The sequence below is a fragment of the Leptosomus discolor genome, chromosome 8 (genome assembly GCF_034619465.1).
Source record: "Leptosomus discolor isolate bLepDis1 chromosome 8, bLepDis1.hap2, whole genome shotgun sequence".
Taxonomy (NCBI): Eukaryota; Metazoa; Chordata; class Aves; order Leptosomiformes; family Leptosomidae; genus Leptosomus; species Leptosomus discolor.
The window spans coordinates 5,813,128-5,884,441 of NC_141398.1; the positions used below are offsets into that span (position 1 = coordinate 5,813,128).

At 41.9% G+C, this 71,314-nt stretch overlaps 1 protein-coding gene across 2 annotated transcripts; it reads left to right on the forward strand.

The window, feature by feature from the left end:
• Positions 1 to 13,343: 13,343 nt before the first annotated feature.
• Positions 13,344 to 51,793, forward strand: ELP2 (elongator acetyltransferase complex subunit 2). 2 transcript variants are annotated; one of them, XM_086468899.1, is made up of 22 exons: positions 13,344 to 13,475; positions 13,660 to 13,738; positions 15,241 to 15,326; positions 17,077 to 17,227; positions 18,462 to 18,539; positions 22,801 to 22,865; positions 28,200 to 28,266; positions 29,213 to 29,347; positions 30,289 to 30,384; positions 32,257 to 32,357; positions 34,349 to 34,480; positions 34,966 to 35,115; positions 38,465 to 38,653; positions 40,713 to 40,782; positions 43,113 to 43,208; positions 43,337 to 43,394; positions 46,858 to 46,930; positions 47,357 to 47,543; positions 49,170 to 49,291; positions 49,794 to 49,936; positions 50,499 to 50,612; positions 51,610 to 51,793. In XM_086468899.1, the coding sequence occupies exons 1-22, from the start codon at positions 13,344 to 13,346 to the stop codon at positions 51,764 to 51,766; spliced, it is 2,481 nt and encodes an 826-aa protein (XP_086325025.1). In that variant the 3' UTR covers positions 51,767 to 51,793. The 2 variants fall into 2 exon arrangements, with proteins under 2 accessions (XP_086325025.1, XP_086325026.1); XM_086468900.1 differs by having other exon boundaries at positions 40,716 to 40,782.
• Positions 51,794 to 71,314: the final 19,521 nt, after the last annotated feature.

Genomic DNA, 71,314 nt, shown 5'->3' on the forward strand with positions numbered 1-71,314 from the left:
GTTTATTTCAAGCCAAACAAAGATAAAACAAAACCTGCACTTCTTGAGTGCCACCAAAATGATTCGTGTAAGGACAATGCTCTTTATTAGACACACTAACATCGAATGTAGAAATATTCGCAGGACTCAGGAATGGGACCAAAATACCTCTGTGTCAGAGCAGGTTTCCAGGTACTGAAGACCCGTATCACATCTCTGACTTGTCCTTGCGTGGGAGGGCACTTGCTCAAACACATCAAACCGATCGCAGCGCTCAGAAGTGGAGGAGAACATCGGGGCCGTAGGTATTACCCAAGCGATGTAGAATGACTGAAATCAGTGACTACTTGAAACCAAACGACAGTGAAAGGACGGGCATGCTTTTGAGAGCTAGATGTGCTCGTGCAAATTTGTGTTACGTCTGAGAAGCTGCAGAGGCACTGAGGTACAGTGGCCCTGCCCACCTCAGAGTGGTACTCAAATACCTGACCGTTGAATAGAAGCTGGATGAAAATACAATATATATTCTTCACCTCCAATGTCTGTCAAGGAGATGGGAATGGAAACAAATGTATGACATCGTGCTTTAATTGAAAACATAACTACCTGCCTTGAGGGAACTCTGTTGCTTACTAAATGTAGGAATATCACAACATCTCATGGTGCTAGTTCTGAAAATCTGTATCTTTATTACGTGGCTGCTGACAAAGAAAACAGCACAGAAATTAATAATGTTTCTGACAGATAAGAAGCGTCCTCATTTATGAATGTTCTGTCTTGCCTCGTTATTACATTCGCTCTACGGGTTGAGGGAATTGATCAAAAAAACTCAGGCAAAACCTACCGCAGAGATTTAGGGAATAAAATGCACCAGCCCAGCCTGCACCTGGGCTGCAGGTCACAGCTCTCCAGCGCGGAGCTGGCAGCACCGACGGGTTTGCTCCGAAAGGCAGGGCGAAGCCGGCCGTCCTAGGCTGCATCCAGGGTACCGGCCCTCAGATCACCTTCCATCCTGCGGATTAGGACGTGCACCCCTGGCTCCACACCAGGACAGGGCTGATGCGCTGGGGGAAGGTGAAGGGGAGAAACGCGTTCCCTTCCACCGTGCTCCTCCTTCTACGGAAAGGAGATGGGGACGGGAAGGACGGGCGGTGGCCTGCGATACCGACAGCTGGAGAACCAGGATTTAGTGTCAGGGATTTCAGCAATAGGTATAAAAAGGAATTTGTAAGGGTCGAAAAGGTTGGCCTCTGAGAAAAGCAAAAAGAGGGAACCAGCTTCACTGGTCGGAGCTGGAGAAGGTAGATCTAATCAATGCTGCTGCCATGTAAGCAACACAGACAGTTCTATGGAGTATTTCTCCTTTAAAAAATGTATTTCACAGGGACCTTTTCTTCTCTTGGTAAACACAAAATTCAGTTTCGTTTAAGAAAGTTGTAGGTGACCAACTTCCCCATAAGGGAAGAACTGCAAGTGACCAAACTCAACCAGACTTACAGGACAGCGAGCAATTGTCATGCACTGGTACAGGCAAGGTCTCAATCAAGTATTTGCTCAGACTTAAAAAACTTTCCTTGTCTGGAATAAATTATTGTCTGTGAAGAAGGCAAAATGGGGAATGTCTTTATAGAAACATAATATTGTAAATCTCCAAATGGGGTAGGAGCAGATGAAATAATACACCATGGGAGAAATGGAGGCTTTGGGAGAATAGAACATGAAGAATAAGTCGTTTTACTCAGTGTCTCGCCATTTAAAATTCTGTGTGGAACTTATACGATTTATAAGTACACAGAGAGTTCTGCTGAAAGCGTTTAAGGAGAAGAGAGGTTTGGGGTCAAAATTTGAGGGAAGAGAATGAGGTGAGGGAATGCGTGACCAAAGACGACACGACACGTGTAACAGAGAGCTGACAGAACAAGGCGTGAGGATTTCGTGGGATAACGCGGTGCATGAGAACCTCGTGTCCATGCCAGCTGGGAGTCAGCACCTTCGCGAGGCAGGTCACCTCTGTTCTGTGATGCTTAACTTGGATTTGGAGCCAAACTTCACGCTCCAAAGATGTGAGAACTTTGCATTTCTTTAATCTTCCTGTCCTATAACTCAAAAGACGCTTTATCAGATACCTTCTTGTCAAACGAGACATAAATCAACAGAGGAATCACAAAATGTAAACTCTAAACCAGAGTATCTCAGGCTCCAACGTTCAAGACGACTTTTGAGTTTAAATGTAGTTCTCCTTTTATGGCTATTATAGATATAAATACTAAACGATTGCCATATTATTCAATTCTGTAGGTTAATATATTTTGTAGCTGTGTATAACACTTGGTTTGCCACTACATTGTAGTTTGAACTCAGTCATAGTCACAATGAAGCCAGGAACTAGTATATGAGAAAACACGGGCAAAAAGACAAATGATCACCCTACGCGGTTTATTGGAACAAAGCAATTGGCTGTTCATACAAACAACTTCCCTGAAAATGTAGGCTGATGTGTTCACTTGGAAGTGAACAGTGGTGTGAAATAATGGTAAAACCCCCATTAGTCACTCTTCATTTATTAAAGCTTCTTCCAACATATTGTCAAACTGCGTTTAATGGTCTCTTATGGAAAAAGGAATATTTCTGGACAAATGGAAATAAAAATACGTGGAATAGCAGTTATGCAGAAATAGAAAAACCCCAGGTATTTAACAAAGATACACGAAGATGAGCTATTTTTAATATCTGGAAAGATTAGGATGCAATTATCTGTGCTAAAATAGGGAAGGTAGATGCTGTTTGTATGCCATAAAAGCAAACCCAAAAGAACAACAGAAAGGAAAAATACTGCCCGGGACGCCTCCGATCCTTTTTTTTTTTTCAATTTCATGAACGCCCACCTAAAATTTATTCCATTTGTTTCTAAATCGCAGGACTGAAAAAGGCAGATCAAATTTCCAACATTCAGAAGAGGATTTTTATAATGTAACACGGCTGCAACAAGACAGCAAAACCGACTCACGTCACAGCTTACCGGGAGTACCGAACACCTAGTGAAGTGAAGAACAGAACGCCACTTTCTTTCTCACGGTCCAGAGGCAAACCCTCAGAAGACGCAAGCAATCAAAGATTTGCTCCAACAGAAGCATGACAATTTATATCAGCCCTGGACAACTCCTGCAATGCTCTGCACGTCTAGGGAGAGATTAGGTTTATTTTAGGAATTCTCTGAATCATGAATTGATCAAATAAAGGGAACATAAAATCTTCCTGTATGTGATGGAAATAGCAAGAAGGAAAAGACACTCTCTTCACAGATCTCAGAGAAAAAAAAATCACGTTTAAAACATTTTCTTGACATTTTCTGGGACATCATCATCTTTCATACAGTACAAGAAAATCTGTGTTTGCTTCCTAACAGACCTTTTATATTCGAGAGGGGATCAGAAAATATATTTTAGACATAAATTTTGATACAGAAAGTGACAAACATACCAGATAGAAATCACAATGACTCTCACTAATTCAGGAGGTCGGAAGCTAATCACTGCCTCATGCCATAATTTTTTATTCATGTTGATGCCTTTTTATCAGGAGAAAAATTGTGACAACAATTCCATTGTATACATCTGGAAAAACACCTATGCATGACAGATCTATTACAGATTACAGCATTCAAACACGACCAGAAGCTGGCTCTATGGTTTTAGAGCTTACCTGCTAATGTTTTTAGTTGGTTTTGTGCTGTATTATAAAGTAAGAATGTTGGGTTTATTATAATTCAGTCATTCCTTCTACTAAAAACTCTATAAAGATGACTAATGTTTGATGCCGTTGGATGCATAAAGTCCAAATAAACTTTTTTTTTGGCTCCAACATGGATGTGCCAGCTTCTTTTTCACTTTTCCTTGAGGCTAAAGGTTTATCTTTTTTTTTTCCCCATCCTTATTATTACTCCCCAGGGTTCAAAAGGCAGGACTGTGCCAGCTATTAAGCTCATGGCGTGTGCAGACTGTCACAGACCATCCCGGGGCTCGTGCCCCGTACCCCCCTGAGGCTCTCCTACCGCAGTGACCCTGCGTTCGCTGCAGCCTCTGGGAGGACTCTCTCGCCCAAGACCCGGGGTGGAAAAGTTTCTCATTAAGGATAAAGTTCTGCCATCTGTCTCAAGCCTCATGTGAACAGCTGAGCCAACACGCCTTGGCTTCCCCGGATCCTGAGCGCTTCCAGTACAAGTCAGGTAACGACTGGTGACAGTAAAAAAAAAAATATAGGCAAAAAGTTACTGAAAACAGCATAATTTACAGGCATTCTCACAGAGTGCTAAACAAGAAGCAGAAAAGCGGATGGGCAGAAGTCATCTCAGCAGCTCCCCTTTTCCTTGCTTGCCAGCCATACGTTTTGGGGTGACTCGGTAGCGTTTATCAAGCACAGGTACTGCACCACGAATAGTCTGGGAACGATACCCAGCTCCCCAGCTCCGTGTGGCTGGTTTCTCTATGAGTCATCTACGCAGCTCTTCAGCGCAGACCTGCCAACCTCCATAGCAGTCTTTTTTTATTATTTTAATAGTATAAACACAATTAATTTACACAATTTAGGGAACACGCTTTAGTTTGAGAAAAGTAAATGCAGTGCAAACACGCTGAGGTGGGCGACAGAGTCTTTCAGCCCCCAGTACTTGGACTCTAGGTGGTCTCACCAGCATCTCGAAGATTTTTTATGGGCTCTTGGCTTTTGGGGCTGTGAGGTGGGGAGTGAGCTGAGGGGGCGGGGGGCGGTAGGCTGAGGGGGCACCGTCCTAACACCCACCCACGCAAGCTCCCACGCAGCGGCTGCTCACGCTAACGAACGGGCTGCTCAAGCCTAGGTCCAAAGCCTGATAGAACAAACACGTTCAGGATCACTACCTCCATGTCTTCTGCAAGGTGCTCAGTGCAGAGGTTGGGGCAACAGGGAGGGGAATAGGAAAGAGGAAAAGGAGCAAGAAGATAAAGACAGAGTAGGAATAGGGTGCGATATCTGCAGGGAGAAGATGGAGTAGCAGAGCCGAACAGGCTCAGAATTCCATGGCTGTAGGAAATACAATCGGCTGTTAGGGCAACTATGAGAATCATGTAATGGTTTAGGCTGGATGGGATCTTTGAAGGTTGCCTGGTCCAACTCCTGCTATCAAAAGAAGGGCTACTGCAAAGGTAAATCACACGACGAGTAAAACACTTCACAAAGGAGGTGACAGGCGGCAAACAGATGCGGCGGTTTGCGCAGCAACTTGTGCAGAAGGGAACACAGCGACCGCTCTGAACAGCATCCACGTTCTCAGCGATGCTGGTGACGCACTGCAGGGCACAGTCCCCAGGATGCACTGCAGCCATCTCCTTTTAACAGAATCACGGTATGGCTGACGTTGGAAAGGACCTCAGGAGGTCATCTGGTCCAACCCCCCTGCTCAAGCAGGGTCAGAGCCCTTCGCCCAGACAGAACTCCAGAAGGAGGGATGCAGCTCTCCATGTCTTGTGCTGTAGGGAACGCCTAGGACCTGTTGTGGAGGCTGAGGGATCAGATGGTCTTCTAGCCTGCAGGAGATGTGTGCTTATTCAGGATCTGTGGCATCACGTTAAGGACCTGCATGACGTCAACAGACTGTGCAGCATCAGAGATGAAGAGAAAGAGAGGGACAGGACCTTCTCTGAGACGCTGCAGCTTCAAGAGAGAACAGAGACTGGAACAGAGTGGGTGGATGCAGGTTTCTTCACCTGTAGAATACGGTCTGAAGCAAAGGGAAAGTATTGCTGTTGCTGATGACATGGGGGATGGACCTTTTGGATGGAAGAAATGGAACTGGGGAAGGAACGATGAGGAATGTTGCAATTTACCTTGCCGGTATTCTTTGGTGAAACGACAATTTTTCACGTACCCAAAATTAGGTAAAAATTCACTCCCGCCTTGTGTAAGTTTAGTTTTGTTGACAGTTAATGCAGCATGAAAGGTAAACATCTACTCTCCAAGTGTTATTACTGCTGACTGTGCAGAAGTTTGCTTCTCATGAGTGGATTTCAGCGTGCACTGCAGGCTTTTAGGTGCATGCCCCTTCTGCTCGGTTCTTTCATGCAAAGCTATTTGCAGAATGTCCTGCAAGCCTGACTAGTGCAGAGGTTGCTTTTGCTGTCAGTCTCTAGACACCTCTGCTTCAGTGTGCACTTCTTGAAACGGTTATATTGGTGACTGGAAATGTAAAGAAAAATGAAAGAAAATAACTGGCCTCAAAAGGCATCAACATATCAGAGTGAAATCTCGGGTGCGTGGAAACGCCAACTTGAGTTACGTTGTGATTGTCCAAATGGTTAAACTGACGCAGGTTTTGCTGTTTCTGTAAAATATTATTTCATATTTTCACGATTTCATGGTGTTTTCCTGATGCAAACTCATTTTCATTTTTTTTTCTGTTTCATGCGGTGAGATGCATTAACTGTCACTTACAGAGCAAGCTCAACGACACAGGTGTGGATCCTCAGAAGCGTGCAGGCAACTGAATGGAAATTGGGTTCCTAAGTCACCTTGGTGATTTGGACCTTGGCCTTAACATTTCTCTTCACCTCTTCCCCAGCTGCTCTGACAACCAGGCAGGTTTCACCTCACATGGTGGTAACAGAACGGAATGCCTAATTTGTGGCACTCTCCATTCAGGAGGCAGGAAGCAAGAACGGTAAAATAACGAAATATATCTTTGTTTAATGATTATTCCTGGTATTTTGGGGTCTACCGTGTGGCTTTTTGCTGTTTAGTTCTTTTGGTTGCTTTAGCTGTGTATTTTCATATGTGAAAAGTATCTGTGTCATCTCATAAATAAAGTAATTTTGCATAATAAAAAGAACCACATAGATATAGAATTTATTGATGGATGTCTTACTATTTTAATTATCAAAATATTTACTCAGTGTCCAAAGAGTATGTTTTTAAAAATTATTATGCATAAGAGGGAGGCTGGATTCCAGCTTTAGCTGCAAAGTAGAACTCAGTACCTTAAATCTGGAGATGTATCAAAATTCAGTGCAATTTCCTCTATCTTGTACACTTTATCCGCTTTTTTGCCCTCATGTTCAGTCAATATTTTTATCTCCTAAATGTCTTTCCCATCAACTACTATTTAGTCTTACAACTCCGTTAAAAACACCTTTCTTTTTAACAACGTTTTCTACATGCGAGCGTGGTATGAATCTGCTTCTGAACTGCTCATTGAAGCTGAGCGACATTAAATAGAATCTGTCCTTCAAAATACCATCTCCCCTCTGTCGCCCGCGGCGTCTGCCCAGCCTGCGGGACGCAGGGATGCAGCCTGGACAGACGCCGTGGGCCAGAGGGGAAAATAATACCAGGTACCTGCGACGCCGACGGTGGCTGGAACGGCACGGGGCGCTTCGGGGCCACTGCGGCGGGAAGGTTCAAGCCTTTCTTACAACCTCGTCTGTCACGGGAGGTAAAGCGGTTCGTTAAATTCTGTAAATAAACGGGGGTCTGCTACGGGAACCTTGAATGCCAATATGCATAAAGAGTCATTTTAAAGAATCAACTGTATTTTGACAGAAATTAGGGAGTTTTTCATTACCTTTCCTAGGAAGACAAGTTTCACCCAACTCATAGAATCATTAAGGTTGGAACGAGCACTGGATACCCTGTGCCGTGCCCTCCTCTCCCCTGCAGCCCTGAGACCCAGCAAGTGTTTGTCTTTATGCACTTGGCACCGGGAATGGGGATTTCCTCACACAAACCAGTAACGCTGTGTCCTTCCTCCTAACTGGAACCCGCCGCAGCTCCGGACGGGCAGGCCAGGTTATCCCTTTCCACCCCTCTGCTCACCAAGTTACTGGGTGCAAGACAGTGACAGGCAGCAGGGAAGAGTGACATCACCATGCGGACAAAAACGTCTGCCAGCGCCTGGTGTTGGCAACCGGGTCCGATTCAAAGCCTCCTCAAACGCCAGGAACCTCCTGGCCCACCGAAGGCTCTGGATCAGGCTGATCCCTCTGGAAGTTACTCAATGTCATATAACTTGTGCAACAAAGCTCCAGGATCAAAGCCGTTATAAATACATGTACAGCGGATGTGGTTGCACACCTACACATACGTGTGCGTACCAGGAAAATCACCCCGTGGTATTAATTCAGTACGTTGGCTTTTTTTTATATGAGCCTGAAGGGATGTGTCAGGAAAATCTGACAGGATTTATTTGGTTTTGTGAGATCTTCTTCTATAGCGTGGAACAACATCCTCTCCAAGTCACACAAGAACTGCTAGGACTGCTGCTAATACAGAATTTAACCATAAAATATAATTTTGACTATCCAAGATTACGTTTCTGAGTCCTCTTGTGTGTGTGTGTGTCTGTGTACGCCCTCTGGAATGCGTGCCTATTATCACGTCTCCTTTTAGACCTTCTGCTTCAAAAACATAATCAGTTTGATTATGTGACAAGCTGTTTCATCCTTTTTCTCTTTTTTTTTTTTTCCTTCCCTCAAGCAATTTTCTAGGTCATGTTTGCATTAGGTCTTCCTTTAAAAAAAAAAATAAAAAAAAGGAAATCAGAGAGATTTTCTGTGGAATTTCTTTCAGGCAGCAATTACAGCCATTGTTTGGAGAAGTAATTTTGGTGGTATTTATAAATAATTGGTTTATTTTTTTCTTTGGGAAATCAGAAATCCATTTAGGCAGTGGGAATAGAAGCTATTCACAGAATACTTAAAATACAGCCTTCGAGAAAAATGGAAATAGCTATAGTTAGGATCTGTTCAGTTCAACTTTTTTCACCAGCATCATTCAACTTGCAGTCCTCAGTGAGATGAATTAAGGGAGAAATTGTCTCTAAAAACTTATTCTAAACATTTCAAATTAAATCTGTTCAAGTGACAATATCTGCTTCTTGAGAAGTGTATTGGAAAAGGATGTCACAGGCTTCCATAGCGCTCAAGACACACTGGAAATCTTAATTTTTATTGAATGCAGAACCAGCAGTTCCAGAATCAACCAGTGGCAGTTAAAAACTAGTCTGAGACCGGATTTTAATGGACCCAGTCAGTAACTTTACGAGTGACACTTGGCCGTGGTCATCCTTTCTGGCAGTGTACTGCTAGATGCAGGCTCAAGGGAAAGAAATCCCAGCGAACCCCGCGAGTCAGTAGTAGTCCTCATCCGTCAGAACACTTTCTGAAGGAGATCCCACGGCTGGCAAAAAGGGAGAGCCTGGATCTGTACTCAAGGTGTTGAAGGCGATGGAGTTGTTCCCAGCTGTTGTACAGGCGTCCTCTGCGAAGCTGGCAAATAATTGAAACTCATCTTTACGGTTTGGTCACTACTGTTTATTATTTATCTTCTCAGTGCTCCAGTTCTGATCCTTCTGGGGAAACCCTGGCCCCGCAGAAGCCGTCAGCAGTGTCCTCAGGCTGGAATCCAATTTCCGACAGTTTTAAATGCCCGCAGTGCCAGCTGGAGGCGATGGGTGCTGGGGGTGGCCTGCCCCTCTCCTGAACGCCGTTCTGCGTCTTCCACGTCAGGCAATTCATCGCTGAAGGACTACGGTGCTTTTGTGTGGATTCCGGTCCTAGGAGGAAATTGTCAGCCAGAAAATGAACATAGTAATTCCCTCTCTCTGCCCAACAGTGATATTAGAAAGAAAAATATAATTCAGACATTTTCCTGAGACATTCAGGTACTGTGGCAGTAGAAGTCACGCCAAAAAAAAAAAAAAAAAAAGGCTATGAGGAAAAGGATAATTCTGTGCTAAAAATACTGTTCAGCAAATTAGGCCTAGGGCCACGATGTAACTAATGAGGAGAAGCTGAAATACTGAATAGCTGCCTCATTCGCCAGGCACTGCTCATCCAGGTTGCTACTGGAAGCAAGGCACCTCCAGCAGAAACTGCAGGCAGCAGTTTGAGTCTGAAGTAGCTCCATTAATGATTCCTCCATCAGGCGTGTATGCAACAGAGACAAATAAAGGCTAAGTTCAACAACTGCCAGAAGAACAAGGCCCCCAACCTCTGAGTACTTGGCTTGGCTAATTTAACAACTTTTAAACATTTTTCTCTGGAATTAAACTGCATATAATTAAGCTTTAAACCTAACATAGGATTGTTGCTTTTCATAGCACCATGCAGAATGACCCGTGTGTAATAGCACACACTCCCTTACACCAACAAGACCCCACTCAATAAAGGGAAGCGTCAAACTTTGATTTAATCTATCAAAGACCAGATCTCTTCTCAACCTGCATTCAGTTAACCACACATGCACTGTATATCCAACACCGTATTTTCCTCAGAAAACCAGAGAAGATGAGGCTAAATATGCTGTACAATAGGTTGGAAACATTCTGCAGGAAGGGAAAACATATTTGCAACATTATTACATTTCATGTCATTGTTTAGACATAATTAGATAAATATATTAAATAGTATTTCTCGTTGTAGCCTGTAGTGTTGTATTTTCTCAGTCTCTACCTAAAAGCTGGGTAGGGAGCACCTGAAGATCGCTAAGCCACCTCTGCCCGCAAAACCTGGCTTGTAGACATGAGCTTACCATCAAAATGACTATTTTGCTATTGGAATAAGAGAAATTATTCCAGTTCCTAACTGGTGAATTTATTTTAGGCTAAAGAAACTTTTTGTCAGCATGAACAGTATCTCCCTTACAGGAATTTATTGACGTAACTCCATTGGCAGAAGCAAACTGGGACACGTAAAAGATGTGACCAAGGCTACAGAGTGACTTCTGGAGTCTGCTTAGGCACCATCACAACCTTTCCTGATGTTCAACGAATTGAGCTCTTCCTGTGCCTCAAAAATTATGCCAAAGGGGGGTAAAAGAAGAAGATTATTTTTACATGTATTTCTGACAAGTGAGGAAGTTATTTTCCGGGAATACAAAGGAAAACAGTAAGGACAGATTTGAATTCAGTAAGCCATGAATGAAGACAGGCAGTCGGTGACTACCCCAGAGCATGCCCTTTTCCATTCTTGAAACATCACTGACCACCACCATTAATTCCTTATAATGCACAAGTTCCTAAAAGACATATTGATTCTGCTATAATTATCCAATATTCTAAGTTTCTCACACACTATCCTCCAGATACTTCAGTTTTCAGACATAACAGAAGATCCTGTAGCGTCAGAACTCACAAAACAACTTCCTTGGGTTAGACCAAAGGCCCAGCAATCTCACGTGAACAAGGACTTGGTCAGATGTAATATGAAAAATAAGAAATTGGGCTTGTCCAGGCTGACCTGCCTGGATAAAGAACCAGCTTCCCCCACCAAACCCACCTTGGAAAAGCCTACACTTTGCCCACAATCACCGTCGGAGCCAGCTTCATCCCCACAGCAACAAATGCAACTCCTGTAACATGCTCCAGCTTTTTGGCAGAGCCAGACCTCCTCCCGCCTGCCGGAGCCCCGACTCCAAGCCTGGCAGGGCGTACGGAGAAGGGGGTTGCTGTGCAACCCGACTGCTGCTCAGCCATCCTCCGAGACAGCGCTCCTGGGTTAAAACACGCTTTGATGACTGGATCCACGCATTTTTGTGCGAGGAGTCATTTGTTCCCTTAGCAGCTACCATTTCTGGCTGTATCTTGTATGTGATCGAGTTTTCCTTCCTCTCATACCCACTGGAAAAAGCCGTGCCCAGCTGCAACATTTTTGTGTCAGGTTACACCCAGTATTCACCAACATGCAGGCACACGGGGAGATAAGGCCAGGCAGGAGAGGTTTAGGGTCCAAAGTGTTCCCTGTGCTACGCCTGGAGGCCTCCTTGCCTTCTGCCGCTTCTCTTCCTGACCCCCTGTTCTCTGCACAGCCACGCAGACCTGTCTTCTCCCCCCACCCGCAGGCTTTCCAGCTTTTCAGTTCGCCTTCCATCATTTCAGGATATCCCCGGTGCAATTTGGGGGGCAGGAAGCTGTCGGTAGTCACAGCTCTTTCCACTTTCTGTCCCTTTATACTTCAGCTTGGCCTCTGCTCCAGGGCCTTCTGTGGGTGGGGGGGTAGAGCTTTCGGGGGCAGAGAGGATGTCTCAAAGGTCCTGCGGAGGCTCCCACACAGCCCGTAGGACAGCAGGTTGCATCTGTAGCCACTGGAATCTGGCAAAATCCTTGAGCCTGTGAAATCGAACGGCTGAACCAGTTCATAGCCCATCCGCAGGGTGCGATCCCCCCAAACGATCCCATTCCTTTAGGGCAGTGACCATGCAAGTAGACCTAGACTGCTACTGCAGCGTTTGTCTTTCTTGATTTGGTTTGGGCTGGGAGGACAATAAATAAATCAATTAAAAAAAAAAAAAAAGTAACAGATGGAATTCTCCAAGCTGCCACGATCTCATCTTTTGTCTTGAAAAACAGAAGTGCTCCACTTGGACCGTCCCACCGGGGCCCCGGCCATCGCTCAGTTGCGAATGTTGATGATTTCTACAACAGTTATTCCAGGACATGATAATAAACTATAATATCCAACACAGCCTGAACTCAGCGGCTTGGTTCTGTACCAGAGGGAGGCTTTACAGGTGACGGAAACAGACCACAAAGGGGTCACAGCAACGTGATCTCAGACCAGAAAGGGGTCACAGCAACACCATCCCGGACCAGAAAGGAGTTAACAGCAACACCATCTCAGACCAGAAAGGGGTCACAGCAACACCATCCCGGACCAGAAAGGAGTTAACAGCAACACCATCTCAGACCAGAAAGGAGTTAACAGCAACACCATCTCAGACCAGAAAGGGGTCACAGCAACACCATCCCGGACCAGAAAGGGGTCACGGCAACACCATCTCCGATACTCGGTTCGGCTCTTTCCTAGCACCCACGAAATCGACTTCTATGCACAACCACCCTCCCCCCCACCCCAAACAGGAAAGTGTTCCTTTTTAATCCAGAGTGTTTGAAAAAAGGTGCAATAAAGAGAAAAACTCCCCCCCTACAAAAAAAAACACCCAAACTAATTTCGGTTTCTCCGGTTTTTATGCCGTTTTTCGCTCCTCCGCCGGCGCGGGGCTGCTGCACCCCCGAGGCCCGGCTGGTGGGGGCTGAGGGCCGCGGGGCTCCCTCGCACCAAGCCCAGCGGCGGAAGCCCAGGGCCGGGCTCTCCTCACAGCCCCCCGCCCTCACGGCGGCTCTCCCTGACCTACGGCGCCGGGGCCGCCCGCCAAGGCCGGACCGGGCCGGACCGGACCGGACCGGATCGACCCGGGCCCGACCCGCGCCCTCCGCGACAGCCTGGCCCCGCCCCCTCCTCACCAGCCGCGGGCCAGCCCCGCCCTCCCCAGGCCCCGCCCCCGCGCGGGGTCGTTGCTACGGGGAACGGCGCGAGGTCGCGCACGCGGCGCGGAGGAAGATGGCGGCGCCCGTGGAAATCTGTCACGTCGCCTGCTGCGCCAACCGGGCGGGCGGCGGGGCCGTGGCCTGGGGGCGGGGGGGGCTCCTCGCCTTCGGTAGTTGCCGCGACGTGGTTCTCTACGAGCCGGGGGTGAGTCGATGCGCTGCGGGGCGGGCCGGGGCCGGGGCCGGGGCCGGGGCCGGGGCCGGGGCCGGGGCCGGGGCCGGGGCCGGGGCCGGGGCCGGGGCCGGGGCCGGGGCCGGGGCCGGGACCGGGACCGGGGCCGGGGCCGGGGCCGGGGCCTCACGCTCGGTGCTCTGTCTCTCTCCCGCAGGTGCGGCGGGTGGTCGCCGGCCTCCGCGGCCACGCCGGCAGGGTGAACTGCGTGCGCTGGGTCCGCCGGCGGGACGGCGGTGAGTAGCGCGGCCTTTCTCCCCCGCCCCGTTCCCCGTTCCCTCCGGTTTGGCACGGCGCGGGGCGCCGCTGCCCTGCCCCTCGCTGGGGAGGTGAGGCGGGAGGGCCGGCCGCGGAGGGGCTGCGGTGTCCACGGAAGGAAACGCGGAGCTGCCGCGCTTCCAGCGCATCCCTTCAGCTTCCCAGACCGGCAGGGATCCGACCCGCCGAGCTCCGGGGGAGCTGCCCGGTCAGCGAGGGGATGCGGTCGGGCTGCCCTCTGCGGGCCCCGCCGCCAGCGCCAGCCCGGGAGGCCGTTTTGGCTGGGGTGCCTGTGCCCCGGGGCTCGGCGCGTTGGGGTTGCGCACTGATGGGCAGTGCCTTTTGAGAAATCTCCGGTTGTAAAGCTGTAAGTTGCTTAGAGCTCATGGCCACGGAAAAATAATCTTCCAGGATGGAAATGTTGGAGACCTTTAGGAGGCTTTTGCTTGATGGTAATTCCAGGATTTAAGGTTGCTTAGTGCAGGCTTCTCAAAGGCACATATTCTTTATAAAAACTCACAACAGAGAAAAATGGGGCCATTGATTAGCCTGTTAATGTAATGTGCCTGTTGCTTTTTGGGGGGGAAGTACGTTCGGTTTTAGTAGTGATCTAAACTGCCCTCCTTTCAGCTAGTTGCACTACAACATTTTGTTCTTAAAATTGATTAAAATTAATTATTTTCTGGGAACTTGGGAATTAAATTTTCATGTGACACTTTGAATTCTATTTGGTTAGGTTTCCCTTGCTTTATTTTCCTATCTTAAAAAAAAAAAACCAACCCAACAAAAAAAAAGAAAATGTGAAATTATACAGTTGGATTTCAGAATCTTTTTGGAAAGATGCTGTCTACACTTAGCCTGTACCCAGGGCTAAACTGCAACAGTCACTCTACCACCTGACAGCCCCTCACCAGCCAGGGAGGGGAATGGGGAAAAGGAGAGGAGACCTGTGGGTGGAAGAGAAACAGATTTAACGGAACAGCACCAACACCAACAGGGACGGACAGAGTTATACTCAGCCACATGAATATGCAGCCAGCACAACCGACAGGGGAGAGTCCTCAGGAGCAGGGAGAAGCCAGAGGAGGAGCAGAAAGGACCAGCAGGAGCCCCACAGGAGCTCCCTCTCCTCAGCAAACCTTCCCCCTCTATAACGCCCATGACATGATGGGATGGGCTGCCCCTGTAGCTCCCTGGGCTGGGGTTCTGTCCCGGCCAAACCAGGACAGATGTATTTATCACATTCATACAGAACTTCAAATATTCCTGTGACTTTTCTCTTTGTGTTGTCTTAGAGAATACCTTTGCTGGTAAGCTGTCCTGCCCAGTGCAACTCATATTAGCCGTACTTTATTTTGATGGAAACTGCTTGTGGTTGTTACGTGATATTTTGTGAGCCGTAACCAATGTAACTGCTCGTGTTGTTGACTGCTGTTACAAAGTAAGTGTCCGCCAGACTTAGCAAAACGTACTTTTTTAGCCTCTGAAACAGAGTTAATTTCTGGTGGATCTGATAAACAACTCATTCTCTGGGAATGGAATGGAACAGGAAGGTGGAATGATCAGGTAAGCAGGAATAACCTCTTTTCAAAGCTCCCCCCCACGCCCTAGCTTCTTACATACCAAAATCATCTGTTTTGTCTGTATTTTTTACTCATACCTCTTCGTTTTGCCTTGACTATTGAAGCCTTCAAATTGTTGGTAGTCTGTCATGCTATGTTTTACTTTAAATGTTTCTCCTTTTCTGTAGGTTATCTTTTTCAAATCAGTCTTCATTAAGAAATTAGTGAACCAGTCATCAGGTGGATTTGACTAAAAGATCCTGTTTGTCTGTTCTTGAGCCATCAGCTTTTTGATCTCATGTAGCACTTTCCTTTAAACAGCCTTAAAATCTTCCAACCGTGAGAGATGTTTTTTGCTGACATTTCCTGTACCCTTCTTCCCCCTTTCTTTATGCTGGGTTCTAGGGATTTCCAATCAATCTGTGTAACAGCATATATAGGTAGTTTTAGGAGGCTCATGTTCAAGTTGGGGTAGGTGCTTAAAAAAAACCCCAAAACAAACCCGTACAACCATTGAGTTTTGTCAGAGAAATGGAGAAAAGTAAGGAAACGTGCTTATTTATTAGTCATACTGTAAAATGGAAGGGAAAAGACGGAGTACGTTGTAAAAAAGTCTCAGAGTGAGCTGAAATATAGATGACAAAAATACTTTATTGTCTAACTTTTGAAGTCTTACTTATTAGGCACTGGTTTGTGAATGGCTGGGTAGGTAACCCGTTTCATAGGCTGTCTCAAACTAGATGAGACTTGGCATTTTAAGATGCACAAGAGTGCGTACGAGGGGGAAATGCACCTGGTTTGATGGGGGAATGTTCTCAGAAATAAATAATTTCTGATCCTGATCCATTGTTATTGTTCACATATTTATTTAAGGAAAGTTACAGATTTCTTCATAAACCTTTTCTGCTGCTGTGGTGCACAGCCTTATGGCAGTCCTTGAAAGAGAACGTGGCTAAATGTGCACGTTTTAAGGACAGTTGTAGACTAGTGTAAATTCTTAAAACCAGGCAATGTTCTATATTGCGCCAATCAAAAATTCTTACTGGGTCCTACCAGGGTATATTTTAGAGAGAGATGTCAAGTGTGTTTATGACAAAATTTGGATAAATGCAGGATGACTTGTGGTCGCAGAATTAAAAGCTTCTTGCTTTGCTCTTTGTGTCTATGGAGAGCAGATTACACACTGAATCACCTGTATTCATTCACTAAGAAAGTAGGTACTTAAGCCTAAACTTAGAGTTTTTGCTTTTCATGTCAGTATTTTGAAGGAGTAAAAAGCTGTTTTGATTTGCAAGAACATACCAAACATTGCTGCTACATATTCCACTGTGTTCTCTGCTCCATCTCCTTTGCTAACGTTCTCCAGACTTTTATGAGATGTTTCTCAGGGTGAGGGGCAAGAGAAGGAGAAAAAGGAAGGAAAACCGCGCTTCCTAACTTCTACGCTCTTTCCAGCTTTCCTCGAGGAGTGGTGGGGTTTGTATGGTGTGCACAGGGACATTTAATTCTGTTCAGCTTTGAACAAAATCTTATCAAATTAATAGTCATTACCGCTGTATCGCTTCTCGGTTTTCCTGGAATGTGCTATAACTTAAGCATAGCTGGGCAGATACTCTGCCATTGCAGGCACACAAATCGCTTTCAATATTAGATGATTAATTTTGTTCCTTAAAATGGCTTTCAAAATTCTCTCTGTTACTGGAATTTCATATTGTTTATTCGTGTAACTTTGTAAAACTTTCTGATGCGTTCAGCTGGTGAAAAGCATTCCCCTGAAAGGCCACACGGAAGCTGTTTGTGCCGTGGATGCTGTCTACCAGTCAGATGAACCTGATTTAAATCTGCTGATAGCTTCTGCAGCTTCTGACTCTACTGTGAGAATCTGGGCTCGGCATGGTTCAGAAGGTAACTTGTTTTTTAACGTTAGGGACTACTCACTGGCTTAATAAAAGGGAATGCTTATCCATTGAAGTATGTGGCTAAATACTAACATCTTTTAAGGCAGCTACATTGATTCCTCTTCAGACTTTGGTACATCGAACCACTGTTGCTTTTTGAGAGCTGAGGGTTATACTAGTTTAACAGCTTTGGGTCAGATTTGTTCTGCCCTGTGATTTGCCTTTGTTCTCCATCAGTGATGTATTGGCTGAATTTGCTTGTTTCTTTTTTAATATGCATTTAGAATGTGATAATCTGAACCATCATTTTGCCCTGTAACATGGGGGCAGACTGGCTGAGCGTGTGTGTGAAGTAAAATTACTCAGTGTAGTGATTTAATGCTGGCGTTAGATAGGTGTGAGGTTAAACTAGTCACTTGTTTGTTACTATTGGCTTAAGCCCAGTGAAGTGTGGGATAATAGGATCCTGACCTTCTGGTGAACTAGGCCCTTGCATGGACCCGTGGGAGAACAGCTCTTTGAAATACATGAGAAATAAATGCGGTGGATAATCTGGATTTAAAGTGGTGTTTGCTAATTGAGTTGTACTGACCCCATCTCTCGAGCTAATTTCTTCCTTACCTGGTGGTCTTGAGGATTTCACGTTGCCCTGCCTATGCGAGAGGAATACGTGGGAGTTGCCAGTCTGCAGTCCCATGTTCTGGAAGGCATTTCTCAGGCTCCCAAAGAACACCACAGAGTCCCGTCCTTTCCTTTTAGTCTTGCTATTGTGGATTCTGCTTCTGCAGAGGAGTTTTCCTGCTGTGCTGTTGGTTCCTCTGATGTTGATGGCTTAACTGCTGCTAGGATCTCAGGGGTGTTTGCAGGGTTTTGCTCTTCTCTCTGCCTGCTTTTGTAGGAAATGGATTCAGTTTTAGCTTCCTGTATAGAGAATGCTGTTGCCACAGGATATAATTTGCAATATTTATTGCTTCTGATGTGTTACCCCAGTGAAGCTGTACAACTTTAATACTCGGTGGGGAATAGTGACTTATCATCTAACTCTGCTAACTCTGGATGAATTTCTGTGCCCCCACAGAAGATAACATTATTATTTAGGCTTCTGAAAAAAGTAGAAGTTTTTCAGCTGCTTAAAACAAAATTGAATGGGAAATTTTAACTACCTAATGTAGTAGGAAATGTCAGTGTATCTGTAATACTCGAGAGGAATGAGATCAGCGCTGTCTGTCTGTGTTTTCCAGCTAAATGCATTGAAATTCTGCAGTTTGGAAATGGATTTGTTATGGATGTCTGCTTATCCTTCTTGCCTGGCAGCAATGGTAAGTACAGCTGCACATCTTGTATATCGTGCAGGAAATGTAAAATCTGAGAAATCCCCCAAATAGATTTTTCATTTGACCAACTCCAGACCCTTGTGCCATATTTTTTTTTTGTTTTCTACAGAATCAGCCTGAGCTGCTGCTTGTATCTGAAAGTTTTCACTGAACTCCTCTTAGTGATTAGAAAAATACTGGCTGGTTACAGTGTCCTCAAAATGATGCTCAAGTGGAGTTCTTCAGTTGAACTCCTGAGACAGAGAGCTTAAAAAGGGGGTAACAGTGAATGGGATAGGATGATGCTGTTAGTTTCGCCCGCTCCTTGTGGTGTTGCTGCGTGTGTTTGTTCTTGTTTGGAGTGAAGGGTGAGATCCAGAAAAAGAATGCAGGCCTGCATCAGAAATGGAAGATTAAGGAGCAGTGTTTGTCACCTGTTCAGTCTTAAATGTGAAAAAAATTGAGATGCTGAACAAGTTTAACCTGACTGTTCAGTATGGTTTGTATAGTTTTCTGTTAACATAAATGTTCAGACCTTGTAGCCTGCCACAGACACGTTCTTCTGTTACAAATCGGTAGAAGCTTTTTTTAAAAAACTGAATATATCCTCAAGCCAGAGATATATGTTGATTTAGGTTTGTGTTCATGAGAGCCTTTCACCTGGATGGAGGAGTGCCAGGGTCTCGGGAGAAAAAGTACTAAAGTTTCTTACTGTATCTACAGTTTTCAGCTATTCACTGCGTGGGTTCCGCGCTGATGGGCTGTTGGAGTGCGTGCCTCCAGAGCAGTTATACAGAAGCTTGTTTTATTCTTTGGCTTGTGATAATTATGGGAGATAGGAAAGCTCTATCAAGGTGCGTTGTCCCGTTTGGAAAGCAGAATGTGTGTGTTTCCAGAGTGTGTCTGATACCAGAAGCAGCATCTGCACCTCTAAAGAACTTTAAACCCCTGCCTCTATTTTTTCCTGTAAATATACTAACAGGTGGTTGTTGAGATGAAGTTAAAAGGCTTGAGGGTAAAGTAAAATCATTACCTCCAGTGCGAATTTTTGTTAGAAGTGAAGTGTCTGTGGTGCCAGTTTAACGAATATAAAATTCGTATTGCAAAGCAATAGATTATTTCTTTGTTGACGATACTGTACAGGTAAGAAATTCTCACTGTAACACTCAGAGTAGTGCATCTATTTAATGTTGAAATCGGGTTGTATATAAAAGAAGTGTCTATTCAGTTTGGAAAAAACCTTAAATTATTATAATTAATTCTCAGAACTAAAAGCTTCTGAAACCACAATTGCACGGAGTGCTTGAAGGTTCTCTAAAAGGTGGAATAGCAAGCATTTTGTTTTGCTGTGAAAATCTCCCAGAGTCCCCAAAACCCAGTGCTGCTTAAAGTTGCCTTCAGAGCAGGACAGTCCTTTAATATGGCCTCTTCCCACCCCCATTCAAATTAGTTATCTGAAACAACGCAGTGCTCGTAACCTGAAAAAGAGTGGTTTACTTTTCTGAAGAACTGAAGTTATTCTCAAATGAGAAGTTGTGTAGGTTTTATACAGAAATTTAAATAAAAGAAAAAAAATTATTTTAATGTCAGTTCCAATATGAATGATCTGTGCTACTAAAATTGTCAAGAAGCAGTTTAGATTTTGAACCACAAATATGGTTTTAATATAGCATAGCCATGTTCTGTTTTCTCCTGACATAGCAGTCCATACAACTGAACTGGTTTTGTTCAGAGGAGAACTTTAATTCTGAAATCTAAATAAAGTAGCTTAAAATATGTTATTAAAAACCTCACTGCGGATCATTTAGTCAGAAACATTAATTTGTAATGGCAATTTGGAATTTTAATGAGCTTCAGGGAAAAATGATCTATGAAAACTTTAGGAGTTGCTCTGAAATCTTTCCGAAGGGTGTGTTGGCAGCTGTATTAAGATTTAAAGAAACTTTTCCCTTGAGGACAATCTGCAATTCTTAAGTCAGGAATTAAACACAGAATTACTTCGCTGAAAGTTGTAAACTACTCTCCCTGAACTAGAAGCATTTACTACCTCTAATTTCACCAAGCAAAGAAGTTCAAAGCTTGCGTTGAAAATTGATTCATACGTACTGGAGGCTTCAACTTTCAAAAGACAGTGAAGTTCATGCTGTGTAGTATTTTAACTGATTGTCCTTGAAATTAAATGACTAATAAAAGAGTTAAGAACAATTTTTTTGGTGAAGAAGTCAAACAGGGAAAGCCGACAGACTACTCATTAAAACCTGAACAGTCATTTGCAGCTGCAGTATAGCTTCAGCTCTCCACTGGCAGCCTCTTTGAAAGGAGTTTCTCTACAGTTGTTTCCCGAGTCTTGAAGAAAAGCTTTGTACTGTTTTGGTTGCTTGCTTGCTTTTTGCCTTGCAGTGTCTGCAGAAATTCTGCTTCTAAAATGCTGGGAGTAGAACTTACTAATTTATAGATTTTGCTCAGCTCTCTTGTCATATACTGTGATTCTTCCTACCACCTGGATAGTTGTGGGCTGTAGCTTGGCCTCTGACAAATAAGAATTGTCTCCTCCGATCTGAACTGCAACAGGTGGAGGAAAAAAAAAACAGCGAGTGAGCTTGAAAAAGCTTTGCCGGTCACACTGTCCCCACTGCAACTGGACCACAGTTTCCAACTCGTTTCTTCTGTTTCCTTTGCAGGACTTTATCAGATCCAAATTCTAATACTCTAGAGCATGTATGTGAAAAACTGTGTACTAGTCTGGTTTTGCCAGTTATATACTTCTTGATACAACTTTTTGAGTGAAAGCTTTTACATTTGTCTGATACAGCAACTAGATCGTAATTCTCTTTTTGTTTTTATTAGCCAAACTTTTATTCCGTTGAATAACTATGTAATTGCTGTGACGGCCCATAAAACGTGCTTCTCGGGAAAGGATGATACGCGCCAAGAACATACATTATATTGTATTTTGTGGAAAAAACCCTCACTGTTGCCCAACTTCTGTGGACTTGATCAAGTATTCTTTGAAAGAAGCTCATTACCTTCAGTCCAAAGCAGTCTTTTTTAGCCCCATGAAGGGCAGGGAGGAGATGGAGGTAAAATGTGACTTAGAAGCTGGAGAGAAGCAGCAAGTGATGGAGGTGTAAGAATGAAATGTGACTTAGAAGTGCAAGAGGAGCAGCAGATAGCTAGGCACAGATTTGGAACAGGCAGAAAGAGGGAATTAGCACAGAGCATAAACTTATTATGAATATTCAAATTGATTTTTTTGGTCTATCCATAATGAAGATAAAATTATGGGATTTTATCAACTACTTCATTTAGAAAAAACTAAATGCCATCCCTTTAAAGATGACATTTAGGGTTTTTTTAAATGAAGTAGTTGATTTTAATGAAATCTAGTGGTTTGTTTTCTACCCAGACTTGAGAAATACAAATGTCTAGCTCTGATAACTTCTTTCTTCATAATTTTCTAATTAATTCCTTTTCTTATGCTGTTTCAGTCCCTAGCAGTACTGCTTCATCCTTATGACCCACAAGGAGTGGAGTAAGGGTCAACTCTTTTTCCCCATCATCTTCTGTGGGAGAGATGAACTAATATACTGCCCAACTTCTCTTTTTTCCCCTTAGACATAACTTTGCTGGTTTGATTCGATGGAGTTATGGTTTTTGCACACTTTTTAGATAGTTCCTAGAAGTGAATTACTACTCAAGACTTGAATCGGTGTATAATAATGCTAATGGCTTTCATGTCCCCATGTACCGTGAGTGGTGATCTGCCTGCCTTTTTTGGTCTTTTTATTTGCTGTGTAATAATTGTGCTGCCTCCATCTATATATTTATTTCAGTCAATTTAGGACTTGAACTGTATCAGTTCAGAGTAATTTTGTTTTGCTGCTTGCTCCTTTTGTATTTAGAGCAAGTGCCTGTTGATACCACTAGAGTAAACACAATGAATTAAAATCCCGAATACTTAAACTTTTTACAGCATGTGCGCTTGAAGGGAACTACTCTTCAGCATCTTAAGTATTTGCAGACGCTATTTTACATGCCAAAATCCCTTGTGAGGTTTTGTGTTCTTGAAATACTGGTTTATTTCAAATGGTATTACATGTCTAATTTGGGAAACATGAAAAACTAGTATCATGCTTGCCTGTCTGTATTAATATATTTATTGATACTATATTTCTTTCTATGCTATTTATATAAGTATTTATATCCTAGAATATTAGATTTTGTAACTTGAGTAATGAAGACTTTTTTTTTTTCTCCTCCTTTCCAGTACCAATACTGGCTTGTGGTGGTGATGACTGCAAAATATATTTGTTTATACAGCAGAATGGTGAGGTAATTACAGTTTTTGTCTCTTGCTCAGAACATTACTCCGTTCTTCTGCTTCTTTTCTTTCCATATGTGCTGCTGGTACTTTTGAGGTTCTTCAGTAACTGCTGTCTGTCTCTAGATAGCCATCACGTAGAATTACCTCTGTTCAAATGGTTCATCCATTTTTCTAGGTAATGGTGAAATGTACATACAGAATGTTGAAGCTGGATTCAGTGCATGAAAGTGTTAGTTTTTCTTACTTTTTCCAGGTGTGAAGCTAGCCTGTGTTTCAGTTCTCACTGACACAAAATAGCTACAACTGTCCTTCTTAACTGAGTATCCACATACTGAATGCTTCACATGGAAATGATGTTACTTTCAGTCTATAAATCCTCATAATAAACCCAATATGATTTCTATCTGTGGAATTACATGTTTGTTGCTAAGTATGCTCTTTGTGCTCAGTGCTTCTGAGTGTCGAAAGAAATATTTGAAGGAGTGTCTGATCTTGAAAAAGCACGCGCGTTTTTCACGCGTTACTCGGAAGCTGTAGCGATCTTTAGTTTTTCATACAGTTCAATGTTCCTTTGGAGCACTGCAAATAAATTCTGTCCTCTCTTGCATGTGCTCAGACGTTTTGTTAGACTCTAAAGCATGTGTTGAATGAGTGTCTTCCAAAACAGAAGTCAATGTCTCTTCTTTCTCTCTATTACTCCCTTAAGAAACCCTTCCAACCACAAACACTGGACCTACCACTCGGAAGCCCCCATTCACACTAACATACCTAGGAACAACTCTTCTGGATTTGTTCAGGCACAGTCCCCGTAGAGACTGAAGAACAGAGACTCCTTTTTGAGAGAGAAAAAAGCTACTTTATAAATAATTTTGGCTGTTCATGCTGTAACATATGATAATAAGATTTATTTTTTTGTTGTTGTCCCTAAAATAAGAATTTCATCCCTTATCTGCTATGGTCAAGGATTTCTTGACCACTAAGCAGGAAAGAAGGGTCTCTTTCTTAGCTTTTTATTTTTCCCTGCATAGCTCATGAGCTAAATCAGTTTAATGACATTCTCCTGGAGTTAGCAATGGCAGAACGCCACTCATGATTCTCAGCGTGCTAAAGAAAGGCTTTTGTCAGGGGATGTGCAGTTCATTTTCCTCACTGAAAATCTGGAACTTGTTTTCTTGTATGGTTCAGATGAACAAATGATACGCAGTTTGACTGCCAAAAGTTTTCAGAGATCCAGAACTTCCTTTGCCAATCATTGACCAAACTTTTGAGTGTAACAGCAGCCTTAGCCATTCTTAAATGCAGTCAGGCTGTGGAGGATAAAGGAAGGAAACTGGAATAAACAAGCACCATCTTCAGCTTCATAAGCAGTTTATGCTGCTGTCTTTTTTTGGAGGTAGGAAACTTTAATTGTACAAGGGATGAGGAGTTTTCTCTTATTTTACGTGTGTTATTTTTCACACATTTTCCTATAGGTTTAGGAAATATTTTCACCAGTTGTCCTGGGTGAGCTGGGGTTGAGTCTCTCTCTTTTAAATGTGATGGGACTTCTGGTTGGTGTCTATGTTAACTTTCCAGACCATCTCTTGTAACTGAGTAGACTGTACAGACCTCAAAGAGAAAAGCCCAAATTTCATTCCTTGTGGAGTAAAAGTGCCTGCATTGTGCATTACAGCTATTAACAAAATGAAAACATCCTTGTGAGCCTTCTGACGTAAACTCCTTCCTAGCTGCTAAAGGGAGGTTTTACTCTTTAGTCGGATTCTGTCAGATCTGCTGACACCTTTTTATGGCTTCTGAGTTCTCCTTTCAGAGGCATTTGAAGGAAATGCTAGTGTCATCCTGTCATTTTTCACAAGAACTTAGTGTAGAAGAGTGATTAGAATCTAAACTTCAGCATCATTCTCTAACTGGTAGGGGCCTGTAGCTCTGTCCTGGTAATTGTGGCTCTTGGAAACTTCTTCCTTTAGTTAAGGTCCTAAAAAAAAGGTGGTATGAACCCCAAGGTAGAATGTAAGTTCCTAACAGGATATTCTAATGAAACCTGGAGGGCACTGTTACACTCCGAGGGAGGATGAGGCATCTTCAGTTAGCTGGTAAAGGCTGCCTTTTGGTAAACTCAGCAGTTTTACAGCTGAAATATACTTACTCATAAAAACTGCTTGGTTTTTGAAATTGAGTGGGCAGGCTTCAAATCCTTGAAGACTCTTTACCCAGAGATCCCTTACTTTGCTAAGCAGTAGAGAGAAAATGATCTCTTTGCTTTTCTGAGTTTTTGAAAGAGGGTATTGATTTATAAAAGTACCCAGGGAGAAATCTTTCAGAAACCATTGTATGTTTTCCTGCTTGAGATATTACAGGCCTGTGGAGGGGAAGTCAGTAAACCAGAAGATCAAAACAGAGCTTTAAAACAAAACATCTCTATGTTGAGCTTGGTTTCTGTGGGAAGATTTTGCTGTGCATGTTTGAGTATGTTTCCCCCCAAAAATTTGACCTAATTGAATAGTGGAATAAGACTCAAAGATAATTCGGGCTCTTTTTAATTCTACAAGGCTAAGAGCTGGATAGAGGGGGGATATTGCATCTAGCATCTGGTGGAGAAAAACTGAGGAGATTTGGACCTCCGTTACCTTACGTGGCGGTTGCCGATTTTGCCAAACAATACTTCCAGCCTGGTCCTGAAGGACACGTACCCAAAGCATGGGCAGAGTTAGTTGTGCAGAGCGTGCTGGGCATGTCCACAGACAACCAGGCTTTGTTAGGTCTGCTGCCTACAGAACAGCTTTATTCTTTGCCTAAAAGAGGTGAGACCAAATTGCTGCTACCTAAAAATGTTCAGAGATTAGTTAAGAGGCATGGGAGAGCCTGTGGAGTAGGTGACTAGGACCATGAGTTTTTGTTAGATTCAGTTGTTGGTACTGTAACTTCCAAAGATCCTATGTATCCAGTAAGGACCGAGGGGAAAACTGAAATAGAGAAGGAGAAAGCTGAGACTATAGAAACAAAATCTGTAAAAATGAGAAGAGTGACAGCTCAAAATGCTTGCAAATATAACTGAAGCAATAATAAAAACTTTGAATAATTTAAAAATAACGACCATGAGCATCTGCAAGAATTAATGCGGGTTAAAAACCTAAAACATCTGAGGAAACTGGATGTGTGATACCAAGAGTCACAAACTTCAAAGAAAACAGCAAAAACAATACAAAAAACCCAAGCAGAGGTCACAACAGCAACACTACTCCTTGCTCAGTTTCAGTGGACAGTCTTTATTTTTGTGGGAAGCAATATCTTGAAAATTTTGAGTGAGGGCTTTTTCTGTAGTTTGACTTGAGGCTAGGTGGTGCCTAGAAGCCTGTTTGGGAAGTGATTAGAAACCTTGGGGTGGTATTAATAACCTCAAAGTAGTTAGTTTTGCTCTCTAAAGAGAAAGCAAAACTTCTGTTAATGGATCTCTTTGATATGAGGAGTTGAGGGCCATTAAAAAAAAACAACCCACACCCAACCTTGAGATTAGAAATTATCAGATGTGTGTTTAGATTAGATCTAAAGCCAAGTGTCAGGAGATACGCACCCCGTTCAACAGAAAAGGAACCATGAAAGAGAAGAATGTTGGCAACAGTTCAGCCCGAACCAATCTTTCAGTTGGGAATAATTTTACCAACTGACGTTGGTGAATGTAAAATACAGAGCATTATGTCAAAGATCATAGAAAGGAGTGAACAAATAGGTGTTCTGTCTATTATCTGAAATGTGAATTGCTAAAAAGATGATTTTTTTTTAAATTTTTTTTTTTTTTTTGACTTATTGCCAGAAACACATAGCCTTCAGAAAGAACCTTTAGGTCACTTTTTTGATCTCACTGCCTGGTCTGTTCCTGCCTTTATTTGCACATAACCAGTTGGGCGTTGTCTGGAGTGCCATATCCAAAAGTGCCAGTGAGTGCAGAAGTGACAAGCCAACTGAGACTTAGGTGGCTGCGAGAACACGTTCTTAATCAAGACCAAAACTTTGTGATTTGGAAGTTTCTGTTAAGCTGTTCTGCTCACATATCTTCTATACAGATCGTTCTGTAACATTAAGAATGCCAATGTAGGACAAGGAGAAGCTGAGTGAAACATTTTTTGATGGGAAGGTGTTACTGGGGAACACCCAGGAAAGGATGAACCAAAGAGAAAAGGCACTGATTTCTGAGTATGTGTAGTTAGCTGTAAAAATGTTTGGATGAATTACCACTGACGACTAGCTTCTCTGAAGCTGAAGACAGAGATCTTGACAGAGCCTTTCTTATTGTGTTGCTCTTTTTAATTTTTTTTTTTTTTTAATTATTTCATTTTTTATTACAAATGGGGAAGGAGAACTCAGCTGCAGTCTTGTGCTGAGAGCAAAGACTTGTCATTTAATTTTAAATTTTAGTAGGCCTAGGTAAGGGATTTAGCAGAATAGAATGCAAGAAATAATGTGATAGTTATTCATTTGTACTAAACTACACTAATGTTTTAACTGTAATGGTTCTTTCAGACATTTTAAGTCAACTTAGGATCAAAAAAATTCATGGAAGTAGGGCTTTTTCTGGGCAAAGAAAAATAGAAATGGTTTAAATGCTAATTAAGTAATAAACACTTGTACCTTACTTAAAACAAAATGGTAATGTTATATATGTTATGAATGAAAATATACTACTAATGAAAGTTCTTAGTAGGAAATCTGGACTGTGTTTGCCTTCCTGTGTTCTTGAGCTTGTGTTCACGCAGAGGTTTCCGTCAGCAGGTACCGTTCTGGATGTATGCCTGCCTTAGAAACTTAGCCATTAAACTGAAGAAACACGGGGAATATTTCTGACTCCATAAGTAATCCTTAGTATTAGTATTTTATTACAAATTAATTATTGAAATAATTTCAAAACAACTACCCTTCTTTTACAGTTGATTTTACCATTTTCCCCATCATCTGCAGTTGCATCTGCTTCACACATAGAATACAGGCTATTTACCATGTCATACCTGCATTACGGTATTCTGTGTGTACCACTGTAAGCCTGATGAACTTAAAAAATGTTCGTCTGTATCACAGAGAGACTGTGGGGTGAACAACTTAAATTCTTATTCTTTCCCGCTCATACGTGGGAAGTGCCACAATGTGACACGTGTTTAGCTAATGGTGATAAACCCAAAAAGGCCTATTTAGAATTTATCAGTAAATTACAATCCTTAATAGTGGCTTATTTTTCTAATTTCAAATAGCAGAAGCTGTAAACATGAAAGACTTTAAAAGCCAAAGCTAATTGCTCGTCTGTGCATGGTAATCAAGTGCGTTTCTGTGATCTAACAGGAATTTTTATTCAGTTTCAGAAAACATTAGTACTCCCTGGCCATGAAGATTGGATAAGAGGCGTTGAATGGGCAGTCTGTGGTCAGTATGAAAGCTGAATGAAGTAGGATACTGGTTTAACTGTTTATACTCTTTAATACTGGTTTAACAACAGTACTACTGTTTTACCCCTCCAACAGGTGGTTTTGATACCCTGTAGCACCTAAGCTGCTGTGGTTGTGCGTTTGTTTTCTGAGATGGTGGTACACATATTAAAAAACAGGGTAGAACTTTGTGCCCTGTTAAAACATAAGAATTATTGCACTTGTGCTACAGTTATATTTTGGTTATCAAAATTATGGCTGCAGGAGGATTGCTGTGGGACACTCACATCCTGTGTTTGCATCCCTCCTTTTGTCTTGCTTGCTTCGAGTGTGTTTACCTGGCTGGTAGCTGAACTCAAACAAGTAGGAGTTTTAGCAGCTGGTCCTTTTCAGTATGCAAATGCCTGTATCTCAGTGAGGAAGAGTTGGCTGCTTTTTCAAAGGGGGAAATAGAACTTTTCTTCTCCCCCCTCTTTTTTTTTTTTTTTTTTTTTTAAGACTGGGAGATTAAGAGGAGAATCCATTCAGATATTAACTAAGCAAGCAGTTCTTGCAATGGGGAAAATAAAATGGAAGGAATTAGAGGACACTACAGTCCTTTAGGCAGAAAAGGAGGAAAGGAGTTATCAAAGAGTATTGAGGCTGTTAGAATCTCAAGAGTGCAGGCCAGAGGTAGCGAGAAAGTGTATGTACAATATTTACCATGTCTTCCAAGCAGAACAATGTCCACAGTCAGTGTGTTCTAAACTAGTAGAGAGTTCGAAATGTGACAGTAAGTTGATGCTAAAATATATGCTTCCGATGCTGTGTACAATAGGAAAAATTAGGATAATGCTGTAGTACGTGTTTGGAAAGATGGTAGATGAGTAATAGCAGTGGTTGCAATGAAAACATGGCTCTCATTATCTTTTTTTCTTTTTTTTTCTTTTTTTTGAAACTAATAGGTGAAGACCTTTTCTTAGCAAGCTGTGCTCAGGATTGTTTGATAAGAATTTGGAAAGTGCATGCAAAATCAAAGCAGCTTCCAGAAACTGAGGATGATTCCATAAGACTGAAAGAGAATGTTTTTACTGTCAAAGGTAGATAACAGCTGTAAAATTCTTACACGATTGCTCACTTGTGTATCTGTGGTTTCAGAGTGGCTAACATCTAATTAGTTTTGTTTCTTGTATTAGCAGAATCTGAGACCAATTTGACTGAATTATTTTTATTCAGCTCTTAGAAAAAGTGGACTGTTTCAAAGCTGTGACTATGTAAAGTTAATGATGTGTTACAAACAATGGTAAAGCAGTGAGAGAGCTTAATATCAACGTGTGTTGTTAAACATATTCCAAATGCAGTACATAGTCACGAGATATATTTGTCTGCAGGAGGTAAACTGTGGTCCAGTGCTCTGCTAGTTTAATAACATACCTTCAGTTTTCTTTTGAGTTCCGTTCATTAAGAGGTGCTACTATTGCTTTAACCTTAGAAAAAAATACTGGAGATAACAGATAAGTATGTGCAGGCTTACTTTTTGGTTATTTAACATACTGTTGGAGCACTGTAACATCAGAGGCTCGCAATGCTGACATTGAGGGGTAAATTGTTAGGCAACTTAGTTTGTATAATGAGGTTTGTATGATGTTATGTGTAAAAAGTGCTCATGGTAATTGCTGGAAGTCCTGATTCATTGGTGGAAGTGTGTTGATGCTTGTATGTACAGTTATTTGGAGATATCAGTATGCTTAAGTTCAGAGTATGGGTAGAGCAAATGTCAGAGAGTTTATTTCAAAATAGCTTGAGAGTTCTCCAGGAATTCTGTTGCCTCAGAGTGGTAACACAGGCTGACCTCTTCGTGTCAATGTGGTACTCGAGGCTTGTGGCAAAGTAGGTTTTCAAGGAGCTGTTCAGTGTCAGTAGGCTATTGAGATATTGGTAGATGATGAAAGCAGTTGATTTTTTTCACTGAAGATATCAGAACTGACCTGCTCTTTCTTGGCTTTTAGAAAGAAATGTGCTTTTCTCTGATTTGTGGTAGATCCTGACACATCATACGCAGTTACTTTGGAGTCTGTGTTGGCTGGTCATGAAAACTGGGTGTATGCAGTTCACTGGCAACCTCCATTTCCCAAAGGTAAGAAGATACCAAACACTTATCAGTTGTGTTAAGTGTTGTGTACACAGAGTACAGTCACCTATCTTTGTATTGTGTTTGTGTCCTCACTTGTCGCTGTGGACTATGGAAATGTTTAAATTCTGCCAATGATGTTTTATAAGTAAATGGATGTTTTGGCTGAAGGTGCCACGATAGCACATCTTACACCAGAGGCTCTGTCTGTCGTTGTGTATCTCTTACTCCTGTGTTGTTTAATGAATGAAATTAGAATAACTGAGCTGTACTGGCTTTATTGCAATTGATTTGCTGTTCGTGGAATAAAAATTAGTTGAATTAATCCGTATGAATTAATAGCTCTAATACTTTACCTTGATACATGTGTGTGAAATGTCTGGTTTTTAGAAGGTCAGCATTACCTCAAGAGCACTCTTTTCTTTTTCTTGGACTAGAAGGGATCAAATAGCAACATTCAGAGGATTAAGCTTCAGTCATCCATGCATTATCATAACATGCCAGGGATTCCTTGAGTATCAGCTTTCTCTAGCCAGCATGTAGCTTTAAGGCACTATTGCAGACTCTCATTGAAAAAAAAGAAATGTTATTTTGCATCTTGCCCTAGTCTTTGTTTTTAAATCCTTAAATTCTGACAGCCTTGTTTGTGGTACTGATTTGCTCGTGCATGTCTGCCTGGAGTGTAAGGGAAGGAGATGCCTGATTTGATATGCTTGCACCATCATCATGTCCTTGTGTATTTGTATTGGCAAAGGTGCCTTTTTTTTTTTTTTTGAGGTGTTTTAGAGTTACTGATGGCAGATGACTTCCCCAGTACAAAGCATAGCTTTATTCCAGTGTATATAAAACACTTGAACAGCAGAGTGCAATTAGAATGTCAAAATACCTGTAGTGAAAGACAGAGGACTTGCTTTAGAAATATTGGCTTAATTATCTGTTTTTTTCACTTCTTTTTTTTTTTAAACATCAATAAAAGATTTGGCTGCTAAAGCAAGGTTTAGGCAAGATCTAGTCATGCCAGTCCTGCAGTGCAATCTGAAAAACTGTCCAGTTAGAGCATGACGTCCTCCAGGTATCTTACTTCATGCTTCTGCATTCCTGCAGCTGCTTGTGTTCTGTGGCCTCCCAGTCTTGGGTTCCCCAAAGCAGATTTTCTTCTTCAGTAGAGGCAGACTGATCAGAGAGATCATTCTCAATGCGGAAGGTAGGAGTTTTGGTGTGACATAGGGTACTGCCTCAACAGATACCCACCGATGTCTCTGTTCTCAGGAAAAGTTCCCTGGCAGTTCTAGGGGTTTCCTGACTGGGTGATTAAACCAGTTCCCTCTTCCCCGTTCGGAGTGTATTGGGTGGTTTTCTGGAGTGCTTCACTGTGTTTTGGGGAGCAGTCCTTAGGGCTATATGTGTTACAAGATGCTAGAGTCTATTGAAGTCTGTAGTGAATCTAACACCTAATTTGGAGAAAACACAGTGAATACTGGCATAGAGATTATTTTGTTTTACAGTGGAAATCTCTCTGTAAAAGCTAATTTGAGGAATAGAACTGAGAGCTGCTGTGCAGTCTCTGTGTGAAGCTCTGTCTTTTCCTCCAAACTACATTTGTTTCAGTGTCAATTCGGAGTGAATAAAGAGTAGAACGTGGTTGTTCTCACGTCCATGTTTTACATTTCCTTTGAGAGGTTATGGCTAAAAAAATACAGTACCTCCTAGCGAACACCTAGTAAGAACGCAGAGCCTGTGAAGTCTGGCATTGAAGTACTGCATTGCACGACTCTGGTGCTGAACAATTTTCTTAGAGTGTTTGCATTTCCCTATGGCCAAACTCTTTTAGAAAGCGTTCTCGTGGGTTGTAGGGTAATCGTGTCCCTTGTGCTGTAGATGGCAGCATGCAACAACCAATGAGGATATTGTCTGCGTCGATGGACAAAACTGTGATCATCTGGGAACCTGATAAGGAATCTGGAGTCTGGCTGGAACAGGCAAGTGTCAGTCTTTCTCCCAGCATGTCTTGTATTCAAGTTGCCTTTCCAGCATCATGCGGGTACTGGAGGGAGCAAAAACTCTGTAAAATGCTGGAAGGGAAAGGCAAAAGCATTTTCTTGCAAAAATACTCATTCTGATGCTGCGTTGCAATTAAAACGGTGTTTTTCAAAAATGCTGTGATGCAGTATGATTTTTATTGCTTGTTTCCTTTCTTATTACCGTATTGGGGAGTTTCTAAAGGGAGTTTGTGCTCATGTGGCATTCATAGTGTAGCAAGGCAGGTGCTGCATAGTAACACACACTGTGTGCTCCTGGTAAGAGGAGGAAGAAACCAAACTGAATTATTTGTAGTTAATCCTTGTGGGAATGTGCACCCAAGCAGTTACTACAGAGCAGCTGACACACTATTCACAAGCCTGATTTTACTCACAGTAAATTGTTCATGGGCTGTGTCATTAGGTTTTTCTTCCATTTGAGCTGGATACTCCTGTTTCACTGTGGTATTTTGAATGCTGTTCTAATGGAGATCATCCTAAATAAACAAGTAGTACAACCAGGTTTATCTAGTGCTTTGGGAGATGTCTCTGTTTTCAGTTGACCTGCTTTTCCAAATTGCAACAGTGCAGCCGGAGTTGTTTGTGTTGGGTTATGCCAGCCATTGTTTGTGGTCTTTCCTGTCACAAAGTAAGTTCTAATCCTCTCTTAGGAGAGAAAAAAAGAGAATTACAGTAGGTGGATTTAATTTTTCCCCCGTTCCATTGAAAAGTTCTTGTGTCTTTTCACTTGAAGCAGAAATTAGTTCATAGTAGAGTGTTCACATAGAGATGGTGTTTGTTGTCCCTAGTTGCAAGGCTTAGTTGTGGCTCAATTTACAAGCTTCTGAAAAGGAGTTGTGCAGTAAAGCTTGTTGCAAGTTTTTACTCTTTCTTTGTGCGTTTCATTTGCATCAGTCAGACCTCAAACATGAAGCTTGCAGTTCGGATCAGACATTTTAACTGTAACAATCCTTTTTGCATTGAGGGAGGGAAACCTGAGCTGGAAGCCTGCAGGGAAGAAGGGTGCAATGGGAACATCCCATTTTTTCTCTCTTCCATTTTGGTATGATGAACAAGGAGTCTTTACAAAAATCATTCCCCTGCTCAGAGGTGAGACTAGAATTCTGCTTCTGGCATGGCGTATCAAAGTCACTTCTATATAGGTGGTGTTTTTCAGAATGAGTGCTGATATAATGGACACACTGATCCATCCTGCCGTTTAGAATGAGGTATAGATTCACTTCATTGTGACCTTAAAAGCAACTGAATAATAATGGGAGAACTGTTAAGAGTTCAGCACAAAGGAATTGTGTTCTTATCTCTTGAATGACATGAAAATGTAACTTTAATAATCTTTTAATATAATTAAAAACTTGGAAGAGCACTAGACCAACTATAAGGGGGGTGTGTGTGTGTGTATGCACACATACATATATGCACAGTCACAAGGGAGGCACAAAACAGAGGACAAAATATGCCACAGAAAGAATGTGGAGCAAGTTGCAGGAGTCTGTGGAGAAAGAGGGAAGTGGAAATATGTTAGTGAATCTTGGAAATTAAGAAAGAAAAAAACAGTAATTGGGAACCACTCTTCCTTTGGATCTTCTTTCCATTTTGTGCAACAGAGCGATAGGAAAGCAACAGGTGACAAGAAACGGTGACATCCACAGACTGGACTGAAACGTAGAAAGGTCGTGTTCTGATCTCATCCGGTGTAGTCAAGATCCTTGAGCAAGATCCTATCCCGAGGTGTTTGTGAAGGGAGGCTCTGTTAGAGTGGCATGCAGCTTTAATTCCCGTGATATTTTCGTGTTTAACTTTGCAATTAAAATACTCTTTAAATGTATTTTTGTGTGTAATGGGAGCTAAATTTTCATCTCCTGAGGTTAGGATGAGTTTGTATGAATGGAAGGCCGTTTTCATGGGTGTTTCGCTTGTGATCACTAATTCAGGTGCGGGTAGGTGAAGTGGGTGGCAATACCCTTGGATTTTTTGACTGCCAGTTTAGTCCGGATGGTTCAATGATCATTGCTCATGCTTTTCATGGAGCACTACACCTTTGGAAACAGGCTACAGGTAATAAGGTACGTTGGTTTTTTATTATTATTATTACTACTATTAAAAAATCACACTTATGTCACTTGAGGTAAGTTCTGTTGTTAATAGGAAAGTGTAACAGTACAATTCAAAAAGAAAGATTGAAGTAGTCCTTCTCTGAATGTAATATTCTGTAGGAGTCTCTCTCCTGCATGGAAGGGAGGTTGCAGTCTCCCAGGCTTTGAAACCTGTGGTTCCCCTGTGGGAGCCATGAAGTCAGTGGAATAGACTGAGCTCCTTCGTGGTTGTTCTTTGTTCAGAAGTGGCAGCTGAACCAATAACACAAGTTTGTTTCAGATTGGAGCATTAAATCAGTATTTGTGTCTCTTTGGCCACTCTGAGTTCATGGGGTGGTTTTTTGTGGGTTTTGTTTTTGGTTTTTTTTTCCTTAATAAGGACCTTGATGCTTTTATTTTGCTTGGAATATCAGTCCATTGAAAACTCCTTGCTTCTTTGGTGACTTTTTTGATAGAAAGAATGGACTCCAGAAGTTGTGATTTCAGGACATTTTAACAGTGTAGAGGATGTAAAATGGGATCCAGAAGGAGAGTTTATCATCAGTGTTGGTTCTGATCAAACTACTAGACTCTTCGCTCCATGGAAAAGAAAACAAGAGCCGGAGGTATGACCTTCAGAGATTTTTGTGAGCTTGGTAAAGAGGGCTTGTCTGTCCTGAGTTTGCAACAAGTCACCCGAGTATAACTCAAACCTTGAATTCCCCCACGTCATGTTCTGTTCAAAACTGCTCGTGTGAACGCTTGGTTTGGTCATTCAGTATGTGCTGTTTTCACTTTAAAAACACTAGTGGTAGAGTTTTAGCAATCACGTAGCATGACTGCTGTTTGATCCTGAGTTCGCCTCTGGGTTCCCTTCAGTTGGTGTTCTCCCAGGGTCTCAAAAGCCAGGCTGTGCAGTAATTCAGAAGGAGGAATACATGGCTGATTCTAATAACCATCTCTTGTCCTTGTTTAACACCTGGCTAAGCACTGCTGCAGGTAATCGTAAAGAAACTCGATTTTTGGTTGTGTGTTTTGGGTTTTTTTGCTTTTGTGTCTTTTTTTTTTTTACACAAACTTAATCTGAGTAAAGTTCTCACTGTGTTTTTTTTTACATGGTTTTGTTTATGACTGTGACTTTTACTGGAATGATTATCTGAACTGTGTGAGTGCAGTTGGTACCTGTGCAAGCAACTCTTCAGGAAGAACTACTCCTCAATAACTTTGTGTGTTCCAAAATAAGTCGAAATTTTGGTGTGGGAAACCCTGCCTAGGAATGCAGAAGTCCCTGTTTCTAGTTGCTTATGCATTTTCCTCATCTACAAATACAGCTTTTTCTGGCAGAACAGTACTAATGTTCCATTCAGGAAACTGGCAGAAACAAGGCTGATCGAAGCACTGTGCAAGCTGTGCTATTAGTTGGGGGAGGCAAACAGTGGGTATTACATCTGTCTCATCAAAGCTTCTGTAGTGTAGACCAGCACACGATGTCTTATGGTTTTGGAGACTGAATTTGGCATCAGTTCCTTGATTTCCTCCTTCCAGGCCACACAGAAATGGTGGCAATCCCAGCTCCAGTGCTAAGCTTTGCCTTGTGTTCTAGGAAGGGCATCTCCAGTTTCCTTCCCTGCCTCTTCCCCTAACCTCCACTCTGGAGGGCTCAACAGCTCTGTGGAAAAGACGGCGTGTTGGATTTGACGTAGGGAAACCAAGTCCAGGACTAGCACGTGCTGGAAGTCGGCGGCATTCACCAGAGCTGTCAGTACCACGTCCTCTGTCACCTGCTGAAGCACCGCTCTTCGTTATGGCTGCTGCCGGCTAGATTTTCATCCCATTGTCTGAAAGCACCGAGCTTTGTGTGATTCACCTGTACACCTGTTCCTGCTGGCCCTGCGACTTTTGAATCGACTGATTTAGCAGAGTGATCGCAGCCTTCCTGCCTGGTGTGACCTGAATCACTGCACTTCCCCTCCTGTCCTGACACAGAGCAGCCGCCTGCCTGGTTCGGCCGGGTGTAACTCCAAGTAGCGTCAACGCTTCTCGCTGCACGGGGTGTAGGAGACAGTGACAGTGTCCTGTCGGTAGGGTGAGGTGGAGGGTTGAGGTGGAAATGGGTCATTTGAAGGGGTGTGTGCAGGACTTCTGAACCCTGAAAGCGAGGTGTTTGGTTCTGCTGCTCATGAACTTGGGTAACGGAGGCTTTTAAAGTGCCTTCCGTTCTTTACTATACCTGAACAATTGCAACAGGTGACATCTGATGTTTGTCTTAACAGGACACGATGGATAGTTTTGATATCTATGAGGAGTTAGTATTGCAGCTCAATATTCACGTTTTTCTCTATAAAAAGAGAACTGAGTGTTAAATGAAAATAATTATCCCTTCTTAAAAATCTCAATTCTGATACTGTACTGGGCTCAGATACCAGAAATGAGGGATAACAATCAGCTTCAATTTGTCATGTGAATTTGCACTCTGATTTTTCTGGACGCAGCTCATTACATGACTTATGCTGCCCTCTCTTTGTCTGTTTTGGGGTTTTGTTTTTTTCGTTCCTGTTCTGTGCTGTGTTCTAAACGATGCAAAGATGCACCTGGTAAAGGGTAAGAAGTGTTTTATTGCACTGTTTGCTTGTGGTTTGTTTCTTTTGGGTTGTTTTCTTGTTTTGTGTGTTCATGGTTTTGTGGTTTTTTTGTTGTTTTTGGTTTTTTTTTTTTAAAGAATTAATGCTTTTTTTCTCACTGGAAAATAGTCAGAATAATCTTGTGAAACATGATATCTGAGAGATCCTACAAAATCTCCCCTTCAAGTTCTGTCGGAAGCTTCAACATTCAAAACTCAGTTGAATTTTTAGTGTGATGTATGCAGTTTACAGTCAACGTAATGCCTTCGTTTATATTTGTATGATACCTAGTACAATGTAAATTCCATCTTGGCTGCAGTTTTCCAGGCATTGTAATATTGAGGTAGCCTACATTAATTCTAACTGATTAAATTATTTCTATTTCTCGTATCTGTTAACTCAAAGTGCACACTGTGTTTTTCCAACTGAAATACCATGTAGGAGTAGTAGCAAATGACACTCACTAAAAATCTTTTCATGAAAGTGTATGTGCTAGAAAAGAAAGGGTTTTTTTTAAGAATAATTTTTTTCCTGTGTAGAATAAATTCATTTTTAGAAAAGCAATTTAAATAATTTAATATTTTTTTTCCTAATATTCTTTGCTTAGTGTAAGTATAAAACTAACTTGTCTGTCTAATTTCTGGTTAGCTGTTAATTCTGGTTTTCTTTCATTAATACTTGAAGCATGGACATGAATATTTCAGAGAACTAGGGGAAAAACCAGTGCTTCAAATGAAAACGCTTCTGAAATCATCAGCATTTTCCAGCTGTTTTTCCTATAAGAAGCTATTTTGTTTAGTCAGTTTTTTTGCAAAGCTTTTATGAAACGGTCTCACTCAAATCTAAAGAAAGGGGGGAAACAGGAACCTGTAGCGTGCTGACAGCAGTGCTGCTGGGCTTTGTGGAAGACAGATGAAGGAGGCAAGGTAATGGTCACTACCTTTCTTAGGCCTTTCAGAGCTGCAGGTTTGAAAGCAGTAAGTGGCATACAGTCCTCCCTTGCTTAAGCAAATCGTGTCCAGTTCCTGACTGGCTAGCGTAAAGAAGCTGCAGCAAGTGCAGTGTGCCCTTAGTAATAACAAAGGTAGGCAAATGCCTTAAACCCATCTGTGCAGGGACTCAGTTTACTGATTACAGGAATTGTTTGGTGGAAAAATAGGATTTAACTGACGTTATGTGATGTGTGATTATGATACATGAATATCCATCAGTTTTCTGGATGTCAGTAGAAGGCTGCTATTAACTTCACATTAATAAAGTCAGCAAGTAAAGTATTGGTACTTTTTTGGAACTTAAAAATCTTGCTGCTTCGCTGGTTAAGAATTGTGTTTTAACTGCACCTCTGTGTGTTTAGGTAACGTGGCATGAAATTGCAAGGCCTCAAGTACACGGATATGACATGCGTTGTCTGGCGATGATCGGCCGGTTTCAGTTTGTGTCAGGAGCAGATGAGAAAGTGCTTCGAGTTTTTTGTGCTCCCAAGAATTTTATAGAAAATTTCAGTAACATCACTGGTGTTCCCGTGGACAAGCTGACCTCCCACGTGAGTGTGCTAAAGCAATGCGAAATGAAGGCAGCCCTCTTTCATGTAAATAAAATGAGTGCTTTAGAAAATGTCTTAATTGCACCAAACTCCATAAAAATTCTTTTAATAGATCTGAAACCTTAACTTTCTCTTTCCTTTCCTTTCTGCTTGCTTCCACGTGTGTTGTTTCGTGTGTGTTTTTATCTTGGTGTCTGATAAAACAGGTTGTGTTTGAAAGTAAATAAGCCCCAGTGTCTGAAAATTGCCAAGCGTATGGGTAAGTTTTAAGTAAGTCAGATCAAGTAGACAACTGTACGTGCTTGGGAATTTGAAAGCAAACAGTAAAGCCTGGGAATATACTTCTCCTTAATTTAAGGGTGTAGTAGTCTTGTCTAGATGTAATTATTGTTGTGAGATTATATGTTGTTGGTTTGTTTTTTAAATTGTATGCTGGATTCAGCACTGTAGTTAGTTGTTACGTATAAATATTTATAAGTATGTACTTTTGCTCGTGCTTTAGTTCCTCTTGGCATTGGAAATTTTCTTGAGGCCTTTACATTCCAGTTCTTAGCTGTGGATAAGTATGCTTTCCTACTCTGTGGAAAGATAAGGCTGCAGAGTGGCCGTCCTTTGATTACTCCCCATTTGCTTTAAAATATAATTCTCTTTTTCTCTGCATTTTGTAGAGCAGACCTCATTCAGGAGAGTTGCCTCTGCATGCTCTTTGCATTTCTGTCTCAAAAGTGGTGTTTCCTGCGCAGCTTCTCAGAGATGGATTAGCCTTTCCACTTCTTTTAACAATTGAAATATCTGGGAAAGAAATCTGTTCATTTTTGATAGGAAGTAGTTACATAAGTAGCTATTTAGTGCTTTAATTCCGTACAACTTTGTGTTTGTGTTAAAGACACTGTACAAATAACGTTGTGCTTTTATAGTGCTGGCAGATGTCATTGTTTTACTTTTTGTAGCCTTTCTTTATCAGCTCTTCCTCTGAGTGCTATTTTTTGATCCATGATATCACAGAGTGTTTCACATGGGCTTTGTTTAAAGAGGAAGGCTTATGAGCTCTAATGATACAGCCACTCTTAAATAGTGTTATTGAAATTGTTTTCTGTGAATGTTTTTTTTTTTTTTTAATTAAAGTGGGTAAGCTGCTTCTTAATTTAGCTCAAATGTCCCCAAAAAAAAACTTGAACCAAAAAAAAGCCAGCTTTATATTCAGAAAGGGTTGAATGGAATTACATTCAGTTCAGATCCATGGGATTGTATTATACTTTGGGTTGTAATAAAGAACCATTTTTGTTTAGAGGCCTTAGACCGATGTGTGTGTCTCATTCATACATTTTTTCATCAAATTATGAACATTTAAATAAATAACAATTTTAAGATGTCACCTAAATTATTAATCCAATTCTGTAAAAGTCTTTCTTTGACCGTCTCAGACACTGTAAGGAAGAGGTTTTACAGCTATTAACTCTAATCTTTTAAAGAGCCCCAGGTTCACTTACCCTTCCTAAATTTTGACTTTTTCCCTCTGTAGGGAAGTATTTTCTGTCTGATGATTTGTCTTTCCTCTGTGTTGCTCTGAACAGCCACGTACTCCAGCCACATCTCTGCTATGTACTGAAGTTGTGGGCACAGGCACTCACCCTCTGTCCCCTTTTCCAAAACGCTGCTTTATTGTTTCACCTCAGAACAAACTATTTCCCACTGCCTTTGTGTTAAAAACCGTAATGCTCTCAGTTGATTAGTTAGCACGTATATCCTATAATAAACAAAATTGTGGAAGAAAACCTGTAATTAGGGATGAAGATGTATGCTTTACAGCAAAACCCTTGAGCTGAGGCCTTAGAAAAGCTTTTTATTTTTCTTCCTGCCAGAGTACTGGTCTTCATTTTGTCCAGGGTATGTTCTGGGTGAGTTGGGAGTTTTTCAAAGTGCCCTGTCCACTTCTCTAGAAAAGTCATTCTCTTTATCACAGGGATTCCTTAAACTGTGGCCTTTGAAATCTGAACCTACGTGACAATCTGTGTAACCTTTCTTTTACCTTTTTTTTTTTTAAAAAAAAAAAATTCAGCAGTCTTCTGATCTTCCAGAAGGTGCAACTGTGCCAGCTTTGGGATTATCCAATAAAGCTGTTTTTGAAGGTACGGCTAATGAGAAATAATGGTGCTTCATGTGGGAATTCTTTTTTAAATGATTGTTGTAGTGTATATCTTCTTGTTAGGTCTGTCATTGTAAGCTTGACTGCAAGTTTAGGAATAAAATTGTGCAAAGTGTTTATTTCTCTGGTAGCACTTACATATGGTGCTTAAAAATTAAAAAAAAAGCACAAGTAAGAACCTTCCCTTCCTTTCTCTGCCTTTGGTTTCTCCCCTAAACATCCCCTAATGTCTTGTGCAAACCCAAAATGCTCTTCCCCTGCTTTCCACGCCGTGTCCTGCACCCCTGTAGGAGGTAACCCCCCTCAGTCTGCACAGTGCTCCCAAGAGCCACCTCTTGTTGACTCATCTTGATGAGTTTCACATAGAAGCTGGTGCTCATCGCTCTCCCGTGATGGGTCTGGGAGTAGCCAGGGTGGGATGGTACTAGAATTCCCCCACGTGCTGTTGTTCCTGTTTTCTCCGTGCTCACTACCCATCCCTTCCCCCCGTCTCCCCGAGAACACTGATGACTTCTAGCCAAAAAAATCAGTATTGAATAGCGTACTGTGAAACCTACATTCAGAGTTGTTAAAGCAGAGCTACCTGTTGCTACTTGTGGTTTCTCTGGAAAAGACCTTGACCTCTGAAGCTACGTTCTGGAGTCCTTTTCACCTTCTCCTCAAATGTGAGCACCCTTGTAGAGGCTTATAGAAGTAATGATGCTTTGAGGGGGATCAGTCCCGTTTTCTCTTCTGGTGACAAGAGCCATAAACCTTCTCCGAATCAATGATGCTTTGTGAAAGTCTTTGGGAAGGAAGAATTAATTAACTAATGTTCTGTCAGTAAAGGCTGGTGAGGCACCAGATGAATTTCTTGGCGAGGTGGTGGGGATCGTGTTGTGGGGGCAACAAGGAAGGAGGGACAAACATCTGTCTAGAATGATAAAAATAGAGTCTTGAGACTGAGGATGGGACTGGATATCTGGTGTTTAATAAAGTCTCTGGGACAAATGCATTTGCACTGGAATCTACAAATTAGGTCAGGCCTGTTTTTTTTCTTTTTTTTTTTTTTTTTTTTTCTCTGCTTAAAGCTTTATCAGGAGGTGTGAATTAAAAAAGGAAGCATTTTAATAAGCTTTGTCTCCAGGGTGTTCAATGGCAATAGAGCTAAATTTTCCTAAATCTTCTGTGAGAGAAAAGTAGCTTTGTTGTACTTGGAGGTAACTCGTAAGATATATTTTGGCAAAACCTCCTTTTTTTTTTTTTTTTTCCCCTGCTTTCACGTGAGTCCTTCCGCTGAGAGAGGGAACAAAACGTCCTTCCCCTAGTGTATTGTCACACACAGAATAACGAATTTCCATTGATTTCATGTGGCACCCCCAGAAGCAGCACTCTTGAGTGGAAAAGCTGTCAAAGTTTCCTGCGTTGTCCACCATTGCCCACCCAATGCTGTCAGCGCTGGTGGCTTAGGTTAAAGCCCCACAGACCTCTCTTCTTGCTTCCTCTCCTGAGGAATCTTCATGATGGGTGATCATCAGATAGCGGTCTCGAGTTCGGTAAATGCTGCTAATCTCATTGTCAAGGGGAGAGAAGACAGGATGAGTGAGAAGACAGTCTTTCTGTTCTGCTTTTTCTGTATCTGCTTCTTTGAACTGCTGTATTTGAAGTGTGCGTTTGGCCAAAAAGTTAAGATTCTGTCTGAGAGCAACTGTTCCCCCGCTCTGTACCTTTTTCTTAAATAATACCTTCAAAGTGAAGGACAGAGTTGAATTTTAACTTAAAACTAATGAGTAGTTTCAGTTACTTCTGGTACTTTTGCCTAAAGCGAAGAACTGAGCCCTCGGCGGTTTTGCTGAAGTTCGCAGATTGTAGATACACTAATGCAAATACAGCTTTTCATTTAGGGGTCCACATTAAATTGAGGGATTCATCACTTATATCTGAAATTTTAAACATTCTCAAATACAGAAGGAAATGTTTAACATTGGAGAAGCACAGGTTCAACTCCTGGTGACTGCTTCTTTCAGATAAATCAAAGTCTCTTTAAGAATCTCTAAGAGACCGTGCTGATGGTGGAAAGAGGTCAGTCTCCAAATGGAATTAGTCCAAAGGTTAGATTTTTTTTTTTTTTTTTCCCCCTCTTTTCTTCATTCCCATGTGCATTCAAATAACTAGATTCTAATATTTATATTATTGTAAATCTGGAAGCAGAGAAATGTAGTTTCAGTTACTTACAGTGTAAAAACAATAGAAGTTTTTTACTTGTATAATAAGTGCTCGTATTTTCGCCTCAAGTACGTTCTCTCTAGCTAACAAAGCCCTCACTTTAAACAGGAGATATGGCTGTTCAGCCAGCTGAGGATGAAGAAACATTTAACACCATTTCAAATCAGTATCCTGAGATTTATTTTCAACCCTTGGTCCTTACAGGTATGAGGTTCATTTCTGTTGTATGAAATAGGGAATTAGGGTGGTCAGATATAAACTTGAAACATTATTTAGCTGATTTCTAGATTACTTAGTACCATATTTGAGTATATTGTACACATTTCTTTTAGAACCTCCCCCAGAGGACCACTTGCTGCAGAATACCTTGTGGCCTGAAATTCAGAAGTTGTAAGTTTTCTGCTTCTTTTTTTTTTTTTCCCTTTGTTTCATTTGCAAAATTTCCAGAAGGCTATAGCTACGTATTAATGTAGTCTGGTCTTGTAACTCTTCCTGGTTTACTACCTGCTTTGACTTTGTGTGCTTGTAAAATAAATCAATTTTATGTATATTAAAAATAGGAAACAATGCAGAAAATGGCAGTTAGGACTGATGTGTCACAAAATTTTATTTCACTACTTGTTTCTGTACCGGCATGTTTTTTTAGCACAAAACTATTCTTTTGACTTTCTAATAATCAGACTGTCATTGTCCCTTTGGATGTTTGTCTTTTGAAGGTCTGTTTAGGGCACTGCTCTCCTTTTTCTTCCCTCACCCCTTGTTCCAAGAGAATAGTAACATTTATGGTCTGCTCCAAGGAACTGTGGCATGTGTTCATGTTCTTACCTGTGCTCTGGAATGTGATGGGCCTCCTTCCAGGCTGCAGCTTCTTTCCGCTTCTTGGCACAGACTTGCAGATCAAGTTTGTCCTTCTGGTATGGAAGTAAAGGCTGAGGCATCAGATAAGAAGCTTCTGAACAGAGTTGTAAGATGCAATAGGTGGAAGCAGCAGCCAAAACAGGATGTGTCTAGTGGTAGAGCAAAGTGGTGAATGTTGAGTAAGGTGGGTACAAACCCAGTTTGGGTATTGAATGCTGAGAGAGGGGGTTGTGGATTGCAAAGATAATAGGGTTACGTGGTCATGACAGCAGTTGTTTTGAGGTTTTAGGATTCTTCAGCTGTGTTTTGTTCTTTCTTTTCTGAGATTCGCAACAATTTGCAAATGAAGGCTGTCACCTTGTTTGTTCCCTAAAGATCCTGGTAACATTAAGCTACACTTCCACAGTCTTCAAAGTATAGCACAAAGAAATGAATCGTCTCAAGCTCTTGTGGGTTCATTTATCTGAATCTCCTGGAAGAACGGTCTTAGGCAGGAACAAGAAGAATGTTGAGCCGTTGCTGATTATTAATTACAGCTACCTTTACACATTGCCAATTGTGTCACTTCAGTTGGGGGGGCCAGGAAATAAACTTTTGTGAAAATAGTTTGCAAGCTGCTTTCATTTGACCAAGCGGGAGGCTCTGTGGGAGCTGCTCTTTACCTTCAACTGGGCAGTTCATCTTCTTTATATGCTTTTAAGCTCTTTTGCTGGTTTGTACTCAAAAGTGCTTCTAAGAGGGAAGCTGGTTGGTGCTAGATCATATCTGCACCTTTTGTGATTTCCACCTGTTACATGAAATGCTTCTCCTGCGCTTGCTGCGGCTGCTAATGCACCCACCCACATAGGCAGTTTGATGAGGGATCTTTAAGTAGTGAAAAGGAGCCAAGGCCAAAATTTTTCCCCAAGTGCCTTTGACATTTCTCGAAGTCTACTGAGACATTAATCTTTCATACTCTGCTACAGGAGTACTGCCTATCTGCTTTTGTATCCTGCATTCATTGAAATAACTGCATTTTATGATGGTCTTCAGGTGACTTAGCTGACCAATTTTTCCTGGTTTTAGTCATTGCTAATGAAAGGAGTTCTTTTATGCAAGGGCAACAAGATGTAAAGCATTCATAGACTTTCAGGTTTTTTGCTCAGGATAATCTTGAAAGAAATAACATGAAATCACATAATACAGATTTCAAGTTGCCATAGCAGCAGAAAAACAGTGTGAGGAACTGACTTGCTAAAAATAGCTTGTTTGTCATTGACATTAGTGTATTCCCAGCTCTAACTCGACACCAAATTTTGGAGGATTAGCGTTGAGTTTTGAAAAGTGTTTGCTTGAGTAGGTTTTAGCATGAAGGACTTGCTGAACTTTTTTTACATAATCTAACAACTTTAAAATAAAAATATGATAAAACCTGTGAGAGCATGCTAATCTTTGTCCTCTTGGAAAAATTACCATGCAGCGTTCATAGGCAAGCAGGCTGAGATTGAAGCCTAAGTGTTGACATAAATATATATGTTTATATGTACATTTCATGTAATACACTTGGAAGTCTTGAGAGATCCTTTTTGACAGTAGAAAATGACTAATCATTTGTCTGGACACTCTACAAGCGCAGTCAGTTTACCTGCGCATAAAAAAATTGCTGTGAATTGCACACACCAAGGCAAATCACTCATGGTTGAAAATGTCATTTCATTATTCATTCATGCAGTTGCTTCTCACCATTGTGAAGCTGGGTTTTTTTTGGTGGTGTGCTACATAATGAAGGGATTGGATTGCGTGGATGGGGGCAGGGGAAGGGGGTTGTGCTGGAGCTTCGACGCTTGCGAGGCTCGTGCACTCTTTAAACAGCATCTCCTATTGCCATTAGCTTTATTCTCTTTACTGGAGACAGCACTGGGCTATATATGGTGGCTGGTCTGACCTATGATAGTCCTGCTCATGTGACTTTGCAAAAGACAGTATTTTAATTTAAAAAGAATTATTTTAATTTAAAAAGAAAGATTACATGTTAGTGCTTCTGTTTAGCAAGAACAAAGTTGGATGCAGCTCAAAATGTTTCTGTCAAGTGCTCTTCAATATTACATTTAGGAGATAAAACCAAAGTAACTGAGGACTTTTTTCACAAGCTGTTCCACGGCTTATTTTGCCTTCGTTGAATTTCAGGAAACGTATCTTTTTCACAGAAAAAATACTTTTCAGTTTTAGAAAATTGACTTTCAATGGCTTTCACTACAAAATAGTCTCCAGGAACGTGCTTTAAAAGGAGCGCTCCCCCGCCAAACTGGCCTTTAGTTGATAGTTGTCCACTGTTTATAGGTTGCATCTCCAATTTTACTTTACTTCAGTCTGTTTTGTGACTGATTTTGTGTTAGTCTGGGTGGCATTTCTGCTTATTAAATCAGTCCGGATACGTGAGCTTGAATTCCAGCAGAACTCGTGCAGAGACTGATGAAAAATGTATTTGTGGAGAAAGCTAGAAGTTTTGGGGTTTTTTACAGTGTTGTTTCTCTTTTCCAACATCATTTTTGTCCTCTAGTTGGGAATTCTTCTTTCAGTATTTCACGGAACGGGCATCCTTTGGCTGGGTGTTTGTGGTGTATTTCTTTGGTGATCTTCAAATAGGTGGCTTCTGATTTTTATTGGTAGCTTTAAAATTGTTTTCCAAGAAAATAAGAATACGTTAAATGCTATTTTAGTCTGCTTTGTTAATCGTTAGCGTAGCTTCTGCAGTGCTGATGTTCTAGGGCTGTGGAATGGGCTGGAGAGATCGTTCTGTAGTCAGTTCCTAAATGTAAAAGAATATATGCAGATGTTTAAATTGAATGCTGCACATTATTAGGAATTATTTGGGTTGTGATACTGAAACAGAGGTGAGAAGTTCCTGGCAGGTGCCTTTCATTTTTCCAAGGGGATTCACATTAACAGGAGAGCCTTGATGCGTACTGCAACAGTGACTGTGCTGTGTTAAATATCTTTTTTGTATTTATTTCAGATACGGACATGGATATGAAATCTTTTGTGTTGCTTGCAATAATTCAAACACTGTAGTTGCCTCAGCGTGTAAGGTAAGAAGAGATTCTAGCACCATCTAGTGAAAAGTGTCATCAGATTTCTAGGGCTGACAGAGCAGGAGTCCGAATTCAGTTTGGGCTGAATTCTGTTCTTTCACTTAAATGTGGAAACTTTTGTGTAGACGACAGTTGCCTTGCAGAAGTGAGAGTGAATGCAGATAAGCTATTATTTGTAAATTATGTATGATTGATTTGAAGATATCAGTAGGATAAATTCTGACAAATATAGGTGTAAAACATTTTCTTACTGTTAGCATCAGTAGAAAGTAGTGAAACAACCTTAGAACTTCCCAAAAGAAAGCTGATTTGAACTTGATTGCAAGCCTTAAACCAAGCCCCCTAACACCTTGGTATTTTGAAAGGTGTGACACGTATATTTGCTTTCATTAATTCTCACTGATACTTCTTCCATCAATACAGGCTTCCAAAAAAGAACATGCAGCAATTATTTTGTGGAGCACTGCTTCTTGGAAGAAACTGCAGAGCTTGTCGTTTCACAATCTGACTGTTACTCAGCTGGCGTTTTCTCCTAATGACAAATTTTTATTGGCGGTTTCTAGAGACAGGAATTGGTCACTGTGGAGGAAACAAGACTCCTCAGAGTCAGGTAAGACATGTGAAGTGGATATACACTTTTGAAGACTTTGTGGTTCGTTCGATATTTTTGGCTTCAAAATATTTGGAAGAGAATTGGTAAAATGTCTTAATGGCCGTTTTCTTTGCAACATTTAAGAATTAATCGTGTTGCAGGCTCCTATGGCTTTAGGAAGTGCAATTAATGGTGCATGGGAAAGCTAGAAAGGGAGTTAAAGTGTGGAGAAGAGTATAATCAGACCTTAAATGCTGTTTGATTGCTGGATGTAATGAAGTCTGCTCGTTGTCCTCCTGCCTTCTGCTTGTGATTCAGATTTGCTCAAATCAAGCACACGTGCTGGAGTGGAATGCCTGAACATCAAACTGGTATCAAACTGTCAAGGAAAACCTTCATCTTGGTGATCTGTGCAGGCTAGGCTGGAAGGTTCATTGCTACCCCCGTGTCCTGCACAGAGCTGCCTTGTCCCCGTTTGCAGGGCATAACGCTTTGCGACTCTTGACAGGATTAATCTCTGTCTTTGGTGTGGCTTTCTGGTAATCCTGCACAATTGATTAATTTGACTCGGACTGGCTCTGTCTGGGAAAAAAGCTGATCGTAAAGATTCAGTTGACTTTCTCATTAAGACTTTGAGCCTTGCAAAATCATCAGGAGATTGCTATTGAACACTTTAATAGATGCCTAGAACAGATGCTTGTGCTGAAAACGTTTATCGTTGCACTGTTGGCTTAATAGCACGTAAACACTGCTGGGCTCTATGGAGTTTTCCTGCAGGCTTGGCAGTGAATTTTGGCCCTTTCAGACCGTGTCCGGTTGTATCCTGGCTCGAGACTTGTGTTCTATTCAGACTTCTGTTCTAAAGCTTGGCGTGTTGTCCACGGTAGTTAGGAATGTTTCAGGATAAGGAGTACGAATTCTCATAGGAAGCAGAGGAAACCTTCTTTTCATCTGTTCATCAGTAACTCTTCTGTCTGCAAAGAACGTCGTTATCAGTGTAAAGCAAAACTTCTCTTATTGGCATCCTGAGAAGTGGTTATTCAAAGTCCTTGCTCCAAGATGACAGCCTTTTCTGTTTAGGAAAATCCTTCCCATTCACTGCTCTGCTGCTCAGGTTTATTGCCTGGTTGCATGCATGTGGAAATGGCAGCCTGTCTCTTTGGGAACAGGTTGATCTTTACAATTAGATCATTAGGATTTGAGCTCTTGGGGCTTTACTGGTAAATAGGAACTGTAGCGAAATTACCGGGGCTACGTGTGCACGTGGTAAACATTGCACGAGACTGGAACTGTTGAAGTCAGTGTTCGTACTGAAAACTTGTATAGGAAGAACCTGAAGGTCTTATTCTTGGCCTTAAGTTCTTCTGAAACGGATATGTGTGTGAAGCATCAAACTGTTCCTGCTGTTTTGGTGCTGTGAGGGCTGACTGATACGGTCTTGAGCGGGTGCTAATTGTCATTGCGGTAAGTGTTGGGGGGGAAAAAACTAATTACGTGGTGCCAAGTATTCTCCTTGCTTTAAAGATGAGTGGAATCATGTCCAGTATCCCTGCAGTTCTTACATGGAGTTAAGTAAGAGTAACGATTACCTTCAGTATGCAAAGCAGTTGAAGCAGGGGTTTTCCTCTCTCTGTTTTATCCCAGGACCAGTCTTCAGTTGCTGCGGGTACACAGACAAAAATACAGCTGTTCACAGTCGAATCATTTGGTCTTGTGACTGGACACCAGATAGCAAGTATTTTATTACCGGCAGTCGGGACAAAAAGGTAATTAATATAAAATGAATTTTAAAAGCCCGGAATGATTTAAAATGTATTTTAGATTAGCAACTGCTGTGTTCTAATGAGCCCATATTCTGTAAACACACAAAAAGCTCGTTGTGTGTATTACCACAGAAATCAGTGAGACTTCCGTATGCTAAATAAAGTGCTTGAATATGTGTGTACAGAACTCTGGTCTGCCAGGTGGACTTTCTCCCTTCTCTTTTCATACAGCAAGACAAGCATATGTCACACAACTCTTCCAGGTCTCTAAGGCTTTCTTTAACTTTCATAACAGAATCTGTTTTTGTTGTCAGTATCTTTAATGAAATCAGACCGTCTAAAAAGTCAAACCTTTGCAGATAGACCTTTTTTTGCTATTTTTGGGGTCATCCATTTTGTTCTGTGCCCTGGAAGTGTTGTAACTTGAGTTATTCCTTATGGTTTTGTAAATGCAATTACAAAAAAGATAAAAGTGAAAATTCCTCGATGATTCTCTCTCTCACAGGTCATTATCTGGGGCCAGTGCGATTTATCCATGACTACTGACGGGAATGTGCTGGATTCAGTCAAGCCTTGTTCAACAGTGCTGGATGCCGGGGATTCCGTTACTGCTGTCAGCATCAGCCCTGTGCTTACTGCTGATGGAAGGTATTGCTGGTTTGCTGTAATGCCATTTTGTGTTTAATTTGAAATTAGTATTTTTTTTTTTTAATTTCCCCTTTACTCAGTTTTCAGTGGCAAACAGTTCCTAAAATCTACCTGTCAAATATTGTGACCATTCTTTGACAGAATGACCTCTGCTGGTTTTTCTAGCCTGCTCTTCAGCTGTGTGGTGACTTCTCCAAACAGTATAACAAGAAAAAAAAAATACAAGGGGGTGGGTTGTGAACACGCCTGAAACTCATTTGTTCTTCCAATATTATTGACTGACCTGAAGTTGTAATAACCTTGGGGTTGTTTTTTCCCTAAGCAAATACATTTTGCAGGTTTCTGCTTTCTTCATTTTTCGTGAAGAAGCTTTGATGTAAATTGTGATTTTATTTTATTTTTTTTTAGTTTATTTTTTATTTTCACGGAAAAGTAAATATTGATTTGAGGGGCAAGGTGCCACACATGGAGTGCTAGTTCTTTCTAGCTTGCATTAGAGCTGGCTTCACTGAGCGGCCTGCTGTAATCTCTTTCAGAACTAATGCGCTGACTCTCTTGATAGATATATCGTTGCAGTAGGCCTAGAGAACGGGAAGATTGTCTTGTACACGTGGCAGCAGAGGAGGCAAGAACCAGCTCTGCCTGACTGGACCACGTGTGTCGAGATGGGTAACAGGTATGTCTTTTGGAGTAAGTTAGGAGGAAGGAAATATTAGTCTTGGGACTAACAGCGCTGGAGTTCGGTTCTTGTGGTATAAAATGATATGAAACTGGTTTATTTGTATAGGAAAAATTGTTATCCCTTTAGGACGAGGTTGATCCCTGAAAGTCTAAAGATGTCTTTAAGCAAAACCTGGAAATAAAAATATTGGTTATTTAGATTTATTAAAAAACCCAAACAAACCCAAATGAAAAACAATGGGGGGGAGGGGGGGGTGTTAAACCCCAAAATAGTTCATGCTATGCAAATGCTTTGAGCAGTCTTATGGGGTTTGTCCCAGCTTAAAAAAAGGAAGGGAAAAAAAAAAAGCTTTACCTTTTAGCTATAAAACAAGATGATAGAAAACGCTGAAGAGCGGGGAAAACAATCACTGTCTATATACATCAGCAAAACGTTTTGGAGTGGATGCAAGCTTTCAAGAGCAGCATCTAGCAGAAACCAAAGGAATGATGAGGTATATGCGGTGCTGCTGCAGTGACAGCTGGAGAAACTCTCTGTAAAGAGGCTTTGAATGTTTCACGTGGAGCACTCTCCTGATTCTTCCTTCCCATCCTGGCGTTGGTAGTACTAGAAATGAAAGTTGATGGTGACTTTGGCCTGCGTGTGCTTAACGTGGATTGGAAAGAGACACCAGATAACGTGAAATCACAGGCTAAAAGCCAGAAATCTGTCCTATCTCAGTATTTGAGATGCTGGATCTGCAGCTTAATGTAGTCAAACTTGAAATCAATGGCTGTTTAAATTAATAATGAGGGAGAGGATAAAGTGTCATTAGTGTTAATGGCCCTACTTATTTTAAGAACTTAATACCTGCTGGTTGCCACAAGTCAGTTTTTCCTCAGTTGGTAGTGTTAACAGGAGAGCACTAATTACATAAATGTTGATGTTTACACTCACACGTCCAACTGCGTGTGACATTTTGCAGTTATGTATGGATTTCTTTTTCTTGCAGCCAAAGTCATGCTCTTGCTGTGAAACGTTTATGTTGGAGACCTCATGTGGGCAGAGCTGGACGTAATGATCAGAACAGCAGCGAGTGGTTGCAGCTTGCGAGTTGTGGAGCTGATCACTGCGTTAAGATATTCAGTGTCAACAGATTTGCTCTTTAGCAAAGGCAGCAGTCTGGGCAAAGCAGCTTCACGACATTTTGGGTCAGCTTTTGGCCGTTTTGATTGCTGAATTTTCTGGGTTTTGCTGTGGAAAATGAAACATCTGACACATAACTTATTAAAGCAACTTTTGGGGTAGTTTGAAATGTCAAATATTTTTCTAATTCTGCGGTTCCAGGAACACGAAATATTTTATATGTGTTGGTTGGTGAATATCCTGGAGCGGAGGGATGGGAGGTGAGGTAGGGCATGGGAGAAGGATAATGAGACAGCTTTGTTCATGGTGACTCCAAGGGTAGGTGGGAAGCTGCCAGTGCTGGGGTTCTTCTGTGCTTGGGGTTGCGAGTGGAGTACTGAATCGAGCTCCTTACGCCTGTTAAACTCAACTGTCCGTTGACCTGACGTTGTGTGTTGAAGCCTGTGCAGATCACCGGAGATCAGAGTTAAATACACAGCTTTCTGATTGCCTTCTGGATGTATCCTACAGCCCTGCTCTGGGTCCTAGACTGCCTTGCTTTAGGAGGAGCGGGTTGTGCGTGCTTGGCCAGGCCTGCTTGCCTGGTTTTATTCCTTTCCTCTGCTGTGCAGAGGGCTGGGCTCATGCCCCTTGGTCATGTGGGGCTTAAAGCCTCACTCACAGACCACTTAAATCTTCTGCTGTCTCCCCTGTGTCCCTGTGGACGAGCCACCTCTTGCTCTGCTCGAGGGCCATCCTCTAAAGTTTGGGCTGGAAAAACTTAACGAATATCAGTAGGCAGGAGCTGAAAGGTGGCAGCCGTTCCTTGTGCTGCCTTTGGACTCTTCCTAACTTTTGAGTGCTCCTTATCTATTCTGGTGAGAAGTTGAATGAACCAGTTAACTTATTTGTCTGATGGTTTTGTAATTTCCATAGAATGATAATAGACCTCAACAGGTCTGTCTCCAGTTCCAAAGTCTAATTAGAAATCAGTTAAACTTTGGGAGTGAAATTATTTTTGTTCAAGAACCACTTGCTACCCCAACTCATAGCACAGAAATAATGGGAGTTGTGCTTAACTTTTTACTGTGTTGCATCTTTAGATAAAGAACAGTTCTTTCGGAGTGAGCCGAACTCTATTTGGAATAGCTATAATTTATGTTTTAAAGGTTTTTATATTTTAGCTTTTTATTTTCAATTCTGGTTTTCAGCATTAAAAAAAAAAAATCGTTCTTTAAAATGAATTAGGGGAATAAAAACCTGACTTCTTAATAAAGATGCTTTGCTATGTTTTACTTGTAGTACCCCGTGCTTTCCTTCCATGTGTGCTTTAAGCATTTGAGTAGTGTATTTTACTTGCCTGGGAGTTTTTGAACAACCATAGACTGTGTCCTGGGAAAAGAAAGACCTACCTTAGCACTCATGAGGCTTCAGAAGTTGCCAAAAGTGGAAATTTATTCTGTCACGACTGTAATTTGGTATCTTGCCTGCAGTTTGATGATTATACTGGGTAATACCTTCCAATACCAGTACGTTTTGCCACGTGGCCCTTCTTGTCTGTAGGCAAGATTGTGACTCAGTCGCATCGAAGACTCTGCCTCATTGTTCCAACTTCAAATACATCAGATTAGTCCGTTGATCTCTCAAGTCTAAATGTTTGTAGTAGACACTTTATCTCCAGATAAGTTAGAGGTTGTCAAGAGACACCTTGACACATGATTAATGTTTTTTTTATGTGTGATGTTACTTTGCTCACGTAGCACTTCACTTCATGTGCATTTAGTGGCCGTGACTTTTACATGTGCCTTTATCTTCTCCGTAACTCCTCTCACGTCACTTCAAACCAGCGTGTAAATCGGCAGCGGGGCAGCCAGTCAGATGGATGCTGATGTCATTATCTCAACTAATACCAGAAAATTACTTGGATCCATGTAAGTGTGAGACCAAGGAAAAATCAGTGTCATTATAGCGATCATTTTGGGGGTGACACTGGCTGCCTACTGAAGAGCAAAGTTCTTTACACAGCCAAATAGTACCCTTTAAGATTATTATAAGAGTCCCTAGAAAATTTGGTTTCTCTTTTGTTTGGTTTCTTTGTTTTAAAAAATGGAGATAAGCAAGCATTTGCCAGACACTTACTATATTTGTTCTACTTCATTACTCTTGTTTTGTTGGTTTGATAAATCTAGTGCCTTCTTGCTATATTTCCTGTTTGGTTTTGTTGTTTGTTTGTTTGTTTTTTTCTCCAAAACTCTCTTAATTAGGTTTTTATTAGAAAGAATCTACTGTTGGTTTTGTTCACTGAATGGCTATTGCTTTTATTTTCTTCTATGTACTTTTCTTTTGTGTTTCTATACTTACTCAGAGAGACTAGTTTGTTAAAAATAGTGCATATGTTCATGTACTATTTAATAATTAAAAAAATAATAAATTATGGCTTCAGTCATATTTACCTGGCTGTAGTCCTGTTTACCTACAGAGGTCTCTAGCTGCTGTAGGTATCCATTTTTATTTCTACATTTTCTTCTGTGCCTCCCTGGTGGTCAGTCACTGCTTTTCTTTCTTGAACTGCCATACCTCTTTCCATTCCTACCCATGCTTTTTTAATTTTTTTCCTAAAAATGTGATTATTTTTCATGGCCTCCCTGAGATGAAAACTCCTAACTGTGCTCAGGTGTATTTTAGAAGATGGAGTTAACCTCTGTACTTCACAAGTTGCTTGTATCACCTTCTCTTTAGCAGATAATGGCATACAATAAAAACAAGGTCGAGGTAAATGTAATCTTATTTATTTCTTCCTTCCCATTTATCATCAAGACTATCAAATAAGTCTTGCCAACTCCAATCCTAGGAAGCTCCAACTTTTCACGACACAGCCTCTGGTATTAGATTTGTTTCCCCTTAACGATGTGATGCAAGATCCTGTCGAATAGTCGGGGTAAAAACTTGCTGTCTGGAGCCGTGGTGGTCCCAGCTTTGCCCTGCCCTTTCCTGCCAGGGGAGGGCTCAGGACAGTGTTCCTGCTGGAAGCCCCGAGGCAAATGGTGCACATCGGTATGGACCCATCTATAGCACCTGAATCCCCTGCCTGGATTTTTCTAACTCCAGTGGTATTACAGATTTCTGAGCTCCTGTGGGCAGTTTGGGCAAGGGCACCGCGTTTATTTTAGACCCCCGGGGTCGGGCAGGGCCCAAAGCTGACGCAGGATCCCCTGCAGGCTCAGGCTCTCCGTAGCACCAGGTACACTTCGCCGTCCAGGTTTTGTTACCAACCTTTGCATCCGAAATGCGCAGAACTGGGTCTGTGCTGATTTCGGGAGCTAAGCTGCTGAGCGCCTCGGCAGCCCTCGAGTGCCACTTGCCGAAGTACCACGGGCTGATTGACGGATTTGCTCACGTACCTGACCCCTAAATCACAGCGTACGGTTAACTAAATGTTGCAGTAAGCGCTGGTGCAGGTGAGGCCTCGTTTCCCACCAGTTTGGGCACTTTGCAGATCATGAGGTTTCATTAGTTCCCTAGTGATTAGTTATTTTTTACAGCTTTTTATGTGTGGATTTTAATCTCCGGCATGTGAAGGTGCAGCGTCTTGTCTAGAAACTGATGGAATTTTTCCTTTTTCTTCTATTTCAAGCCTATAAAATCTGTGGATTTTTAGCTTTGAACACTCTACCTTTCAGACGGACTTGGGTTGAAATGATCCAACCGATTAAAATAATGCAGAAGGATGTCTGCCCGTGTGTGTAAACTGAGAGGCAAGGTTGTGTGCTCTTAAGAGACCAGGGTAAAAAAAACCCTGGTTTACAAATACGTAACTAAAGCTCTGACAAAACGCCAACGCTCGTCTCATATTTTGCCTTTATACAATTAGTGCTTTAATTCTCATTTTTTGAAATGATGGTCTTTGCCAATAGATGTAAAGCTTGTGCGGTACCAAAAGCAAAACAAAACGGAATATCCATCTTTAAAACCAGTTTAGTGTTTTGTCCCTATGGTTGCTATTGGGAAATACCACAATAGCGGTGTCAGGTTTTATCCCAAAATCTCAGTTCCAGGAAGCAAATTGCTTCCTATGCTGCAGTTGGTGGGTAAGTTTCCAAATTAATTTTTTTTCCCTTCCATTTTAAAATACGAGCTGTTGCATCTTTCTGCATCGATGATAGCCATAAATGTGTTTCAAAAGCCTATAATCATCCCAGTCTGAATCTTGGTGGCATCTGCTTCCAAATACTACATGCCATAGTGTTTATTTCCACTCAGATTTTCATTGTAAATTTATTTTGGTGCTTTACCTCCCCCTACCTGATTCAGAGGCGATGTAAATAAGCTGGTGCCATTCGCCTCTCCAAGGTGTCCTGTTAAAGACCACCTGGAAAACGCACCGTTAGGAAGGAGAGTGCCATGTTCTTCAGGGGGAAATCTCAATTCTGGCATCTTTACGTGGACAAAAAAAACCTGCCAAGAATGTCCATTTATCACAGAGCAAAGATGTTTAAAGACTTAGTTAAGCTTACAAAAGAAAGAGCTAGTGTACAGGAAAGACAAAAGGAAGAAACTTTTTTTTTCTCTGAGGCTTTTTCCTTTGTTTTAGTGGACATGCAAGAGCCCTTACACCTCTTCTGCTGCTGAAAGTGGAGCTCGAGAATTATTTAAAGATCGAAACTTAAGAGACTTGACACTAGTCAAGTAAATAACTGAAAATTATTTTTTTTACTGGTTAGAAAACATTATGCACTAGAACAAAGATGAGCTTATTACACTGTCAGACTAGTCTGAAATAATGCTTTAAGAGCTGAGCTGTTGGCAGTGTACGTGGCACTGAAATCCTCTGCCCAGTGTACAGAGCCATTGAGAATGGAGTTGAAAAAATGGATGGGATAAACTATAAAGTTTTGCGAAGAATATTCTGATCCTTTTGCTATACTTGAGGTAAAGCCGCCCCATCAATATTTTGGATGTGCGCTACCAACAGTATTTGACTGGCTTTATGCTTGTTCTGAGGAGACTTCATGGCCAAGGGTATGAACAACCTGGTCTATGTAGTCACCCTTAAAGGAGCAGGATTGTCGTGTCTTACAGTAGACAAAGCAAGGAAAGAATGGTGTGGGTCGTCTCGTTTCTAATCTGAGATCTGTAACCAAAATCAAAGGGTTGCTGAGATTACCTAAAGCCATCTTAAATCAGTCCAGAACGTAGCAATCCTCCAGTCTGCGTTGGACCAAACAGACACGCTGACACCGACTTTAGTGGTGAGGATGCTGTGGAGTCCGCTGGGACCTGGAGGACAAAACAAGCTGTTTGTGTAAACTGGGAAGGTGAGAGACGCCGACGTTCAGCCCTAGGGACACCCGCCTGGGCTCCGCGTGGCAGGCTCTCTAAACGCCGCTGCCAGCGAGGAGCTATCGATTGTGCCTGTTTGTTCAGTTACGAAACGGGAAAGGAGGAGCAGGCATCGTGCTAAGCCTTGCAAAAAGAAGTGTGTTCTTTGGCTGTCATCTGTCTTGTGGGCTGGCACTTCAGAAGTAGCTGGAAGCTGGTGAAAATTTCAGGGAAAACAATTATTGAGCTCTCAGCTATTGAAAGCATCGCTCTGGCAGCTCTGAGTAATCTCTGTTTTCCCAAATATTTAGTGGGAAGAAACGAAGCGTGTTTACCTCATGTCTTTCCCAGCTCTTGACCCTCCAACCATTCCCACTTCTGCCCTGTCATACCCTTGGGGGACCTTCCTTCGGATGCTCTTCTTCCCCAGCTGGGGGCTGCCTCTGGGCTCCTGCCAGCCCCTGGGTTCCCTGTGCCCTGCTGTGGCCAGTTTGGGGAGCGGGCTGGGGGCTGCCGCGGCCGGTCCCGATACCCCCACCCAGCGTTGCTCCTGCGCTCACCTGGTGTGACCAGCCCTGCACCCACTCATGTCTTAAAACTTCGTGTCTCTCTTTATCCAGTTGTCTATCCCTATTTTTTAAATTCTTTCCTGTCTGTTCTGTACCACCATGCTTTTTAAATTTACTTTGTGTCTATTTTTCACCCTATCAATATTTTTTTAATTTTTTCCCCATCTTTCCTATACCATGTTGCTTTCAAAATTTTCTTTCCACGCCTCCATCTAGGTAGCTGTCGTTTAGGTAGCTGTCTTTATTTTTAATGGTTTTTGTCTTTAGTGTCGTAGCTTCTGAAATTTTCTTTTAACATCTGCTTTCGTTTGCTGTCCCTCTTTTTTAATTTTTTCCATTTATAGCCGTAATCCCTGTTGCTTTCTACATTTTCTAATTTTATCCCGTTTGCTCTTTAATTCGATGACGTTTCTTTTAATTATTTATCTTTCCTTGGTGCTGTTGCTTTTTAAATTTTCTTTCTACATCTGCTTTAGTTTGCTGTGTCTTTTAATTTTTCCCCTTATTCTCCTATCACCTTTTAAATATTCTATGTCTACTTTTATTCCCTTCATTGTCTTTTAAAAATTATTTCTTCTCTTAGTGCTGTTGCTTTTTAGCTTTTCTTTCTACATTTCCATTTTAATTCGCCTTTGCTAGTTTTTATTTTTTCCCTATTTCGTTAAACTTTCGCTTTCTACCTTTATTCTGTTTGCTGTTTTATTTATTATTTCTTGTCTTTCCTTAGTGCCCTTGCTTTTAGAAGTTTCTTCCTATGTTTGCATTTTCATTTGCTATCAGTATTGTTTAATTCTTTCCTCTTGTAATCCCTTGTCTTTTAAAATATTGCTTCTGTGTACACTTTTATCTAGTTTGCTGTCTCTATTTTTAGTTCTTTCCTGTCTGTACCTCATCACTCTAAGTTTTCCTTCTGTGCCTACTTTCGTCAAGCTCCTTATCCCTATTTTTTAATTATTTTCTCCCTTTCATATAAACCCTTGCTTTAAAAATTTACTTTGTGTGTCTCCATTTATTTATTTTGTTGTCCCCATTCTTTAATTTTTTTCTTTACTTCTTCTAGTCCTTGTTGCTTTTCAAATGTTCTGTCTACTTTTATCCCATTTGATATCTAGTTTTGCACTATTTCTTGTCCTTCCTTAGTGATGCCTTTTTAAAAATTTTATTTCTACGTCTCCATTCTAGATCTCTGCCCCTATTTTTTAATCTCTCTTTTTTTTTTTTTCATTTAATCAATTTTTTTTCACCTCTTAATTCCATGGCTTTTGTTTCTATGTCTACTTTCATCTATTTTGGTGTCCCTGTTTTATGTTTTTTCCTGCCTGTCCTATACCTCATTTCTTTTTAAACTTTCTTTCCATCACCACTTTTATCAACAGGCCTGTCCTTGATTTTTAATTCCTCCCTGTCTGCCGTTTAACACGTTACTTTTACATTGTCTTTCTGTGTCTGCTTTTGTGCAGTTCACTGTCCTTACTTTTTATTATTTCTTGCATTTCCTCAGTGTCCTCACTTTTTAAATTTTCTGTCTATGTCTTCATTTATGTAGTTCACTCTCCCTATTTTTTCTTTCTTTCCTCTCCTAATCCCTTAGATTTTCGAATTTTGTTTCTGTGTCTACTTTTATCACGATCCCTAATTCTATATTTTATTTCTTTTGTCTGTCATGTACCCTGTCGCTTTTAAAATGTACTTGCTATGGCTCCATTTATTTCATTTGCTGTCCCTGGTTTTTAATTTTTTCCTCTCTCAATCCCATGGCTTTAGTTTTTTTGTATGTCTACTTTTGTTTAGCTTTCTGTCACTATTTTTTTAATCTTTTCCTCTCTTAGTCCCCATTACTTAAAAAATTTACTTTCTAGGTTTCTGTTTATTTAGTTCACTGTCTTTATTTTTAATTTTTTCCTTAATTTTCCTCATCCACATCACTTTTTAATATTTCCTATGTCTCCTTTTATCCAGTTCACTGCCTTTAATTTTAAATTTTTTTCTTGTCTGTCCTTTAAACTTTTGCTTTTTAAATCTTTCATTGTCTAATGTATTTTTAAATTTTTTCCTTTATTTTCATAATTGTTTTTTTAAAATTCCCTTTCTAAGTCTACCTTTATCCCATTCACTGTCTTTATTTTTTTAATCATTTTTTGCCTTTCCGTGGTGCTGTCACTTTTAAAATTTTCTTTGTGTTCACTTTTGTCAAGCTCCCATCCCTATTTTCGTTCTTGTCTGTGTGTACCCTGTCGGTTTTTTAAATTAATATGTCTCAGTTTTAGTTCATCATCCCTGGTTTTTAATTTTTCCTTTATTACCTTAATCCTGTTGCTTTTAAAATGCTCTTTCTAGGCCTACCTTTATCCAGTTCCTCTTTCTACTTTTTGATTCTTTCCTGTCTGTCATGAACCGCATTGCTTTGCAAGTTTTCCTGCTGTGTCTACTTTTATCTAGTTAGCGGTCCCTATTTTTCAATTTTTTACTTTTGTAATTGTTGTTGTTTTGAAGTTTTGTTTCTAGGTGTACTGTTATCTCATTTTCTGTCCCTATTTTTTAATTCTCTCCTGTTTTCTGTATCCTGTCACTTTAAAAATTTTTGTTCTGTATCTACTTTTTTCAAGACGTCTCTCCCTCTTTTTTAATTGTTTGCTGTCTGTCCTATACCCCATTGCTTTGAAATTTTCTTTCTTGCCTATTTTTATCTGATTTACATCTTTATTTTTTAATTCATTCTAGTCTGCCCTGTGCCCCGTCACTTGTCTGTTGGGTACTCTCAATTTTTCAGTTTTCTTTCCATGTCTTTATTTAGTTTGCTGTCCCTATTTTTTAAATTTTTCCTCCCTTAATGCCTTAATTTAAATTTTTTTTTCTATGTCTACTTTTATCTAGTTTTCTCTCCCCTTTTTATTTTCTTTTTCTCCTCTACCTTGTACCCTCTTGCTTTTTAAGTTTTCTTTCTATGTCTACTTTTATCAAGCTCTCTATCCCTACTTTTAATTCTTTCATGTTTGTGACCTATGCTCTTGCTTTTCACTTTTTTGGTATCTCTCTCTCCTTCTCCCTCCTTTTTCTTTCTCCCTCCTTTTTCTTTCTCCCTCCTTTTTCTTTCTCCCTCCTTTTTCTTTCTCCCTCCTTTTTCTTTCTCCCTCCTTTTTCTTTCTCCCTCCTTTTTCTTTCTCCCTCCTTTTTCTTTCTCCCTCCTTTTTCTTTCTCCCTCCTTTTTCTTTCTCCCTCCTTTTTCTTTCTCCCTCCTTTTTCTTTCTCCCTCCTTTTTCTTTCTCCCTCCTTTTTCTTTCTCCCTCCTTTTTCTTTCTCCCTCCTTTTTCTTTCTCCCTCCTTTTTCTTTCTCCCTCCTTTTTCTTTCTCCCTCCTTCTTCTTTCTCCCTCTCCCAGTTCACCCTGAGGCTTTAGAGGATCTCCTCAGCACACTTCCATCTCTGGAGTGTCGTTTGTACCCATACTGTACTGAGGCAGTTTGTGTTCAATGGCATTTTCAAACTTTGCTAGCGTCGTCATTTCACTTTCTGCAGTAGCTCATCTATGCTGGAATGCAGTAATAAACCCCAAAATGCGCTCTTGCCCTTTCTGAAAGGAATTTAGGGTAGACCATGTGACCAAGCCTGCTGCTGTACCATAGTAACAGGGCTAGCTGCGGTACCCTGGGGTAGCCATACCAGCCAGCCATGCCCTGGCCCTGAGGCCAAAGAGAGCCGCTCCGTGTAACTGGGATTTGCGGGGTTCAGCCAACATGCCTGCAGTGCAGACGGGCCGAGAGGAGGTGTTATGCCCGAGGTAACTGCCATGTGACGGGAGTGTCACCCTTATATAGGCACCAGCTGATCCCAGCTGAAATGACAAGGGGTGCAGCGAACAGGCTTTTTACTGCAAAGGAGCTATTTCCCTTTGAATCAAGCGCCTGTGCAAACAAGGGTGCCTGATCTTATGGGGTTTTCCTAAGCCTGTTCTCTCTTTACTCACACACTCTTCTTCTAAGAAGGTGTTTTGCTGCCTTAGTCCCTTCTCCATTCTTGCAGGCCCCTAAATCCTCTTATAAGCAATCCTTATTTTCTCAACATCCTCGTCTCTCTTCCTATTGTTCTTTTAAGATAATCCTATGCTTTTTAATACATGATCCTAAGAGAGTTTATACGTATTGAGCAGAACATCCCCTTGGTATTTTCTCTTCTGCCTTCAATGTGTCTCTGTCTGATTCTTCCTTCCTTTGCTGGGCTTTGGGCTTTTGGTATTTACACAGGCTGTCCGGTTTCATTACCTCCTTCTGCTCTGACAGCAAATTACTGGCGTATGTGTAAGCAGCATTCCCTCCCTCCCTTGCTGAAGAATGCTTTGTCTACCTGCCACTGGGGGGGGGGGGGGGAATTTTTCTCCTCTGCAAAAATGAATTGACTGCGGTGTCCCCAAGGGAAGCTCTCCTAGCGCTCTTCAAGACAAAGCAATCGTTATGTTTGCCTTTCCATTTCATAATCATATAATAATGGAAAGTCTCCATCCTAGGAATTTTCATATAAAGATGTACCTCTCTGAGAGAATATCTGCACTCCACAGACAGGCTTTTTAGAGCATAGAAGCTTTCTGCTGTTTGAACACTTTACTTTGACGGGGCAGGCGGTCCTGTACGGGGCTATCAGCGCAGGGAAGCGCCTGAGATGCCTGTGGGTTGCTCTGCGTAGGTCTTCAGGGTGGGTCTGTCCAACCTACACAGGTGCTAAAGGTGCAGTGTAGGAACCTATTGTGGGTGCTTTGGTCAAACTTCTGCCTCTTTGGTGCAGGCATAAGTCTCTCTGTAACGCAAGCATTGCTGTGCCTTAACACCTCTGGGTCACTAAGCCTATCGGGACTAGTTGCGGTGGGAGCCCCTCCACAGCTGGTGAGCATGGATTCAGGCTGGTAGACTGCCCCTATAGTTATAGCTACGTGAAATGTAGTCTGGTAAAGCAAATAAAAAGATCTAAGTGCTGGTTTTGATTAGATACTACTAGGCAAAGGACAGCTTCAACTTTTTCTATGCATCAAAAAGTATTTGGGTATGTTTTATTGTATAAGAGGTATTATCATAGCTCAAAACAGGAGTTATGTCTGTGATGTAAAGTTCCCATTAATTGCTCAAGGGTGCATTTCTGTGTGAAATTCCCATTAATTGCTCAAGGGTGTATTTCTGTAAGTTAGCGGTACTGAAAATTCTTAGCGCAGAGCTTTTCTAAACCAAAATAAAAAGAGATTGTGGTTCACAGAGCAATAGGATCATAGGATTATTAAAATTGGAAAGGAGCTCAGAAAGTTTCTAGCCCAAACTTGTGGTCCAGGCAGGGTCAGCTATGAGATCAGACCAGGCTGCTCAGACCTTCAGCCAGTCTGGTTTTGAAAATCTTGAAGGATGGAGACCTCACAGCCTCTCTGAGTAACCTATTTCACTGCTGACTGTTCGTGGTGGAAACGTTTCTTCTTACAGCAGCTCTGAACCTCTCTTGTTTCAGCTTATACCCTCTCTCTCACCTTTCTGCAGCTCACCACTGTGAAGAGCTGGGCTCCATCTTCTTCATGGCCCCCTCCTAGGTATCAGAAGGCTGCTACCAAAGCCTGCTCTTCCCCAGGCTGAACCAGCCCTGTCACTCTGCTTCCCCTCCTAGGGCCACTGCTTCAGCTCCTTCACCACCTTGTTGGCCCTCTGCTGCACTTGCTCCAGTTTAACAACATCTTTTCTGTATTGGGAGACCCAAAACTGGACCAGTACACACAGTCTTGTTACAATGGACAAGTCTAAAGTCTATTGCACAGTTTCCTCCTGTATGAAGTCCAAGTCTATAGTGCCTCCTTCTTTAAACTAGCCTTATCCTGTCCCTTTCCTATGTTCTTTTGCATGTGCTTGACTGTGTGTGGTGGCACTGCGATCCTGAGAGGGAGAGCTGCAGATTTTAATGTGCGTGTCTGCAATGCTGGGGCCTTCCCTGTACCCACTGCCCGGCGTCCTCTGACATCTCCGTGAGATGTGGACTCGGACATCACTCTGACCGTGTGGCAGCACCGCTTCTGGGAACAAGAGTCCCCTTCATACTGGTTCAGTGCCCTTGCACTGGGTTTCCACCATTGGCGAGGTGGAAAGGGCAGAAGAAGGAGGTGATGGTTTGGCTCTGACTGGAAGCTCTTCTCATCTCCTGCCTCCATCCGAGCGTGGGGTTCCTGCCCGTGCGGAGGACGGCACCCAGCCCAGGTGGGTCTCCAGAGCCCACAGCAGAGCTGCAATCTGCATTAACTGTTTCCCTGTGACCTGGGGTGGCCAGTGCAGCCATTTATTTAGATAATCCGGAGCTGACTACACTACACACAGGAACTGTCCTATTGGTGGTAAAGCCAAACAGCCCCTCATCCCTACAAATTCTATATTTAAAAAGTACTTATCTTCTATCTTGGAGGAAAAGAAATGAATGCTATTTTAAATGGAGAAACTGTTGTCGTTTTAACCGAAAAATCAGTGAGTTTATTGCTTCCCTACGCCTAGGACCACCAGGTGGCAATATAAGAAAAAGGATAGATGCATGTCGCCAGCACCTGCCATGTATACCCGAAAAATCAAAATAAATTACAAATATAATCAGACAGGTATTTGGTCTCATCTGACTTGTTTAAATGCATTGTTGCAGTGATAAGAATTTCTCATATGAAATGCTGATTTTAAAAGCATCCTTTCTTCCATTTTGGTCCTGCAGTTGGGAAAATGTAAAACTCCAGAAAATGATGAGCACCTCCTAATCACACGGGGTCTTATTGTCTGTTAGGTACGTTCTCCCTCACCTCAACATCTCAACCTGAAGTGAAAAGAAAAAAAATGCAGTTTTTCTTACTTTACCTTATTGAAGTGTAAAAAGAACAAACTTACTTTCTGGTGTCTGTTTTGCTGTCTGTGTTTTGTACTCTGAGACGTTGTCCAACGTTGTGAATGCCCCAGGAAGGGTTTAAGCTCCTGAAGTCCCACGCACCTCCTGAAGGCAGCTGTGATTTGTGAGTAAAGAGTGACCGTGTTGGATCATACGATGAAGCCCTCTCAGACTCCAGTGACTTACGTTTCAGGAACATCTTAAACCAGAGGAAGTTTCCTTGTGCTGTTGATGAATTTCCTTTTCCTTCCATGGGTTTGTCCAATTGCTTTTTGAACCCGTGCAAACCCGCAATCCCTCCAGTGATTAGTGGGAAAGAATTCCCCAGGTTAAGTCTGTGCCAATAAGAAGATGAGTCTCTTATTTGTTTTGAACATTCAATGCCTCCTTGCTGCTGTATTAGAAAAGGATTAGTTGTTTTTCACTGTCTGCCTGTCATTCCTGATTCTATAGACCTCTAGCATATTCCCCACCCATGGATTTCTTTTCCAGTCTCAAGTGTCCTGCTGTAATTAAGTGTCCCTTTTACAGCAGCTATACTCTTCCCTTCAACAAACTTGTTGCCTCTTCCCCAGCACTACAATATTTCTACCTATAAAGAAGTATTTATTACTCTTTTTGCACCTTTTCATTTATTAATATTTGTCTGGGAGTGCCTAGTCAACTGAACTATTTATTTCAAGTACTGGCAAATAACTTTCTTTTTTGTTTTAAAACAAGTCAAAACTTTCTTTTTTTGAAGCATTTAAAGCACATGATGCTGTCTTCTGGGTATTTGTGACAACGTGTAGCTTCTTGTCTTTGGACTGTTTTGTTCTTTCCTCATTTAAGTCATAAACTGATTTTTCTGATATCATTCTGGTCTGCAGCGACAAGCTGTAGAGGCCTCGGAGTCGCCGCGCGGCGTGGAACGATTAGCACTTGCTGTTAAAGGATAAACCTAATACTAAAATAACAGGGTAGCTGCAACCCAAGACTGAAGGTACTGGCAGCATATGTTTGAGTTGTCTGCACAGCAGCTGATATTATGCCTCCTGTGTCTTTGCAGCTCTGTCAAAGAACCAGTCAATCACGATGGTGAGAATTTCCTTTATTGACTCACTAAAAATAGAGGAGGCTGGTGAGTGACTTCTGTGATTCGGTGAGAGCCTTTCCAGCCGCGTCAGGAGAGGGGTTTTCACACTGTGTGGAAGGCCTCCCAGCGGACACGGCAGATGCCGGAAACCTTTTCCAGTTGACCTTGCCAACAAAATTAGCAAAGAGGAGAAATTCTCCATAGGTTTTTTACATATTTGAAAACAAGCAGATCATTGATTTTTTTTTTTAAGTCCAGAGGAAAGTGCTGTAGCTGTTCAGCTTGTCCTTTTGCATAACATAGGAGGGAATTATTGTACCCTGCTGAGTTACTGAGCAGTGCAGTGACTTGTGTTTTTTTTTTTTTTTTCCGGTGGCAGCACTTTATTAAGCATGAAGATCTTTTAAAAAGCAAATGAAGTTTGAAACATCTCCTTGCTCCTCCACAACTTACTCACTAAAATGTGCCTAAAAGAGGTTCTCCAAAAGCAAGGAAGGATTTGCAAGATTGTGCCGTTTGTCTTAGAAATTTTTCTATTGCAGTGGTGTTGGGGTTGACTGATCATCTATAAGACACCAAAACGTGGTCTACTAACCTTTAAGAGAAGTCATGTAAAAGCTAGTACCCACTTGCCTTCATATGTCTTGAGGAAGCACATGAAAGTTTGGTTTTGATATGCCTCTAAGAGGAAATAAATGTTAGACAAACATTGCTTGGAGTTGTCCCTATCCCCTCCTCCCCCAATGGCGGTCTGATGGAGGGTGAGAACTGGTATCCCAGGCACCGGAGCCAGCCTGAACCAGGCAAAAATGCCTGATTTCAGCCTGAGCACAGCTTCAGTGTGGCAGAACAGCAACACATGAGACGCTGTGGAGGAGTTTTGAGATTTGCTTAAGAGTTCAGTGGTTGCAAAACCCCTGCCCTGCCTGGGAGCAGACTGTACTCTGCTGCGGCGATGACGATGATGTATGTGTGGAGCCTGTTCTGCACCTTGCGCTTTGGCGTAGGTATGGGAGAAAGGTGAACATATGCTTTTGAAGAAGCTCTGGTGTCCCTGTTTTCTTCTAAAGGTGCCATATGTGCTCTCTGAGTCACTGGGACATAGTTTACCCTGCGACAGGAGTAGCTCTTGACAGTGCTGCTGGTGCGGCAGGCTCAGAGGTCAATATGGAGGTTGACGTGCTTTTGGATCTGAGATTCATATTCTGCACCATCCCCTCAGCTAGCAGTGGTGACAAGCCTTGTCTTCCTACAGTTGGGCTGCAGGAGCTTGGGGTCATTCTTCTTTGGGGTCTTTTTCTTACAGACGTCTTCCTACCTTGTACCGCAGCAGGGTGGCATCTGAAACTGGCCAGAGTTATGACTCTGACTGTGATGCCATTCCCATGTTCAAACCTCGAAGCAGTTTGACATGTCTCGTGGCAGTGTGTCTGCAGACAACCAATTCACCTCGGCTTCAGAAAGCACACCATGTCCCAGGCAGACGTTCTCTTTCTTTGTCATCAGCTGTTGGCTAATATAAACAATATTCGCTTCCCAAGTGGCACAGATATGCAAATGAACCTTTCATAGGATAACGGCCATATGAAGCTTTGCTAGCAGGCATTCACGACATGTGGAGGCATGCTGGTGCCAGATGCTTACAGGGTTTTGGCTGTGCTAGTCTCTTTTCCAGTAGGATAGTCAGTACTAGGCTATTTTGGGAGATCCACTGTGGGCCCAGATCAACGATTGGTGCTTCTTTAAAACCTTCAGGCAATAGCACTCTCCAGGTTGCCACAGGATTAGCTGGTCCCTACACAGTGTCGTTCTGTTCCCAAAGCCCTTGGCTTGTCTAGCTGCTATGAAGTCTTTTACAACCACCGAAGCAATGTCATGTTGTAATGTCTCCGAGATGTGATAGTGTTTCATGACACAAACAGAATAATGCATCATTCTTAGTGAAACCTTCTGGGGAATCATGTTGTGATGGGATGAGCAAAGCCGTAACAAAGTAATCAGATTCTTTTGTCTTTTCAAACTAGGGTAAAAACTTGTATCGCTATATGTAGTCTTCTAAAATGAGGTAAAAGCCAGTCATACTGGTATACATGGAACTGTACAATTTTTGCTTCTTTATTTGTCAGGTTAAAAGACTGCCTGATGTATTGAGGTCTGTTGCTTTATTAGATATAGGAAAACATCAATCTGCTTTCCCTTTCTCTTCTTTGAGGCTTAAAGCTCCCCTGAAACAGCTGAATTCAGTTGATAGCTTGGCCAGCAGCAGCTCTACAAATGAGATGGTTCTGGGGCTGGTGACCAGGCCAAACTCATAGTCTTTCCTTGCATTCAAGTCACTTCAAAAAGGGACAAGGTCCCACCCTAACCATGGAAAACCAGCACTTCCACTTCCAACCCACCCACTATAAACGTTGTGGGGCAGCTGCCATGGCAGGACAAGACAGCTTTTTGCTTTGGGAGACCATAAACTGGAACTGAATCCAAATGCCCACTGCGCAGATCTTCCCCTAATGCCCAGTATTGTGTATTGGGAGGGGGAAAGCAGTAGCAGTGGCAATGCAGTGTGGTCCACCTGGACTTCCTTGGATGGGGGACACCTCCCACGACATCTCTGACTTTCAGCAAGTTTGTTGTCAGGAGGGCAGGTACAGCCCTTCTCATCAGCTGTCGTACTATTTGAAAGGCCACAAATGACTTGTCCTGGGTTTCACTTTGGCATTTTGCTCTGAGCAAAATGGAATTACAAGAGGCAGTGGGGACAGCCGGGGAGCCAAAATGTGTCGTGGACAGCACAGTGGTTTTCAGTGTTCAGAGCTATCTGGAACCTTGGGATCTTCTTCGTTCTGCTCACTGCAGAGCTAAAGCTTGTAGGCTAAGGCTGACAAAAATTTTTCCTACGTAGAGAAGAGATCTGTGCTACATCATCCTGTCACTGGGAAGAGTCCTGTCCCAACACCTCTGCCTATGGAGCTGGAGAACCAGTGCTTTACCTGGGTATATGTGGGATTGTTCAGGGCAGAGAAGAGCGCTGAGTGGTCTCTCCTTTCCCTAATCCCCCCCTGTGTCCTGCTGGTGGGCAGCCAGCCTTCTGTGGCTTGTCCACTGGTCAAGTCCTTCACAAGCGCACTGCTAATACCAGCTTTTTTGTGATTACTGTTACCCATTCATGCCTCGCAGTGCTGCTTTTCACTAGATCATGTTTTCTCTTTAGATGTCTATTTTAAATAGACCAGAGTCGACTTTAAGTAGATGGAACATTTGAAGGGGCTTTACTTGCATTTCTGACAATGCATGCAATTATTCCAGTGTCAGCATGACTGTTTTGTTTGCCAAACGCTCATCTGATTTCTCTCTCCACTAGCCTGAAAAGCGGTATAGCTGATGACAGTCAGCTCCAACATCTTTTCCTGATTGCCTATTATTGTTCTGAACCGGATTAATTTTCTATTTTCTTTGTTAAAAATGCAGAAGGGGAAGAAGAGGTTGTTTTAGTGATCAACATTGGTCTATTGAGAATAGCCAGAATTTAATCTGCCATCAGGAAGGCAGAACTACAGCCTTGGATTTTTGGTAGTGACTCACCACATAAATTAAGCAGGATGGTCCCCAAGGCTTAGACTTTTCATGCAGTGTGCATCATGTTAGAAACATTAAAATATTAACAAACTTTGATCCCAGTGCAGCTCGATGCTCGCTCAGCTCTGTTTTCAAGCTAGAATGCACTCCATCTTTGGAGTCAGTAGTAAACTTTGGAAAACTTAGCCTGAAAGCCAGAGCATCACCATTCAGCAACATCTAAACTCCCTCTTCAATTATTTAAAAGCCGCTCTGAGAGCCTCTTTGGAGTCGTGTTACAGATATTTGTTGGTATTACATTTATTCTTTAAAAGACACCTCTCTCTGGCCCTCGCCCCTTCTTGTGAATGAGATCATTACCTTTTCTATGCAGCAATCCCACCACTTTGTTCCCCTAACACCTTGAAACTATTGATGCCCTCCTTGTGTTTATGTCACGAGGATGAAATCTTAAATATCTCAAAGGCATTACTAGGTAGCTGGTGGTTCTCACACATGAAAACCACTGAGATCAAGTTTCAGCAAGCGAAAGAGAAGAGGCAGTCGAAGGAATATACCTTTTTCTTTCCCTGAATATTTCAGCAGGAGCATTAGGTACTGGCCAGCTAGCAACACCTTCCTCTTTCTCACACGCGCTTCTCCCTCCCGGCCCTTCTTCCAGGGACCTCGGTGGTGGCTGCAGCGAGGGAGCGCCTGTGTGAGGAAGACAAATTAAATCACCGCCAGCTCTGCCTCCAGCACCGAGCTGCCAATTCAGCCCTCACGGTGGTTTCTTCAAAGGCTCCCGCGGCTTCGTTGCGTAAGGCTGTCATCCCAACCGGATCTGGAGGGCCCAGAGAAAACTGGTTCCTTGCCATAGCAGCAGTCTTAGCGTTGCTATTACCTGACAAGTGGGTAGTGAAAAGCCAGAAAGCAAAGGGAGGGGGGCTCGCCTGTGTTTCTTGGCTTTTTTTTTTTTAATCTTCCGCTTCTCATCCCCCCACTCGAGGCTGATTCCTGCGCCTAAGGAAGCCTGGAGTATTTCTGAAACTTACTTCGTTTTGAAAAGGTCTTCTGAAAATTTTCCGCCAGTTACGGCCGTGTGAAATCGCACGTCAGAAAGAGCTCTGGTGTGGCAAAACGACGTGCCCATCATCTCTACATTGGTCCCTGACTGTCCTCCAGCGTTTCTCCTTTAAACTTCAGCCACGCCCTCGCCTGGTTTTAATTGTCGCTTCTCTTTGATCTCGGCACAGCAAATATTTTTCAGACAGCTTCACCAGAGGAGGCTGAAGGATCACCTAAGGGTGACGGAGAAGGGGGAAAAAGTGCACTTCAGGGACAGGCACTTAGGAGGAAATAGCTCCTGCTGGCGTTTGGGGGTCCTCAGGTGACCAGTGGCTCTGGACTTGTACTTCCTTCTGAGGGGCAGCTATTTTTGCTCGCTGGTGTGAATTTCCAGATCATCACGCAGATGTTAAAAAGCCCTTCTCACTATGGGCTGGCTGTGAACGGAATGAAAATGAAACAATAATCAAAAGAGGCCATTCTGAGCCTTTTGTTGTCATTACTAGCAAGTGGCTTTGGTGACCCTGAGGTTGAGAACCACTGAAGCTGGTGAGATAATTAAGGAGGGAAGGAGATGTAGGGGCTAACTCATGCAGACCTCCATTAGGCTGAACTGAATACAGATCACAACTTCTCTTAATTTTTCTTTTTTTCCATCAGAAATTTCCAGCGTGTCACTAAACTTTTGTCCCTCGGTTTCACCCAGACAATGTCCCTGCTCATCAGATTTCTGTTTCAGTGGAGGTAACAGCTGATTGCAATTTAAAAACACTTTATATATTTATTTTCTAAGTGATTACAAGATGCTTTATTTAAAAATTATGACTTCTTTACTGTTGGTCTTACAAACAGACTTGTCACAAGGACACCTACCTGCAGAGGGCTGAACAAGCAAGTTAAAACTGCCTGAACAAACCAAGTAACATTAATTAAAATATAAAACAGATCTTAGCAGTAAGGCTAAGGGAAAAAAACACCTGAAAGAACGAAGTTCTTTCTTGCTGGTTAAGCAGCTAGTCTCCATTCTATTCCCAACCATGTGAAAAAGTGTATTTTCCAGCCTGGCTTGGTTTTATTAGTAACTAAAAGCTGGTCACAGAAAATGAGGTGGCAGTGTTATGTTCCTGT

Coding starts and splice junctions, on each gene's coding strand:
- ELP2 (XM_086468899.1), top strand. CDS start 13,344: ATGGCGGCGCCCGTGGAAATCTGTCACGTCGCCTGCTGCGCCAACCGG. Junction 34,481..34,965: donor AACAGGCTACAGGTAATAAG/GTACGTTGGTTT, acceptor CTTTTTTGATAG/AAAGAATGGACTCCAGAAGT. Junction 40,783..43,112: donor CAATAAAGCTGTTTTTGAAG/GTACGGCTAATG, acceptor CACTTTAAACAG/GAGATATGGCTGTTCAGCCA.